General features: G+C 46.2%; 2 protein-coding genes and 2 pseudogenes across 4 annotated transcripts; all 4 read right to left on the reverse strand.

Annotated features, from left to right (window-relative positions):
• Positions 1 to 30,230: 30,230 nt before the first annotated feature.
• On the reverse strand, positions 30,231 to 33,421 carry LOC136512328 (chaperone protein dnaJ C76, chloroplastic-like). 2 transcript variants are annotated; one of them, XM_066506295.1, is made up of 9 exons: positions 33,056 to 33,421; positions 32,598 to 32,726; positions 32,352 to 32,481; positions 32,141 to 32,261; positions 31,881 to 31,962; positions 31,540 to 31,590; positions 30,989 to 31,027; positions 30,806 to 30,902; positions 30,231 to 30,640 (listed from the first exon to the last, which is right to left on the reverse strand). In XM_066506295.1, exons 1-9 carry the CDS (start codon positions 33,302 to 33,304, stop codon positions 30,513 to 30,515), a joined length of 1,026 nt encoding a protein of 341 aa, XP_066362392.1. In that variant the 5' UTR covers positions 33,305 to 33,421; the 3' UTR covers positions 30,231 to 30,512. The 2 variants fall into 2 exon arrangements, with proteins under 2 accessions (XP_066362392.1, XP_066362391.1); XM_066506294.1 differs by having other exon boundaries at positions 30,800 to 30,902.
• A 2,490-nt stretch (positions 33,422 to 35,911) lies between these two features.
• Positions 35,912 to 37,411, reverse strand: LOC136512363 (ALA-interacting subunit 5-like; annotated as a pseudogene).
• A 537-nt stretch (positions 37,412 to 37,948) lies between these two features.
• Positions 37,949 to 41,141, reverse strand: LOC136512334 (chaperone protein dnaJ C76, chloroplastic-like). 2 transcript variants are annotated; one of them, XM_066506300.1, is made up of 9 exons: positions 40,776 to 41,141; positions 40,318 to 40,446; positions 40,072 to 40,201; positions 39,861 to 39,981; positions 39,601 to 39,682; positions 39,260 to 39,310; positions 38,707 to 38,745; positions 38,524 to 38,620; positions 37,949 to 38,358 (listed from the first exon to the last, which is right to left on the reverse strand). In XM_066506300.1, the coding sequence occupies exons 1-9, from the start codon at positions 41,022 to 41,024 to the stop codon at positions 38,231 to 38,233; spliced, it is 1,026 nt and encodes a 341-aa protein (XP_066362397.1). In that variant the 5' UTR covers positions 41,025 to 41,141; the 3' UTR covers positions 37,949 to 38,230. The 2 variants fall into 2 exon arrangements, with proteins under 2 accessions (XP_066362397.1, XP_066362396.1); XM_066506299.1 differs by having other exon boundaries at positions 38,518 to 38,620.
• Positions 41,142 to 43,630: 2,489 nt separating this feature from the next.
• LOC136512364 (ALA-interacting subunit 5-like) lies at positions 43,631 to 55,531 on the reverse strand (annotated as a pseudogene).
• Positions 55,532 to 60,948: the final 5,417 nt, after the last annotated feature.

Below are 60,948 nucleotides of genomic sequence, written 5' to 3' on the forward strand. Positions count from 1 at the left end.
TCTTGCAAAGGCTCTTGGGAAGACTGGTTACCTCTCGCTGAATTCTCTTATAACAACAGTTATCAAGAGAGTATCAAAATGGCTCCTTTTGAAGCTCTTTATGGCCGCAAGTGTAGAACTCCTTTGAACTGGGTGGAACCCGGGAAAGAAGATTCTATGGTATTGACTTTTAAAGAAGCCGAAGAGCAAGTCCGAACTATACAGAAGAATATGACTGCCGCTCAGGCTAGACAAAAGAGCTATGCTGACAAAGAGAAAAACCTATTGAGTTTGAAGTAGGTGATCATGTTTATTGAAGGTATCCCCTATGAAAGGAGTCAAGCGTTTTGGAATTAAAAGGAAGCTTGAGCCTCGATATGTTGGACCCTACCGCATTATCGAGAAAAGTGGAAGAGTAGCATAAACTCGATCTACCCCGTGAGATGGGAGCTATATTCCGGTATTCCATGTGTCCCAGCTGAAGAAGTGTCTTCGTATTCCGAGGAAAGAATAGCAACAAGGAAAGTCAACTTGAAATCTGATCTTTCTTATGAGGAAAAGCCCGTGCAAGTTCTGGATACTCAAGAAAGAGTGACTCGTACACGAGTGGTTAAATTATACAAGGTAGTTTGGAGTAATCATAGTGAACGGGATGCAACCTGGGAGCGGGAAGATTATTTAAAGGAAAACTATCCAACTTTCTATACTAAATGGTACGCTTTCCAAATCTCGGGACGAGATTTTTCTAAGGGGGAGGGCTGTAACACCCTAGGTGTTTGGCTTCCACTAATTGCATTTCATTCATAAATGTGCATCTTATCTCATCATGTCATTTTCCCTGAAACATACATATGAAATTCGCATATTCTGTTTGTTTTGTACTAGATTGTTTGTGAATGGTAGTAGTGCAACATAATGAACATGAATTTCCCATGTCTTGAAGCATGGCAACATGGTAGTAATGTGACAAGTATAGGATAACAACAAGGTCATGCAACATGTGAAACATGTATTGAAACATATGTATGAATTGCTTGTTTTATTTCTTATCACATGTGATCCTTAGAAGTGGTATAACAATTTGTAAATGGTTGATCATGGTCTAACAACACCTTAACTACACTTAGGTTACTTGTTGGACATTGTTCATGTAGATCAAAATGACCAAATGCCCTCAAGTGCAAGTTTGACTAGAATTGACCATAGGAGTCTCATTGTTTGACTGTTTAAAAAGTGTAACTTAGAGACTTTGCATGGCTGTGCACTCTTTACAAAAGTTGTAGCAAATTTATCAAGGAACAAAAGTTGTTTTATAGCCAAGTCATGAAAATGGCTAGAACATGCTCAAACATGGTCCCACAAGTCAGAAATACATGCTGATTGCAACACTGAAAAATATGCTAAGTCTTAACTGCATTTCAGTTGCATCGAGCTCACTTTGGCTTCGTGTAACTTCGGATCCATGGCGTGTTAGGTGTTGGTCATTGAAATGAAATTGTAGAGGGAATATAGGTCTACAACTTTGATGTTCAATTCTTCCACTAACTCGTCACGGTTAGGAGTAAATCATTGTCAAAGTATCGCTGTCAGGCGTCGGCTTTAGCACTGAATCGCGTTTTTCAGAAAATCTTCAGTACCGCCGTGGCCGACCGTTCAGAAAAACGACGCCGCGTGTCCGCCACCCGTCGCCGCTCGCCAAGTTAAGTTGGTACATGCTTAAAGTGATTTGAATAGAGCTAATTACTCTCGGTAAACGAGTGTCCAGTGACTTTCGTAAACACCCTGTGATTCATTCATCATGAGCATCATGTCATTCCTTATGCATCCATGATATTTATCTCGTGCATCGGCATGCAATAGGTGTACCGGAAGGAGTAACCCTGCTGGAATTCGAGGAACTGAACGAGCAGCAGCAGCCGACACCGGAGATTCAGGAGGAGCAGCCTTCAGGAGAAGTGCCAGACGAGGTCGCCGTTGAGTGCCCTGACCACCGTCCTTGCAACTTTGTGAAAGGCAAGCCCCGGAGCATATTAAGCCTCCTATTTCCGAACTGCAGTTACAGTATTATTACATATATTGTTGCATTAAGTTTAGGTGTTGGATGCAAACACTTGCTGCATTGGTTACCCATTCCTTGTCCAGATATTGTTACCCTGATATCCTATGTAGCTCAGGCTCGAGTAGTGCTTAGCCCTGCTTAAACGCGGTAGAAGTCGGGTGATTTCCTGTCACCTGCGAGATATAGGATGATACATGTGGCACGGTTGGCTATATTTGCTATCGTGGAAAAGAACCAGTCTTAATTTGAAATGAAGACCGGACGGAGGCTTGCCGGTTTGCAGTGACTCCGTCTGTGTCGATTAAGGACTGATCTTGGAGCCTTTCCTGTTCATGTTGAACGCATGCCTCTCTCTTAGTTGGCCGGTCCGAGACCGACCGCGAAGCCGAGTAGCTCACACTCAGGCCGGGAGTCGATAAGTATAAAGTGCGCCTCGGAAGGGAGCCGTAGGCGTGAGTCCAAGGGCAGGTGATTTAAAAGTCCTGATCGTCCTGGCAGAAGGGTAATCCCTGAGAGTGCTGGCGCTGATCGAACCCGCGAATTTGGTTCCTGAGTGTACCAAAGGTACCCACGGCTACCCTTGCTAAGTATGCCAGGGTGAGAGTTAGGAATACCCCCTCAGCTGAGTTGTAATTCGATTCGAATCGCCGTCTCTCCCGGTTAGTGAGAACTTGACGGGCTTATCTCCAATGTAGATACACTTAATAATAATGGTTCGGAAATGATGATATGATGATGACAGCCTTATTATACCTGCTATGGTTAATATTGTTTGCTCCTAATAAGTGAGTGCTCTAGTACAGGTGCTAATCTAGTGGACAGGTAAATAATGATAAGCTTGATGCTAAGTTTAAATTGGTTACTATAATCTAAGCTCTTTTATGCAACTGTGTCAAGCTAGCCCACCTGAAAAGCCTTGCATGATCCTTGGTGTCTTTTATTTCTGATTTTGTCGGGTAAGTCTAGCTGAGTACCTTCTCGTACTCAGGGTTTATTTCCCACCTGTTGCAGATGACCAGTTCTACTTTGGTTGCTGCAAGTACTGCCTTCTCCTGCTGGGGATGAAGACTAGACCGTTGGGCACGGTCTCTACTAGTTCTCGTACCTGATAATGCTTTTGTGGGACATGACTCAGATCTTGGCAATGTATTTGAAAACTATGATGTTTTGTACTAAACTATGTTGCTTCCGCACACTCAAACTTGGTTTGTAATATTTATTTAACTCTGATGGATGTAATCCGAATGCTACTTATGAAATGTTGTAACGATGATGTGTTGTGTTGAATCATTACGATCTTGGTTTGTATGTCGAGAGTTGGTTGAAATCCTTCGTGATTTCCGGACTACCGGGATTATGGGAGCTTAAGTACAGGAATTTGATCGCTTCGGTGATTGTTTTTGTACTTACGTTCTTATGATTTGGTCGGTTCTGTTACAGCTGGCATCAGAGCAAGATTTGACACTAAACACGTCATTTGTGTATTTAAAACAAAAGTATTTGTGAAAATCCTAAATTAAATACTAAGTATTGCCAGTGGTCATATCCCTTATGCCCAAATAAGGACTCTTAGGTGGCTTATTAAAGTACTAACTTGGGGGTTCCTGCTTGTTTCTGTTTCGTCGTCCATACGGCGTGCTATTGTATGGATGCCATCCGCTTGGGTGGTAATGTATGGATCAAAATACCTCTACGCTCGGTAAGTGTGAGTTGTGAGAGCATGACCGTCCAACCGTCGGTCTAGGTGGAGAGTAGTTGTGGTTGCGTCGCATACTTACATGTCTGATCATGTATCTATGAGAGTACTTAATTGTGGGTATCTCTGACGGGTAGCTGTGATACTAGAGTATATGCATCAGGGGATGTATGTATGAAAGTATTAGTTTAATGCTTGTTTTCTATGCTTTTTTGGGAAAATTATTGGGCTGAAATGAATTTTCTGCAGGTACACTAACAACGTATCGTTGTAGATCGACTAGCTACCGTATATGAGAGAACGTATGTATGCCACCGTATATTTCGCTAGTCCCTTTAAATTTTTCTAGGTTTGTGAGGACGTACGGATCGTGCATGCATCATGTTCACGCATACATGGCATTTCTTGCATTACTCCCTCCTTTAAATTGATGGTCCTGAATAATTAAATTTCGTATCCCTTAAATGATTCTCCCCTTACGTTGTAACTTTTTGCTACAGATGGCGCGCACGAAACGCACTGCTCGCAAGTCCGCTGGAGGTAGGGCGCCTCGTCATCGTTTAGCTCCTCGTGAGCCCCGTCCTGAGCCTACTGAGGTGGAAAGGCTGAGGGCAGAGCTGGCTCAGGTGACTACTGAAAGGACTGCAGTTCAGCGGCGTTTGGAGCAAGTCACGCAAGAAAGGGACCAAAAGACCCTTGAGGTTCAGAGGTTGACAGTTGCTCACCGCAACTATGAGCGTATGTTGGTTCACATGCTGAACCAATGGAATGAAGCCTGGCACGAGGAGAATGTGTTGAGAGCAAGGCAGGTTGAGCTAGAGCAGCAGTTGGCGGCTGCAGAAGAGTACAATGACAATCTCCATGAGGAGGTTCACCTACTGCACAACCAACTTCACCCTATCCTGCCACCTGATGATGAGAATGAGATGGGTTCTGGTGTCATCATGGCTGAAGGTGATGATGACATGGAAGTCAATGGACCTGAGGACGCTCCACCTGATGAGGAGGAGGATGAGGAGTTAGAGCCTCCTAGTGATGAAGATGAAGGAGAAATCTTCGACACCGACTTCGAGGACGATGCGTAGTTTAGCTTACTACTTAGCTAATGCGCTAGATCTAGTCTTTTGTTGATCCTCATGCATGAACGAGTAGCAAATTAATCGTTGGGATGTAATAACGAACCCTATGTTACCTTTGATGTAAGTTGGAACCACTATGGCTTGGGTGTAACCTATCGAACATATTATGCTCCACGTATGTGAGCTTTTGATGAATTTCGCCTTTGCGGTCTATGGATCTCGTTGTTGGTTAAGTTCATCGCATTAATGTGTCAATTGATGCACTTGATGAGTTGTGTGATTGTGATGGAGATTGTGCCTCTATTGATAGTACAAATTCATTTTCTCCATTGGAGTCAGTTTGGCATAATTATACATTTCATCTACAAAATTTCCACATCGTCAGTGCTCATTGGCTATACATTTTGCAGATGGCTTACAATCTTCGGCGCGGTCGTAACCTTGGAGATGAGGAGCAAACACCTCCTCCACCACCGCCTACACCAGCTGAGCTAATGCAGACTGTTGTGGAAGTCAGCGCATGCTAGCTGAGGCTATGCGCCAGATGGCTAACCGTGAGGATCGGCATGTCCGCCAGGGACCCGAGCCGAACCAGTATAGCAGTTTTAAGGACTTCATGGACACAAAGCCTCCTATCTTTCATGAGGCAGAAGAACCCTTACAAGCGGATGAATGGTTGAGCACGATAGAGCAAAGATTTGGATTGCTCCGTTTGACTGAAGGCATGAAGGCTACGTATGCAGGACACCAGCTCCAAGGCCCTGCAGGCATCTGGTGGACCCATCACAGGACCACCTTCCCTACTAACATTGAGATCGTCTAGAACCAGTTCCAGGCAGCCTTCAGGGGACACTTTATCCCTCCTGGTCTCATGGCCATCAAACATACTGAGTTTATGAAGCTCACCTAGGGCAACAAGAGTCTCAATGAGTACCTCCAAGCATTCAACAACCTGGCAAGATATGCTCCCGAGTTCGTCGATACTGACGCCAAGAGAATAGCTAGCTTCAAGAGGGGACTTTCCCCAAAACTAATGAAGTCAATGGGCAACTGCAAGTGTGTCACCTTCAATGAATTTATCAGTGACACTCTGACCCAGGAGAACAATGACAAGATTTATGCTGCTTCCAAGAACCGAAAAAGAAACTTTGAGGCTGGTGCTTCCCAGTCCAAGGCTCCAATGGTATCTAAGGCCCCTTACCGTCCACTCAATGCTAATGTCCGGTACCGCCCACCGCAGAAGAAGAACCAAGCTAAAACCGGTTTCCGCAAGGGGTATACCATTTCCTTGCCGAAGAATACATCTGGGCAGAGTAGCTCCACTGTTCCACCATCAAATAGGCCATGCTGGAACTGTAACCAACCTGGTCATTGGGCAAACAGATGTCCCCATCCTCCCAAGAATGCTCAAGGAAACGTCCGTCAGGGGCGTGTTCACTATACTACAGTGGAGGAAATTCCTGCTGGTGAAGTGGTCACCGCTGGTAAGTTTCTTGTTAATGATCACCCTGCAGTTGTGCTCTTTGATTCGGGTGCTTCGCACTCCTTTGTGAGTTCTACTTTTGCATCTGAGCATAATATGAATGTGATTACAATTGTCAAGGGTGGGTATTGTTAGTGCTGCTGGAAATAATATCCTGACTAACCAAGTAGTTAAAGATGTAAAGCTTGAGATTGGGGATCGAGAGTTCCGTACGGATCTTGTGGTTCTACCAGGGGTAGGAATTGATATAATCCTAGGAATGAAGTGGATGAGCGGGAATGGAGTGTTGATCGACACGTCAACCCGTGTAGTAATGTTGAGGGGTCCTGTGGATAAGAAGGGTTTTCTCGTGCAGTTACCTCGTGATATCTCTATTCACAATACAGCCAATGCTACCCTAGCCAAAGCCATTAAGGATCTACCGGTTGTCTGTGAGTTTCCAGATGTCTTTCCTGATGACTTGCCTGGATTACCTCCGGACCGTGATGTAGAATTCAAGATAGAACTCATTCCGGGTACGGCTCCTATTTCTCGAAGGCCATATAGAATGCCGCCCACTGAGTTGGCTGAGCTGAAGAGTCAGTTGAATGAGCTATTGAAGAAAGGTTTGATTCGGCCTAGTTCGTCTCCTTGGGGTTGTCCGGCTATCTTTGTGAAGAAGAAGGATGAATCTTGCGTATGTGCGTGGATTATCGCCCCCTTAATGCTGTTACTATCAAGAACAAATACCCTCTTCCTCGTATCGATATTCTGTTTGATCAGCTCTCTAAAGCTAAGGTATTCTCCAAGATCAATTTGAGGTCTGGTTACCATCAGATCAAAATTCGTCCTGAAGATATACCAAAGATAGCTTTCTCTACTCGTTATGGCTTGTTCGAATACCTCGTCATGTCATTTGGGTTGACAAATGCTCCGGCCACACTTTATGTACCTGATGAATTCGGTATTCATGCCGGAATTGGACAAATTTGTCGTCGTGTTCATTGATGATATCCTGGTATATTCTCAGAATGAAGAAGAGCATGCTGAACATCTGAGAATTGTTTTAACCTCGGTTGCGTGACAACCAGCTTTATGCTAAGTTCAGCAAGTGCGAATTCTGGTTGAACAAGATACCTTTTCTAGGGCATGTATTATCTGGTGATGAATTTCAGTTGACCCTACTAAGGTGCAAGAAGTCCTTGAGTGGAAGGCACCTACTACGGTCACAGAAGTCCGAAGTTTTCTGGGTCTAGCTGGCTATTATCATCGCTTTATCCCAGATTTCTCAAAAATCGCCAAGCCCATGACTCGACTACTGCAAAAGGATGAGAAGTTTGTGTGGACTCCGAAGTGTGAAGAGGCTTTCCACACTTTGTGGACCTTACTAACCTCTACTCCTGTATTGGCACAACCTGACATCGAGAAGCCTTTTGATGTCTACTGTGACGCATGTGGCACCGGTTTGGGGTGTGTTCTTATGCAGGAAGGCCGAGTAATTGCTTATGCTTCGCGCCAGCTTCGAAAGCATGAAGTCAACTATCCTACCCATGACTTAGAACTAGCCGCAGTTGTTCATGCCCTGAAGATCTGGAGGCATTACCTGCTTGGTAATATGTGCAACATCTATACTGACCATAAGAGTCTCAAGTACATTTTTACTCAACCCGAGTTGAATATGCATCAACGACGATGGTTAGAATTGATCAAGGACTACAACCTTCAAGTGCACTACCATCCTGGTAAGGCAAATGTTGTTGCTGATGCCTTAAGCAGAAAGGCCCATTGCAATTCCCTTAGTTAGTGAAGACTTTCATCTGTCACACCTCCTTCATCCTGTAGTACTCCACAATATCACTGTGGATTGCTCTCTTAGAAGTCGAATTATTGAACTTCAGAAGACGGATGTGGGTGTATTTCATATCAAACGGAAAATGAAAGAGAAAGAGACCAAGCACTTTAAAGTCGATGACAAGGGAATTCTCTGGTTTTAATGATAGACTGTGGTACCTAAAGATAAAGAACTTAGAAATCAAATTATGGCTGAAGCCCATTCTTCTAAATTGTCCATCCATCCTGGTAGTAGTAAAATGTATCAAGATCTCAAGCTGTATTATTGGTGGACCAAGATGAAGAAAGAAATCGCAGCTTATGTGGCAAGGTGTGATAACTGTTGCAGAGTCAAGGCTATTCACATGAGGCCCGGACTATTGCAGCCACTATCTATTCCTGGCTGGAAGTGGGAAGAAATTAGTATGGATTTTATTGTTGGACTACCCACTACCAAAAAGGGTTGTGATTCCATCTGGATTATCGTAGATCGTCTAACTAAATCTGCTCACTTTATTCCGGTCAAGTCTACCTATCATCCTCACAATTATGCTGAGATTTATTTTCAACAAGTGGTACGTCTCCATGGTGTACCCAAATCCATTGTTTCTGATAGAGGACCTCAGTTCACGGCTCGCTTTTGGGGAGTGCTTACATCAGAATCTTGGCACTCATCTAATCCGCAGTTCTGCCTATCATCCGCAAACATCAGGACAGACTGAGCGTGTTAATCAAATTCTTGAAGACATGCTTAGAGCTTGTCTTATCTCTTGCAAAGGCTCTTGGGAAGACTGGTTACCTCTCGCTGAATTCTCTTATAACAACAGTTATCAAGAGAGTATCAAAATGGCTCCTTTTGAAGCTCTTTATGGCCGAAAGTGTAGAACTCCTTTGAACTGGGTGGAGCCCGGGGAAAGAAGATTCTATGGTATTGACTTTGTAAAAGAAGCCGAAGAGCAAGTCCGAACTATACAAAAGAATATGACTGCCGCTCAGGCTAGACAAAAGAGCTACGCTGATAAGAGAAGGAAACCTATTGAGTTTGAAGTAGGTGATCATGTTTTATTTGAAGGTATCCCCTATGAAAGGAGTCAAGCGTTTTGGAATTAAAAAGAAGCTTGAGCCTCGATATGTTGGACCCTACCGCATTATCGAGAAAAGTGGAAGAGTAGCATATAAGCTCGATCTACCACGTGAGATGGGAGCTATATTTCCGGTATTCCATGTGTCCCAGCTGAAGAAGTGTCTTCGTATTCTCGAGGAAAGAATAGCAACAAGGAAAGTCAACTTGAAATCTGATCTTTCTTATGAGGAAAAGCCGTGCAAGTTTTGGATACTCAAGAAAGAGTGACTCGTACACGAGTGGTTAAATTATACAAGGTAGTTTGGAGTAATCATAGTGAACGGGATGCAACCTGGGAGCGGGAAGATTATTTAAAGGAAAACTATCCAGCTTTCTATACTGATTGGTACGCTTTCCAAATCTCGGGACGAGATTTTTCTAAGGGGGGAGGGCTGTAACACCCTCGGTGTTTGGCTTCTACTAATTGCATTTCATCTCATAAACATGTGCATCATTTATCTCATCATGTCATTTTCCCTGAAACATACATATGAAACATTCGCATATTCTGTTTGTTTGTACTAGATTGTTTGTGAATGGTAGTAGTGCAACATAACAATGAAACATGAATTTCCCATGTCTTGAAGCATGGCAACAGGGTAGTAATGTGACAAGTATAGGATAACAACAAGGTCACGCAACATGTGAAACACTGTATTGAAACATATGTATGAATTGCTTGTTTTTATCTCTGTATCACATGTGATCCTTAGAAGTGGTATAACAATTTTGTAAATTGGTTGATCATGGTCTATTACACCTTAACTACACTTAGGTTACTTGTTGGACATTGTTCATGTAGATCAAAATGACCAAAATGCCCTCAAGTGCAAGTTTGACTAGAATTGACCATAGGAGTCTCATTGTTTGACTGTTTAAAAAGTGTAACTTAGAGACTTTGCATGGCTGTGCACTCTTTACAAAAATTGTAGCAAATTTATCAAGGAACAAAAGTTGTTTTATAGCCAAGTCATGAAAATGGCTAGAACATGCTCAAACATGGTCCACAAGTCAGAAATACATGCTGATTGCAACACTGAAAAATATGCTAAGTCTTAAACTGCATTTCAGTTGCATCGAGCTCACTTTGGCTTCGTGTAACTTCGGATCCATGGCGTGTTAGGTGTTGGTCATTGAAATGAAATTGTAGAGGGAATATAGGTCTACAACTTTGATGTTCAATTCTTCCACTAACTCGTCACGGTTTAGGAGTAAATCATTGTCAAAGTATCGCTGTCAGGCGTCGGCTTAGCACTGAATCGCGTTTTCAGAAAAATCTGCAGTACTGCCGTGGCCGACCGTTCAGAAAAACGACTGCCGCATGTCCGCCACCCTCACCGCTCGCCTGAGCGCGCTGGCCACGCGCCTGTGCGAGTCCCTGCCGTCGCATGCCGCGCCTTGAAAGCCACCCCCGCGTCTGCCCGTCGAGTCGCCGTTCCATTTCGCATTTCCCCCTCCTTCCTCCGCGCGCACAGCGACAGGAACGCCGAAGCACCACCGAGCCATTTCACCCAAAACCAAGCGCCATTGCCCGATTCGTCCCTGAACGCAGCACCACCGTGAGCTTCTCCACGTCTGGACCCCACCGCCACTCCATTTTCGCCTCAGGTAAGCTCTCACCGTGGCGCGGCTCCACCGGGTCGCCATGACTGCCGTCGGCCGAGCGCGCGCATGGCCGTGCTGCTTGAGCCCCTTCCATCCCTTTCTCCCCCTTGCGCTGGATGCTGTGAACTCTACTGAAGCTCGTAGAGTCGGCCATTAGGGTCGAGACGCCTTGGCCTCGCCGGAGCCGGCAGTGCCGTGGCCGAGCGCCGCCGTGGCCATCGCCACCCCTCCTTGTCGCGTCAATAGCCACGAATAAGGGTTCCCCTAGGTCCGCTAGGATGAGGCGAGCACGTAGACACCCTTGCCTTCGCCGGAGAAGCTCCCGGTGACGAGCTTCGCCGCCGTCCCCTTCTCCTCCCCTGTTTCCCTCGCTGACGCGGGGCCCTTCTTGTCAGCCGTCGCGGCTGAGGCGGGAGCCCAGCGTGGGCCGCGTCGTGTTGGGCCGCGCCAGCGCGTGAGTCGCGGGCCGCCGGTTCTTGGGCTGGCCCGTGTAGGGCTGAGTGTTGTTTCCTATTTTATTTCGTTTATTTATTTCACAGATTTATGTACATCTTGAAAAATATGTAGCTCCTAGTATATAGATCCAAATGCTATGGTTCTAATTTTGTTAAGTTCCTGGTCATGTCTAGTATTTAATAAAAATATAATAGGAGCACATGTTTTAGAAAACTTGGATGAATTAAATAGGAGTTTGAAATGTGTTTTTAGAAGCATGCAAACTTGTTTGAATTTTATCTGGAGTTTCTGTGGTCCAAAAATTATGAAATTTTGTGGGTCCTCTATTTTGGTTTATTATAAGCTCTGGTAAAAATTTCAGAGCTAGTGCATGTGTAGTTTTTAAGTTATAGAATTTCCTTTTATTAATAGGTGGATCTTGTGTGAATTTTCATAATTTTTCTATAGATCCAGTGAAGGAGAATTTTATGGGTACTATTATTATGCTATAATGATGCTTGGAAAAATGTGAAATCTGTTGCTTGACACTTTTCATTAGGATTTCTTAATTATGCCATTTTAAGCTAGTATGCCTTATCATTTTTGTGTAGACTGTTATACTTACTCAATGGCTTTGAAATTTTGATGGTAGTCTATGTGAAGCATGAGATCTACTGTAATTTTTGTAGATTTTTATGAATAGTTTTACTATATATTGCTTAAATCACCTAATTAACTAAATAAATTGGAAAAGGATATTAAATAATTTATTTAGAAGTTAGCACTATACTTTCTGATGTTTCTTAGGTATGAAAAACAAGTTGGTAAACTTTGTTTGGTCAAATTTGGCTTTTGCATCATCATTAAATAATTAAGTTAGTAACCCTGTCAATTCTGGACAGATTCTAGATTTTCTAGAATTAGAGTTGGTCAACTTCAGAATCGTGCTTTGATGTTTACAAATGAATTGTAGAGAATTTCATAAGCTTTCCAGAATGTTCTCTTGCAAGTCATTTGGATTATAGAACTCTGGTTATGATAGAATTAAGTTACTACTTGTTGCATATGGAGCTTTAGCTGTTATTTTAGGTATGTCGTTACTATTCTAAGTTCATGGTATTGTTCCTAGGTGTTAGGCCTTTAACTGAAGATGAGCATCTTTATCTTAGGTTATGCAGGTTAGGTAAGTTGCTCTTGTTATTTAAGTTAAGTTGGATACATGCTTAAAGTGATTTGAATAGAGCAAATTACTCGGTAAACGAGTGTCCAGTGACGTTTTCATAAACACCCATTGTGATTCATTCATCATGAGCATCATGTCATCCCTTATGCATCCATGATATTTATCTCGTGCATCGGCATGCAATAGGTGTACCGGAAGGAGTAACCCTGCTGGAATTCGAGGAACTGAACGAGCAGCAGCAGCCGACACCGGAAGTTCAGGAGGAGCAGCCTTCAGGAGAAGTGCCAGACGAGGTCGCCGTTGAGTGCCCAGATCACCGTCCTTGCAACTTTGTGAAAGGCAAGCCCCGGAGCATATTAAGCCTCCTATTTTCCAAACTGCAGTTACAGTATTATTATTACATATATTGTTGCATTAAGTTTAGGTGTTGGATGCAAACACTTGCTGCATTGGTTACCCATTCCTTGTCCAGATATTGTTACCCTGAATCCTATGTAGCTCAGGCTCAAGTAGTGCTTAGCCCTGCTTTAACGCGGTAGAAGTCGGGTGATTTCCTGTCACCTGCGAGATATAGGATGATACATGTGGCACGGTTGACTATATTTGCTATCGTGGAAAAGAACCAGTCTTAATTTGAAATGAAGACCGGACGGAGGCTTGCCGGTTTGCAGTGACTCCGTCTGTGTCGCTTAAGGACTGATCTTGGAGCCTTTCCTATTCATGTTGAACGCATGCCTCTCTCTTAGTTGGCCGTGTCCGATGACCGACCGCGAAGCCGAGTAGCTCACCTCAGGCCGGGAGTCGATAAGTATAAAGTGCGCCTCGGAAGGGAGCCGTAGGCGTGAGTCCAAGGGCAGGTGATTTAAAAGTCCTGATCGTCCTGGTAGAATGGTAATCCCTGAGAGTGCTGGCGCTGATCGAACCCGCGAATTTGGTTCCTGAGATGTTCCAAAGGTGACCCACGGCTACCCTTGCAAAGTATGCCAGGGTGAGAGTTAGGAATACCCCCTCAGCTGAGTTGTAATTCGATTCGAGTCGCCGTCTCTCCCGGTTAGTGAGAACTTGATGGGCTTATCTCCAATGTAGATACACTTAAGAACTTAATGGTTCAGAAATGATGATATGATGATGACAGCCTTATTATACCTGCTATGGTTAATATTGTTTGCTCCTAATAAGTGAGTGCTCTAGTACAGGTGCTAATCTAGCGGACAGGTAAATAATGATAAGCTTGATGCTAAGTTTAAATTGGTTACTATAATCTTAAGCTCTTTTATGCAACTGTGTCAAGCTAGCCCACCTGAAAAGCCTTGCATGATCCTTGGTGTCTTTTATTCTGATTTTTGTCGGGTAAGTCTAGCTGAGTACCTTCTCGTACTCAGGGTTTATTTCCCACCTGTTGCAGATGACCAGTTCTACTTTGGTTGCTGCAAGTACTGCCTTCTCCCTGCTGGGGATGAAGACTAGACCGTTGGGCACGGTCTCTACTAGTTCTCGTACCTGATAATGCTTTTGTGGGACATGACTCAGATCTGGCAATGTAATTGAAAACTATGATGTTTTGTACCAAACTATGTTGCTTCCGCACACTCAAACTTGGTTTGTAATATTCTATTTAACTCTGATGGATGTAATCCGAATGCTACTTATGAAAGGTTGTAACAGATGATGTGTTGTGTTGAATCATTACGATCTTGGTTTGTATGTCGAGAGTTGGTTGAAATCCTTCGTGGTTTCCGGACTACCGGGATTATGGGAGCTTAAGTACAGGAATTTGATCACTTCGGTGATTGTTTTTGTACTTACGTTCTTATGATTTGGTCGGTTCTGTTACAATGCCGAGAGCATGGAGCGGGAGGGTCTTGACATCAGAATCTCGACCATGTTGGATGCCCTGGACCAGGCCAGAGGAGCCCTGCGTGAAATCGTTGTTCCTACTACCCAGGTATTCGCTTGGTTTTCTTCTTTCTTCGCATGTTTTTGTGTTTTCGCATTTCTAATACCAGTCTTCTTCCTCTTTAGATTCTTGTTGCTCGTAGCCGAAATAAATCCTTATTCCTCCGCGAGCAGAAGGCGGAGTGGGATCGCCTTTCTGAGGAGGCCCGACTGTGAGCAGACATGGCCACGTAGCTTGCTGCCGCCCAGGAGCGGGAGGCCCAGGCGCGTCAGGACGTAGAGGAGGCCCACGGGATGTTTGAGGATTTGTCGGCGAGGTCAAAGCTGGATGGGGAGGAGATCGCTAGGCTCCGAAAGGAGCGAGACGAGCTGCTGCAGAGGAATGTCGCGGCTAATGAGAAGGCTGACGAGGTCCTGAAGGAGCTGGAGATGGAGCTGGACCTCCGGCGGAAGGCTGAGAGTAGGGCCATGGCCCTTCAGCAGAATGTGGACGAGGACGTCGAGGTGGTCCATTCTCTCCGAGCAGATCTCGGTGACGCGGTGAGCCGAAGGTTGAGCGCTGAAAACATCTCTGTCAAGCTAGAAAAGGAGCTTGCCCATATATGAAGGACCCTTCAGACTAAGAGCGATGAGCACGATCTTCTACAAGCTGCGGTCAGGGTGGTCCTTGATGCCCTGAAGGTGGTGGAGCCGGTGGAGACCAGCCCGCTCGCGGCTTGTGCCGCAGGTATCATGGCTCGGGTGGGCCAGCTTGAGGAGAGTGCTTTTCACGCCGGGGTCACCCAGGCCTTCACCGTCGCCCATGCTCATTACGAGAAGGAAATCAACCTGAAGGTGATGAGTGAAGGTTTCCCGTCCACCTATGAGGATGATGAGCTGGAGGCAATGGAGAAGATGGTTGCTCCCCTTGCGAAAAACCTAGCGGATAATCTGAAAGAGATGGTTCTCCCTTCGCGGGAGTAGTTAGTCAAATAATTTTGAGAACAACTTATATGTAATATGTGAACAAGTGTCGGTATTTTCGAGTCTAGACGCAGTTTTGTGATTTTGCTTCGTAATTTCGTTTTGTTTGATTTTTTGTGATCTTACCAATCTGTTCCCCCAAATCTTGCCGCTGGTCTTGATGCGAGGAGATTGTTTCGAAAGAAGGAAGGGAGGTAGCCATACCTTAACCAGCCCCCGAGTAAGGTCTGACCCCCTGCATTTGCTGGGGTCGGGGGTTACTAGAGACCGGAACGTTCAGACAGAATCACATTCCGTGGTTTTGGTGATAGGGTCGGCGAAGTCCTTGGATGGCATTGCAATATTCCCCGCCCTATCTTCCAACAGAATTCCCCAAATGGGGACTCTATGGGCTCGGCAAGGTAGGGCCTTCGAACCTGTGTCCCTGTATTGATCAGCTCGAGCCCTCGGGCCTTGTCAGGGTCTGATAGGGGTCGGCCGTAATTTGCGTGTTACCCCGTCCTCGATTTTCGTAATCAGAGGGGCTGAGTAAACGACACTTGCCTCGATGGCTCGAGTATCACGCTCAATGAGCTCGCTAACGGGTATGTTCGTGTGGAATCCGGGTCCATCATTTGCTGATGGGGTCGGCAGAGCCCTCTGGGGGCACTCCACAACTTCTTAACCCACCTCCCGGTAGATGCCCGAGCTGTTCGATAGCCTTAGGCGGCCCGATGGCCTCTCCTCGATGGAGATTCTGTGGGTTTGGCTTGGGGTAAGAATTGAACGAGAAAAGGTTGAGACGTCCCTATCCGCTTCTAAGCAGGGTCGGGCAGGGCCGCTGGGGCTTGTCTCAGTTATTTCTCCCTGGCTCTGTTCAGCACGAGGTAGCCTCGAGCCCTTTGCGGGCCAGCCTTCGAACCTCGGCCTGCTGCCACCTATATTGAATGAGGTGACGACCGTTTCGTGATGCGACACGAAGTGTTGGGATGTAATGTTTTGCATATGTAATGCTTGAATGTATAATTTAATCGAAATAAAGGCGGGGTCGGTAATGTTACCTTGGTGGCATGAGTGACGAAAAAGCTCCTACCAGATGTGTCTGTGCGGGGTTCAGGTCCTGATGTTTGCGATGAGGTTAGAGTAACCTGCATAAGAATCGCTATTCTTTGTTTTTCGTACCTCGGTGGCAGTCCAAGCCGTTTAATTAACTTGGGCAACCTGACAGCTTCTCCTTTGGGGGAGATTCTGTAGGCGGACCCCTCCGAACCCTTCTTGAGAAGGCAGACATCGAAGCTGGAGACGTGAGAGGCGTTGAGTATGATTTTTCTGGTGAACAGAAACACCGTAGCTACCGAGGCGTAGGGTCTGCTAGTTCATCCAGTTTTACTCAAAGTTCTATGCCCGTATTCCGCACCCCTGGTTTCAAGCGTACAGAGGGGTCGGGTGAAGAGGACGTCTAGACTGGTAGACATCCTCGGTAGCCCCTGAGTGATGTTCGTGTCCCCGCCGTTTGATGGGGTCGGAAGTTCGGTAATAAATCTTTAACGCCTAAAGTAAGAAGGCAGAGATGCTTATCTTTCTTTAGACATTTGTTCATCATCTCTCCTGGGCCGCATGGTCGACCCAGAAGAGCTGTTGGGCTCCCCTTTATAGAGGTCCTATTGTCGGATCGTTCCGTGGTCCTGCATGGGGAGGCGAAGGGTCGTCTGCCCATGTGGGCGCCTTAATTGCCACGTCCGGAGCGGGTCAGTGGCGGGCCCTACCCAGGCAATGTCCAGTTTGACCAGGGGGGACGCCTCGTCGACCGGGCCACGTCCCGTCAGTTCCGGCGCGTCCCCTTAGGTGTCTATCAGCATTGATTCCGTATTTAAGGAGGGGAAGAGAGAGGGTTTTTTGTCCAACCTTTCACCTTTCCTTAGCTGCAGTGTCTCCTCTTTAAATAGGGAGGAGGAGGGGAGTTCTCATCCCACCTCTTCTTCTACCTCTGAGCCGCTACCTCTCCTTCTCCCTTTCCACTGAATGCGTCCGTGCGTCGCGGCGGTCCCTAAGTGAGGAAGAGTAATGCCAGAGAGATAGAAAGCTCACAAATCCACTCATGAATCTAGAGCCTGATGTCGAGCCGGAGGTCATCCAACATAGATGAGGTGGTGCGTGCCACCCTTGCTGAGGAGTCGCTGCTGCCGAAGGAGAAGGAGCGCTGGCGGGCACCGTATGTTGTCGACTTTGCCATCGTTTGCTGTGTTCCTTCCTTGGCGAGAGGTGTTTCTTGCTCTGACACTGTTGTTAGGGTTGTGGCTAGAGGCGATGGTGTAGTCCCCGGACGCCCTAGCGGAGGCATCACTGTCGGGGTTGTGGCTGACGACGATGGCGTAGTCCCCGGACGCCCTAGCGGAGGCGTTGCAGATGATGGCGTCTTTGAGGATCCCATGAAGCGGCGGGATGTCGCCGATGGAGAGTGTGGTGCTGTGGCCGCAGTAGACGAGCTGGCTTGTGTACACACCCCGGGCATCGCCGATGGAGAGTGTGGCGCGGCGGCCGCAGTAGACGAGCTGGCCTATGTACACGCCCCGGGCATCGCCGATGGAGAGCGTGGCGCGGCGGCCGTAGTAGACGAGCTGGCCTGTGTACATGCCCTGGGCATCGCCGATGGAGAGCGTGGTACGGCGACCGCACAACACTTTAGTAAAGCTAAGCAAAGACTGTAATTGAATAATTTTGTGGGGAAGCCCCCGAGTAAATAGTCCTTTGAATTTATAAGTATATTAGTCCTTTTTGTAATGAAATCACTTTGTAAGTGGCGAATTTGTGTCAAAAATGAACAAATTTTCATCTTTTGCCTATGGCAAGCAATCTTTTTATCTTTCCCTTTTTTGTCGAAACGGTTTTAGTGCCCTCCGACCCTTCTCACGGTCTAAGTCGTAAGAAACTAGGAACGTGGGTGAACTAATTCTGATTGAGCTGGTGAGCAAAGAGGTTGCAGCTGCTAGGGCGTGGGTCTCCTGTAGTCCTACCAGTTATATTCAGAATTTGTTCCCCAAAATCTTAGCCCTTATGACTTGTTTATGAGAAGAATGAAAAACTTAGCGAATGTTTGCAAATATATAACACAGGAGGTTTTTGCAAGCGTAATATTTGTATTACTCATTTCAGCCCCCGAGTGAGGTCTGACCCCTCGTGATTTGCAGGGGTCGGAAGTCACTAAGGATCGAGGTTTTGTAATGACAAAAACTGATAAGGAAGAGTATATGCTTATTTTAAGGGTAAAAGCGATGTAGCTGCTCAATGTTTTGGGCATTAGTGAAGACCTCGCCGTTGATGGTTTTCAACCTATAGGCGCCCGGGCGAAGTACTTCCGCGACGACATAGGGCCCTTCCTAGGGCGGGGAGAGTTTGTGGCGATCCTTGTTGCTCTGCACAAGGCGAAGGACGAGGTCCCCGATGTTGAAGGCTCGACCCTATACCCGTCGGCTGTGGTACCATCGCAACGCCAGCTGGTACCTAGCTGAACAGAGAAGGGTGATGTCACGGGCTTCATCTAGCTGGTCCATGGCGTCTTGGTGAGATGCTTCGGCCCCCTGTTCGTTGTACGCTCTGATTCTTGGTGCTCCATAGTCGAGGTCTATTGGGAGAACAGCCTCAGAACCGTAGACCATGAAGAAAGGTGTGTAGCCAGTGGCCCAGCTAGGAGTTGTCCTTAGGCTCCAGAGCATGGCCGGGAGCTCAGCGAGCCAGCGCGCGCCGAACTTGTTCAACCGGTTGAAAATTCTGGGTTTGAGGCCTTAGAGGAGCATGCCGTTTGCACGCTCGACCTGCCCGTTCGTTTGGGGGTGTGCGACGGCTGCCCAATTGATCCAGATGTGTTGTTCATCATAGAATCGAACGAATTTCCTGCCGGTGAACTGCGTGCCGTTGTCTGTGATGATGGAGTTCGGTACTCCAAAGCGATGGATGATGTCGAGGAAGAATAGCACAGCCTGCTCAGATTTGATCGTGGATATTGCTTGAGCTTTAATCCATTTTGTAAACTTGTCTATGGTGACAAGTAGGTGGGTGAAGCCCCCGGGCGCCTTTTTGAGTGGCCCAACCAGGTCAAGCCCCCAGACCACGAAGGGCCACGTGATGGGGATCATCTGGAGTGCCTGGGCTAGGAGGTGTGTTTGCCGAGCATAGTACTGACACCCTTTGCAGGTGCGTACAATTTGCTCGGCATTGGCTACCATGGTGGGCCAGTAAAAGCCTTGTCGGAATGCATTTCCAACCAAGGTTCTTGGTGCGACATGATGACCGTAGATTCCACCGTGGATGTCACCCAGCAGGAGCTTCCCCTGTTCGCTAGGGATATAGAGTTGTAGAATACTGACATGACTCCGTTTGTAGAGTTTGCCCTCTACAAGAACGAAGGACTTGGCACGTCGCATGAGCCGTCGGGCTTCCGTCTTGTCTGCCGGTAGTATGTCGTGGAGGAGGTAGTCAAGGTAAAGCGCTCTCCAGTCATCGGGAGGGTTGGACTCCGCTGCTGGGTCTTCTTCAAGCTCCATAACCTCGGGGTCGGGCAGAACAGTTGGCGGATTGGCCCCTGGGGTCGGACTAGATGGGCCATTGTCAGCTTGTTCCGATCTCGTGTAGCGTACCGAGGGTTTGTGTTGATCGCTGGCAAAGATGCCTATCGGGACTAGCTCTCGGCCGGACGCTGCTTTCGCGAGCATGTCGGCTGCTTTGTTGAGGCACCTTAGGATGTGATTGAGTTCGAGGTCGTCGAATCTGTCCTCTAGTCGTCGGACTTCTTGACAGTATGCCTCCATCTTGGCATCGTGGTAGCTTGACTCCTTCATGACCTAGTTGACGACCAGCTGAGAGTCGCCCCTGATGTCGAGGCGTCGAATGCCCAGCTCAATGGCGATTCGTAGGCCGTTGATGAGTGCTTCGTATTCTACAGTATTGTTTGATGAGGGGAAATGGAGCCGAACCATGTACCTCATGTGGACCTCAAGGGGGATACAAAAACTAGTCCTGCTCTGGCGCCCTTCTTCATTAGCGATCCATCGAAGTACATTGTCCAGTACTCTTGATCGATGACTGCTGGTGGCATCTAGACCTCGGTCCACTCCGCGATGAAGTCAGCCAGTACCTGAGATTTGATCACTGTTCGGGGGGGCATAAGAAATGCCCTGATCCATCAGCTCGAGCGCCCATTTTGTGGTTCTTCCCGTAGCATCATGGCTATGGATGACCTCGTCGAGGGAGAACGATGTCACTACTGTTACAGGGTGTGATTCGAAGTAGTGGCGTAGCTTCCTCTTGGTGATGAGGACGATGTAGAGGAGTTTCTGGATTTGGGAGTAGCGGGCTTTAGAGTCGGATAACACCTTGCTAATGAAATACACAGGGTGCTGCACTTTGAAGGCATGCCCCTCTTCCTCTCGCTCTACCACCAAGGCAGAGCTGACCACTTGGGTGGTGGCCGATATATACAGTAGGAGGGATTCTCCATTGCACGGAGGAACTAGGACGGGAGGTTTAGTTAAAAATTGCTTAACCATGTCAAGCGCCTCCTGAGCCTCGGATGTCCACTCGAAGCGGTCAGATTTCTTCAGGAGTCGATAAAGGGGGAGTCCTCGTTCGCCGAGGCACGAAATGAATCGGCTGAGGGCGGCCAGGCACCCTGTGATCCGCTGAACCCCCTTTATGCTTTGGATCAGGCCCATCCTTGTGATGGCTGATATCTTCTCTGGGTTGGCTTCGATGCCATGCTCGGAGATGATGAAGCCGAGCAGCATGCCCCTCGGGACCCCAAAAACGTATTTTTTGGGATTGAGTTTGATGCCGTTTGCCCAGAGTTTCGCAAAGGTTTGTTTAAGGTCGGTGACAAGGTGGTTAGCTCGCTTGGACTTGACTATGATGTCATCGACATAGGCCTCAACGGTTCGCTCGATGAGGTCTCTGAAACAATTGAGCATACAACGCTGGTAAGTTGCCCCAGCATTCTTTAGACCGAATGGCATTGAAATGTAGCAAAATGATTCGAAGGGGGTGATAAAAGATGTCGCGAGCTGGTCGGACTCTTTCATCGCGATTTGGTGGTAGCCGGAGTATGCGTCAAGGAAGCAAAGGGTTTCGCACCCTGAGGTGGAATTGACTATTTGGTCTATTCGTGGCAAAGGAAACGGATCCTTTGGACACGCTTTGTTGAGGCCGGTGTAATCGACACACATTCTCCATTTCCCGCTCTTTTTTCGCACAAGAACGGGATTTGCTAACCACTCTGGTTGTATACTTCCTTAATGAATCCTGCGGCCAGCAGTTTGGCTATCTCCTCGCCGATGGCCCTACGTTTCTCCTCGTCAAAGCGGCGTAGGTGTTGCTTCACCGGCTTGGAGCCCGGGTGAATTTTTAAGGTATGCTCGGCGACCTCCCTCGGGATGCCCGGCATATCCAAGGGTTTCCACGCAAAGATGTCTTTGTTATCGTGGAGGAAGTCGATGAGCGTGCTTTCCTATTTGGAGGAGAGTGTGGTCCTAATACGGACTTTTTGTCCTCAGAGTTGCTGGGGTCCAAGAGGACCTCCTTGGGTCCTTCCGCCGATTCGAACGACCCGGACGACCTCTTCGCGTCGGGTGCCCCTTCAACAACCTCCTCCCTGAGGGTGACGAGCTCTTCGGAGGCGATGACTGCTGATGTGTGTCCGCAACATTCGACTTTGCACTCATAAGCGCACTGGAAGGAGGTGCCGATGGTGATGACCCCATGGGGGCCCGGCATCTTTAGCTTAAGGTACATGTAATTGGGGACATCCATGAACTTCGCGTAGCATGGTCGTCCCAGGATGGCGTAGAAAGTCCCCGGGAACCCCACTACGTCAAAGGTGAGGGTCTCAGTCTGGTAATTGGACCGATCCCCGAAAGTGACGGGTAGATCGATCTGCCCTAGTGGCACAGCTTGCCTACCAGGCACGACGCCATGGAAAAGCGCTCGGATGGGACGGAGGTTCATTCGGTCGACGCCCATCTCGTCAAGCGTCTTGGCGTACATGATGTTGAGGCCGCTGCCTCCATCCATCAGTACTTTCATGAGCCACTTTGGACCAATGATCGAATCGACGATAAGCGGGTACCTTCCCAGATGTGGGACAGCATCTGGATGGTCGGTCCAATCGAAGGTTATGGCGGATTCTGACCACCGAAGGAAGGCTGGCGTGGGTGGTCCGGCTGTATAGACCTCGAGGCGTGCGACCTTCTGGCGGCGCTTGGAGTCGTAGGCCGTTGATCCTCCGAAGATCATGAGGGCGCCAGTCGGCGTTGGGAAGGCGTCGTCCTTCTCCTCTGCGTCATCTATGGCAGGAACAGGCTCCTTCCCCTGCTCCCCTTTGTTAAGGCCCCCGAACAAGTATTTGCGCATGAGGCCGCAATCCTTGTATAGATGCTTGGTCGGGAAGGCGTGGTTTGGGCATGGCCCCTCGAGCATTTTCTCGAAGTGGTTCAGAGTGCCCTCCATGGGCTTCCGGCCACCTTTGCGGTCAGCAGCGGCCACGAGCGAGTTGTCGCGCTGTTGCTTCTTATTTTTCTTTTTGGCAGGACGGTTGGAAGCGCCTTCATCGGTGTCCTCGTCCCGCCTCATCCTTCCATCGGAGCGATCGAAGATGGCTCCAACCACCTCCTCTCTAGAGGCATGACTGGTGGCGATGTCTAGGAGTTCCTTGGTAGTCCGCGGGCCCCTGCGCCCTAGCTTGTGGACCAGGGATTCGCAGGTTGTCCCAGATCAGAAGGCTCCTATCACGTCGGCGTCGGCGACGTTAGGGAGCTCATTGCACTGCCGAGAGAAGCACCGGATGTACTCGCGGAGGGTTTCATCGGCCTTCTGGCGGCAGTTCTTAAGGTCCCATGGGTTTCTAGGGCGTTTGTACGTGCCCTGGAAGTTGCCCACAAAGATCTCCGTCAGATCCGCCCAACTTTGAATGGCATTGGACGGTAAGTGCTCTAGCCATGGTCGTGTCGAATCGGCCAAGAACAGCGGGAGATTGCGAATAATGAAATCATCATCACTCGCTCCACCGGCCTAACATGCAAGCCGATAGTCTTCGAGCCAAAGCCCGGGATTTGTTTCGCCAGAATATTTAGGGATGTTGGTAGGCGGTCGATACCTTAGGGGGAACGTAGCGTTGAGGATGTGCAGACCGAAGGCCTGAGGACCTGGCAGGCCGGGGCTCGGGCTTCGGTCCTCGTTGCTATCATAGCGTCCGCCACGTTGGGGATGGTAGCCACGGTGTGCTGCTTCTCCATCGTCGCCATGGGCGTGTTTTCGAGCATCGATGATGCTGCGTACGTCGTGGCCATGGCTGAGGTGTTGATGTACTGGGACGGCGGAGGGCTGCCTGCCGCCTGGCGGTGTTTGGTGAACGGACGCGTCCCTGGTGGGACGTACTAAGGGCGTGCGTTGGCTGGTGTCGGGTTCACGTCGTCGAGACAACGAACTTTCCGCCTACTGTGCCACCGCACGCTCAAGCAACGTGCGAATCTCCCTATGGGCCCGGCGATCCTCAGACGTCGTGGCCTTTGGGAGGCCGTGAAGCAAGGCCGTCACGATGGCGATGTTCTGGCTTGCCCGAGTGAAGTGAGGGAGAGTCCCATCATCAGTGAGGATCCTCCGATGCACATCACGGGCCGAGGCGCGTGCGTGCCCACTGTCTCCACGATGCTTGATCTCCTCCTCGATGTTTCGGTACTCCTGGACAAGCTATTGTCCAGCGTCATTGATCTCTAGCTTTCGTGCTCTTAGTTGCTCCATCCTTACATGAGATGGAGCTGCCGTCTCCGCCTCGATCCTGGCGTCGGGGTTGCCAGTTGGGGTTGTCTCCTCTCTGGAGACGCTTTGGACGTGCCCCTCGGGGGTTTGCGTCATGAAGCATTCCCGGGAAGGGTGATGGCTCCCCTTGCTGGAGTCAGAGCTGGAGGACGACTCTAGTTCCTCCGCGAGGAGCCCGTAGAGTGTCTCCAGATTGTGTTCGATTACCCCCACGAACTCGCTGTCCGTAGGTGGCTGAACCATGTGTAGAGCCAGAAGGTGGCCAGCGGTCGCCGCGGCGTTGCGGAGACCGAACGGAAACGCTATCAGGGCGCTTTGTACAGGACCTTCTGGAAAAAGGGGGATGTTGTGCGGGGGCTCCCTGGATAACTGGGGTCTTAGGGAGTCACCCCGCGGGCCCTCAAGCCTCAGACAGCTGAGGTTGATGGAAGGGAGAGACCGTGCGGCTGTGTGGGTCCGCGCTAGTTCTCCTCCTAGTGTGACGATAAAATCTAGGTCACCAAAACGCACGTGTGCGCCCGGCGCCCAGCTTATTGCATGGGTGGCCATCCGAGGCCTGATCTAGAACACACAAGATCCCCTACCTAGTGCGCCAACTGTCGGTGTTTCGTACAAGCACCGGCAAGTAAATTTATAGTAATGCGCATTAGGCTCGGATGGTGCGCTAAAGGACACAAGATTTATACTGGTTCGGGCCAAATGTCCCTACGTCCAGTTTATTGCTGCTCATGTTATTAGCACCGAAAAATGGTTTGTAGTAGGGGGTACAAACGATCGAGAGAGGAACTGGTCCCAAGTCTCTGATGGAAGGGTTGAAAGGAGGCCAAGAGCTTGATCGCAGCTTGACTGTGTGAGTGTTGTGTGCTATGCCGTCAAAGATCCCCCCCTCTTGGTGGAGGAAGCGCATCCCCTTTTATAGATGAAGGGGCTAGCTTTACAAGGGTGAGGGCTTTAGGATGCATATTTTACCTAGTCTTGTGGCTCACGTCTACCCGGCCTGGTTCTTCATTCTGATGAGTGCGAAGGAAGATAAGCGTCTACAATACTGTCGATGCCTCTGTAGAATGTCAGGTTGGTTACAGAATGTTGCCCTACGTAGGGTATGGGCTGTAGTACAATGGTTTTGACTTATGAGTCTCCCTCAACCTTGCTCCGCACGCCTTCTGGTTCCTATGAGTCTTCGTCGGAGGGACGAGGGGTCAGAAAGCGAGCACAGCTCCCTTAGGGCCATAACGTGGTGATGGAATATCCATCGTTCGTGGAGATAGCAAATCCTTTTCTGGAGCATAGCGGTTGTCGTATATCTTCATCGGGTTCCGTGTCCCAGAGCTGAAGGCAGCGCCTACAACTCTACAGGGCGAGGGGCACGCACCTGAAACACCTTTCGGGCTCTGCGGTGCCCGAAAGGGTCTAAAGCACCTGTCCCATCGTTCCCTGGCAGTACTTTTCCTGCTAGGGCATAGGGTATGGTCCTTGATGCCATGGTTGACCCGAACGTCTTCTCTTGCCCTGTACCCATCACCATGAGGGAATGGGGAGAAGTTGTCAGGTAAGATGAAAATCGGTCTTTAGATACCGAGCAGGGCGAGGCTCATTCCTGGCCGTCGGGTGAAGCGAAGGCCAGTCCTTATCTCTTGGTCAAGACCGAGCCCGCCCCTCCAGGGTCGGGCGAGGCGGAGTCTATCCCTCATCCCTCGGGCGAAACCGAGCTCGCCCCAAAGGCGTCGGGCGAGGCGGAGTCTATCCTTTAGCCCTCAGGCGAGACCGAGCTTGCCCCAAAGGCGTCGGGCGAGGCGGAGTCTATCCCTCAGCCCTCGGGCGAGACCGAGCTTGCCCCAAAGGCGTCGGGCGAGGCGGAACCAAACTCCTATCATTCGAGCAAGAGACGTTATTGCGCCCTTATCCGTCCAGAAGTTTTTAACGCTCGGTGGTTATTGGTTCCACCTTCTGGGGTACCCCGGTATTAGGTCCCCGACACGTATGTTGCAAGCATTTCGATCTGGATGTTGCATATGTTGCACACATATATATCGCAAGAGTATATTCGAAATGTTTCAGCCGTTTCAGTCTTATGTTCCAATAAGTGTTTTCATGTTGAAAGCTGCAAGTACTTTATCTAGATATTGCATATGTTTCACACACATGCTTTAAGTGTATGTTCTAAATATTTCATCTACTTTAGACGCATGTTGCATAGTGTTTCATATTTCAAAGGTAGAGAGTCATGAGGCACGGCCCAAGCACCGGGGTATGGGGCGCAGTGAGCCAGGACCGGCTGATGGGGCATGCTAGGGCTGATGGTCTAGGTGTGCGGCACACCTAGGGTCATGCGGACGGGGCGTGCTGAAAGGTCCTAATAGCTTGAGGGGGGATGAATAGCCTATTAAGAATTTCTACAACAACACTTAGCAAACCGGTTAGACAAATATGAGGTGAAGCGAGTGTTGCGCTAGCCTACTAAAAAGCAAGCCACCTACCACAATTCTAGTTTCTTATAGTCTCTATCCACACAATGGTTATGTTACTACACTAAGTTAGTGTGCTCTCAAAGGCTAACTAAAGAGCCACACTAATCAAACTAACAAGCTCTTACGACTAGCTACACTAAAGAGCTTGACAACTAGTTTATGGTAATGTAAAGAGAGAGATAGCAAGATGGTTATACTGCTTAGTCGAGGAATAAATCAATCAATCACAAGAATGGATACCAATGAAGAGCAATCACCTCGGAATCAAATGATAACACAATGATTTATACCGAGGTTCATTTGCTTACCGGTAAGCTAGTTCTCATTGTGGCGATTCACTCACTTAGAGGTTCACGCACTAATTGGCATCACATGCCAAACCCTTAATAAGGGTACCGTACAACCAACACAAGATGAGGATCACACAAGCCACAAGCAATTTACTAGAGTACCTTTTGGCTCTCCGCCAGAAAAAGGTCCAGAACCCCTCACAATCACCGCAATCGGAGCCGGAGACAATCACCAACCTCCGCTCGACGATCCTCGCTGCTCCAAGCCGTCTAGATGGCGGCAACCACTTAATGTAACAAGCGAATCCCGCTGTGAAACATGAACACCAAGTGCCTCTAGATGTAAACACTCAAGCAATGCACTTGGATTCACTCACAATCTCACAAAGATGATGAATCAATGATGGAGATGAGTGGGAGGGCTTTGGCTAAGCTCACAAGGTTGCTATGTCAATGCAAATGGCCAAGAGTATGAGCTAGAGCCAGCCACACGCCTTTAAATAGAGCCCCCAACAAAATAGAGTCATTGGCTCCTCAGTCCTCTGAAACACGGGCTGACTAGACGCACCGGTTAGAAGGACCCCAGCGTCTGGTCGTCCGATGCTCGCCACGTGTCATCAGCCTCAAATGCTGAGCGCCTGATCTTAACAGCTAGTCAGCTTAGCGCCACGTGTTAAGTTGCGACCGGACGCACTGCAGTGTAGGACCCGACGCACTGTCGCCTGGCATCCGGTCACTTCCAGTAAGGTTCTAGAGGCGGAAATTTGCGACCGGACGCGTCCGGTGGCTCATGATCGGACCCAGGCCTACGTTCGGTCAACTCAGTCTCTCTCTGTTGCTTGCATCAGCGTACAGTCACTAGGTGACCGGACGCACCCCCTGCGCGTTCAGTCTCTCTTTCTCTTCAGCGTCCAATCAAGGGACTGAGGGCGGCCTTCACTGTGCGCCACTGACCGGACGCGGGGTCAGAGTCCGATCACTGCCCAAGGCGGAGTCCGGTCAATACGAAACTCCTCCTTTTGACCCCAAACTTCACCACCTTTGATCAAATGTGCCAACCACCAAGTGTATCACCTTGTGCACGTGTCTTAGCATATTTTCACAAATATTTTCAAGGGTGTTAGCACTCCACTAGATCCTAAATGCATATGCAATGAGTTAGAGCATCTAGTGGTACTTTGATAGCCGCATTTCGATACGAGTTTTATCCTCTCTTAATAGTATGGCTATCGATCCTAAATGTGATCACACTCGCTAAGTGTCTCAATCACTTAAACCAAAAAGCTCCTATCAATTTCACATTTGTCTTGAACTTTTTGTTTTTCTCTTTCTTCTTTTCCAAGTCCAAGCACTTGATCATCACCATGGCATCACCATCATCATGTCATGATCTTCATCTGCTTCACCACTTGGAGTAGTGCTACCTATCTCTTAATCACTTTGATAAACTAGGTTAGCACTTAGAGTTTCATCAATTCGCCAAAACCAAACTAGAACTTTCACGCGCTCGTCTAGCCGTCCTCATCCCTGCTCCTAGGGTCCTGCCCGTGTAGAGAGAGGAGGGGTTCAGGGGAAGGAGCGCGCGGGGACGGCGGTGGGCACGGGAAGGAGGTGTGGCGCCCAGACTCGGCGGAGAGAAGGAGAGGGTAGGAGGAAGGATCGGCGGGCGCGGCGTTTCCACAGGCGTGCATGACGGAGGAGGCGCGAGCGTCCGAACACACGTTTCTATCCAGACATTCGGAAGGATGATATAGATCTCCAACGTAGCAGTCCAAGTAAGGGACATCCTTTGTAGTCAATAAGAATACCTGAAATTTGAGTATTAGTTCTATCTTCATCTCTAATGCGCTCTCTCTCACACACACTTATTACTAAAGAACAGGTTGTTTCTTTCTCTGTCTCCGTCACTAGGGCCTACCGTTCGGTTTCTATACAACAGCATACTTTCAGACACGGTATGAAGAAGTGTGATTATTCTAAAATGAAGAGAAATACATACATGATACGACCGTAGGCACAGTGCTAAGTTCTAACCCAAGACAAATCAGAGCTTGTTTCCACCACCGCACCACGCGACGAGCCCCATCACCGCCGATCGCACAGCCATACGTGCCCCGTGGTGCTTGGATGCGCCGCGAAGCTAGCTGGCCTGAGGAGGGCCGCGGTAGGATCCGCCGGTCCGAGGCAGGCAGGAGCCACTGATTCACAACCAGCAGCGGCGAGACGAACATGCTCGTGGATATCCGCCTACTCTCTTCGATTCTTTAGGGCTTGCTCGCCTTTCCATGATTCGATCCTCTCGTCTTGCAGTGTGGTCTCAGGAGGTCTCAGGACCGGGAATAATAATCTGCAAAAGCCTGTGCCGCTCCACCTACGTACGTGGTACGTACCGGCTCTAGCTTGCTTGCCTCCCAACACGTACCGCCGTGTATCCTCCTATTCATTTCAGCCAGCCTGCATGCCTTTGTTCTTTCTCCTCGTAGGTGGGCAGCGTCTAGACTCTAGACGACGGCTGGACCAGGCATTGTCCCAAGGTATATCCTCAGTTGATTCGTGACATGAAAACAAGAGGGGGCCAGTTACCAAAGTCTTTCACTTGCTTTATTTAGATCAAATTAATTTTCACACCTAGGCTCCAGCATGGCTAATTCGTGAGAAAAAAAGAGAAGATAATAGAAAGGCAGCAGTGGTGTTGCATGCATGCAAGAAAGGCCGTGTGGGTACTGTGCCATTGATCGGTAACAGGTTAGACCTCGTGATTAGGCTCTGTCCGTTTGTTTTGCATAGAAAACCTACAGAAGTGCTAAATGGAACTGCAGCATCGATGTGTTGTGGAGTTGCTTGCATGCTTTCAGCAGCCATCCGAGAATACATGACAGATATATGTGCTAATTTGAGTACTTCTCTTGGAGGAAGGAGGGGCCATGGCCCACTATGGCCATAACGTGGCTCCGCCACTGCCGCCGTGTATCCTCCTATTCATTTCAGCCAGCCTGAATGCCTTTGTTCTTTCTCCTCGTAGGTGGGCAGCGTCTAGACTCTAGACGACGGCTGGACCAGGCATTGTCCCAAGGTATATCCTCAGTTGATTCCTCATCGCGTCTTCAGTTTGCAGCAGCAGAAGCGCCTTGCCACATTTCAGTAGCGAGTATAAATACCCCCGCACAGTGACCGCGAATAGCCTGTGCGCCTGCACATACATACACAGTAACACACGACACAGACCATTGGCTCCGACACTCAGATGTGCACCTGCATTGCTGGGCAACTTCTCCTTTGGCAGATGCGCAATGTGCTACTGCCAAAGGAAATTTGCCCCGGAATTCATCTGCACAGCCACACACGCGCGCGCATACACAAAAGTGAAAAGTTACAGTGTGGTTACAGGGTACTACGTACTGCGATGGTACAGCGAATGTATATATACGTATATTTGTACTTGTTCTATTCTATTATACATGTTTGACCTTTGTTCTGCACTTGGTGCTTGTCTTCTACAGGTTATCAACATCACTATGTGCTAATGGAGCATGAGTGCAAGCTGTGAAGGCACTGCAAACCTCCATAATACGTATCACCTCTACAAACAATGACACTGTGCATTTAGCCAATAAGCCAGATGTGGTCAAATTAATGATGCCAAATGTTTCTCTGTTCCATGGACTAATCTTTGTTGCCCACTGCCTCCGGAAGTTTGTGTGTCGGAGGCCTGTCTGCGCCTCGTCTGGAGAACTCTCGCCACCGTCTAGCAGCAGCTGCCGCTCTCTTGGCCCTCTCTGATACTTCCTCCTCTGTCAGTACACATTATTAGAAACGATCAGATTTTTCAACAAGATAAGAGCTGATAGACGTACAGTCAGTACTCAGTAGAGATGAACAGTAGATTGCGTGTTTTAGATGTTGCAGATCAGTAACTAAGGTGCTTCTGAAAAAATATTTGTTTCTCGTACCATTACCGTTGCTTTGATCTTGTGGTGGGGATCCCCAGATGTCACTCCAAGAGCTTCTCGTGTCTGAATTCTCTTGTTTCACCATCCGTGTTCTGACTTTTTCCTGCAAAATCACACAGATTTACAGTAAAAAAACATTTATATTTAAAATTTTCAAATAATTGTGTAAGGTGTACAAAGGAGTAGTACCAAGACTTTTGCTTGCCTCTTTTCCCAGCGAGCACTAGCCTACCACACATAGAAAATATATCAATACAATTTGACACTTAACAGCAACACAGACAGACAGTGTTATCTTTAGATGTAGAGGCCAGAAGAAATTATACTAGTGTTAAATTTGTACTTTGATACCCTTGATATTCAATCCATGATACAAACATATTGCTTTCGATGGTAAAATGCATCCAGGGATCTTAAACTTTTTTGGGATTTTCACCAAGGTCCATAAACATTCAAAGTGAGGGTTTGGGTCCTTATATTAAATGGTTTACTCTAGGTTCACTTGGGGTCCAATTATGGATCCAGATTCTCACTTGGAGTGAACCACTTCAGAAGTTTTGAGAACTCAAAAGTTTAAGAAACCATAGGTGTATTTTACTCCACTTTTAATTTATCCAAACAGGGCGATTAAGTTAATATATGCATCCATTACAGAAAAAAAAAACTGAATATTGAGAACATGCCATGGAGTAATAAATTATATAAGCACATAAAGTTTACATGAACAAAGAGATAATTACCATGCGGAAAACATCGACTGAAGCTCCCATACCAGCAAGCATCAAACCAACCTGCTCAGTTATGAAATTTTGATTTACTGTACTGATGGTAGAATATATTTTTTCTCGAACACGCAGGAGAGCTGCGTATCATTATATATTAAGAAGAAGACTGATGGTAGAATATCGAATAATATCACCAGATAATTCTTCAACTAAATTCATTATTACTGTATGCAGTACACTACTGTTATCTTGAAATGTATACTGACAGAAGAATTTGCTTGAGAATCGGCCATGACAAAAAAAGCTACATAGATCCCACAAATTTTAAAGTTCCATCTGATAGAAAGTCTACTTACATTCACCCTCTCTACTCTACGCATCTCATTCTCAAGGAGTGACAGTTGTGCAGCGGAAGTCCAGTGAATACAATCAACTGGGCTGAGAATGATAACAGACAAAAGTTTAGCATAAATATTAGCATCTGCAGAACTTGAAGAACACCAGCAACATATTAACTAATTTCTTCTGAAATCTGAACAATTTGCAAGGCATTTCATAATTGGGTAACTACAAGACCTAACAACTGAATAAACTTTAAGATCATAAAAATTCTCACCAACTATCAATGGCATCCTGAATTAGCTCTGTGCTACCTGACTGGGAGTAGACTCTTGACCTCCCAAAATCTTCCTCAATCTCAAAGACGCCAGGGCAGATATTGGCACAGTTTTTACATCCTACAATGTTGCATCCACAACAAACAAGATACTTGAATCATGCTCCTTACCCATAAGAAAACTTCTATTCACAAGAGAGGATCAATATACCAATGCAGGTAAACTCATCAACGAACACATGATCCTTGGGTGCACTGTCATCAAAGAAAGGGTTGATTGCTGTTGCTGTGTACCCATGGATCTCATCATACACTGCACGTTGTGCTGGATCACTCAACACCTACCCTTGCACACCCCATGTTAGCTCGTGCAATGACAAATTTCAAAGCAATAACCAATAAGAAAACATCTTGCACGCAGCATGCCTAAGTTTAAAACTCGATTGCAGACTCTTACCGAGTAAACCTCGTTGATGAACATACAGAAGTTAGTCACGTCAGGGGCGTTCCCACTAAGGTCAGGGTGGCACTCTTTCATGCAACCGTAGTATGCCTTCTTAATTTCCTCAGGGGTTGCATCTGGCATCTAATGGTAGAAGATTCAGGTGTTCCATATTAGCAGCAAATTTATTATCTCAAAGCTGAATAAGATCAGTAATATTATCTGAACCTAGATATAAAAAAAAATAAGTAAGCATTTTATTTTTGGAAAACTGGAAATAAAAGTTGCATTTTGATTCTTCCCCAAACCCTATAGAATGTTAACAAAATCACAAACATGTTACTACCAAGAGCGAAATAGTATAGTGATTACAAAGTGGTTTGGTCCAGAGAACTAATTCTTTCGTCTACCATCAAATTAAATAAGGTAAAGTAATTGCTAAATGGCAAACCAATGTTCCAGAGTATACTTACCACACCCAGAACGGAGTAGTAATCGTCGGCAACATCCTCCTCCTCCCTTTCATAATCCGCTTCCGTCGCAGTGGCACAGATCCTGAGATCCCTTCTCCGCGCACTCCAGCTCCCCTGCCGGTCGCCCCGTACGGCTCCGGCGAACCCGACGGTGGGCAGTTGCCGCGTGGGGCGGGAGCAGGGGAAAGACCGTGGCAGCGTCGCGAGTGCGTCGGCGAGCAGCGGCGGCGAGAGGAGAGGGGGCGCCATTGCCTAACGGATTTTAGAATGCGGCGTCCTCCAGCAAGATCGGAACTCCAACTAGGAGGCGGCGGCGAGGGGTTTGCTTTTCTTAGCGGGACTGTACCATTTTTACACTGTCCTCAGCTCAGCAGCCACTAATTCTTCTGGTTCAGGTTTAACGGAGATCTGTTTTTGCATATTAGACCTTAAACGGATTGATATTTATATATAAAGACCTTCTGCCACCTAAAGAACTTCCATTATTTCCCTTTTTCGGCATATATGGTTGAAGAGGATGAGAGTTCAAAGCTAAGAGTTTGTTTTTTTATTTTGTGGCGGTGAGAGTTTTGGCGGAAAGGGGAATATATGAGTTTAGATGACCAAACTCACACATCAATCCCCTAAGGGAAGAATGGGAATTTTGCTTTTACTGAAACAAAGATGAATATATGGACTTGTTCTATTATTTTTCACTAAAAAACCACCACACCAAATAGAGCATGAATTCTTGTTTTAACTCTCTTTCCTATTTCTCTCCACGAACCAAACAAGAAAATTTGAACTAAAAATCAACTTCCCATTTTAATTCCCTCCTTTAACTCTCACCACTAATTCATATGTCTCCTCTCATGTAGTTGACAAATACACCTTTGATTAATAGAATTATATTACTCTTTAGAGGATAAATTAGCTAAACTAACAATATAAGTTATGTAACCCTCAATATCAAGATATCCCTATGTGTGAGCCTTAGTCCCATGTGTTACTGAAATGAGGTGATGTGCTTGTTGACAAGGAGCGCCTGCAATGACTTTAGCCCCGTTCGTTTCGCTGAAAAAACAAGTTAAAACACTATTCTGGCTAATTTGTTGTGAGTGAAAAACACTGTTCTGGCTGAAAAAACAAGCTGAAAAGTACGGATTACAAGAGAAGCGAGCGGGCATTTTGTTAATCTCGAAACATGACAACCTAATCTTCTGGACGTATTCATGGAGATAAAATATGTGAGTGTGTCAGTAGAGGTAGGTATGCATGTGTGTAGGTAGACGTCAATGTCTGTGTTTTGAAAAAGGAAAAAAGACCGTGTGGTTTTCTACCACTCCATACTAAACTTTTGAGCAACACCACATACACTGCATTTGGTTTCGCAAAAAAAAAACTCCAAACACATTGTTCATCAAAGCTTATTAAATGTTATGAATCTTGGTTGCGTGAAGAGAAAGAAGTACTTCCTTCGTTCCAAAATAAATATCATTCACACTTCTCAAGAAGTCAAATATTTATGGTGCGTAATTAGTATTATTAGATAAATCGTTAGATATATCTTCATAATAAACTTATTTAGAGATATAAATGTTGCTAATATTTTATATAAACTTAGTCAAACTTAAGAAAATTTGATCAGTAGGTATTCTATAGTGACACTTATTTTGGGACAGATAGAGCCTAATTTTGCCTTCGTGATACGCATGCTCTGTCAGAGACTCGTAGTCGTACGGATAATCGGGTGATTTTGGCCCTAGGACGTTCGATTTCTACATAGATCGATCGATCACATAAATGTATACCCACTTGCTGTGACTTTGTTAATCTCAAAACCTACCAACCTAATTTTCTGGAGATGTTCATGGAGATAAAACACGTGAGTGCGTCAGTAGAGGTGGGTACGCAAGTATGTAGGTAGACGTCAATATCTGTCTTTTGAAAAAGAAAAAAGACCGTGTGCTTTTCTACCACTCCACGTTAAACTTTTGAGCAACACCACATGAATTGTCAACACCTAATTGTTTGTGTCTTTGTCTGTTCCACGTACGGTTCTTTAGCTCCCAAACCCAGTGCACTTGGTTTCGCAAAAAAAAAAAAGCTCCAAACAGTAGGATTTATAACTTTTATACTAATGTTGATCAATGATTATTAAAAATATTGGGAATCTTGGTTGCGTGGAAGACAAAGAAGTACGGCGTTGCTTGGTGATACGCACATGCTCTTGCTCTCTCGGGAAATTATTTCGGAGGCTATAAGCCTAAAAATGCACAATTGTTTTTGGTTTGGTGGATGATTTCGAGCCAGTAGTGAGCCGGGAGAGCGACATGCCGACGGCTGAGCTGGCGATTTTGGCCCCCAGGACGTTCGATTTCTACATAGATCATGGATGGATCGATCACGGCAGAGACGTTGCGTGGGGAGCTCTCCATTCTCTCCCGGTCCTCTCGCTCAGTGACAGTCACAATCAGTCAGTCTTGCTTCACTTTCTTTTCTTTCAAAAAGTCACTCTTTTTTTTTACTGAGATTGAGATGAAAAAAAATCAGTCTTGCTTCACCGGCCTGTCGTTGTCCAATTTCTTCTACGTGGCTCTACGTCCTCGTCGTGCCTGAGAGTAAGAGAGGCCAAGCCGGCCAGGCAAACTGAGCCGGAGCAGGAGGGGCTGCGGACCCGCACACGCAGCCCATCCGCAGCCCTGGACCTATCAGGTCAGCGTCCGGACTGCTTCTTCGGCCCAGGAGAAAGCGCTTCAGCCCACAAGCAGACGCCAAACACCGGCGGGCCGGCGGGCGGCGGCATCGCCTACAAATCCGGCGGTTCTCGCAAGTTTTTGCCCAGGACACCTCGAGAGGCAACGCGGCAAAGATCTGACAGAATACAACGTTTTGATTCCACCACGCTGATTCCGTTTAGCTTATGGACAATAACAGCTCATGGTAAGTTTATATACTACATACATGCATGGTTAATAATTAAGAAACATCTCCAAATAAACTTTTTCACCATGTTACGCCTACCTACATGTATCGAGAGCATAATAACAAAACAAATTAATGAACACGAATAAACAACTTGCCACTGATCGACATGCCTGTGCCTGCGCTGATCTGCACACACTGGACCTAGCAGCGCCTTTCAATCAGTTGGGATATATGGTCTGGGTTTTCTTTGTTCCATGACAAGTAGTTAGGGTCTCCAAGGGCCCTGAAAAATGCGCAAAACATAGTTTGGTTGAAACAAATGTGTGCAACATCACCTGATGGAGATCGACACGACTTTAATTACCTTGGCTTAATCACGTAGAGGATGACGAAGCCCATGGCGAGGAAGAGTGCGACGTACGCGACGTCGATGAAGTTGTTCCTGCCGCCGATCCACGACGTGGTGGACAGCACCAGCGCCTTCGTGCCCCGAAGCTGTACGTGTTGTAGTTGTTCTGGATCACCACCGTGATCTCGTCGCTCGCCATTATGTCCGACTCGATCCTGCCGTACAGCTTCCTGAACGTCGGGAGGGCCGCGGTTCTCATCCAGACAATGAGGTCCTCCTGCTCACTCATCTGAAAACAGAAATCAAAAGCAAGCGAAATCAGATCCAGGAGCAAATGAAACTCAGCTCGATCTCTGATGCATACTAATCAGAAGCTATATAGTTGATGCACTGCTAGCTTACTGGTATTTTCTCGTTCAGTTTAGCACCGCCGATCAGTCCCCCTTTCTGGAAATTGCTGGGGAAGACATCGCTGCCAAACTTTTTGTTCTTGTCGCTGTCCCAGGCAATGTTCTTCTTGTTCACCTCGACGGCCTTCTTGTTGAGAGAGAAGGAGTAGGTGTCGTTGAACAAGCTCCAAGCGATGAGACCGCAGGGCACGATGGGCGCGCCGCCGTCTTCACTGGTGGCTTCAGGCTCACAGTTTGTTATCGTGCTCGCAGCATCCTTGTACAGCAACTGCTTGTCGTTACGACTCTTCACGTACCTAGGGTTAACGTTACATTATGATAAGGATATTCCGCATTCAGGCCGACAATGCATGCATGACCTGTTTGTGCGCCTGACGCGGAAAATCATTTGACAGAATTTATATGATGTAAAAAAAGCAGTAAGTTCTAGGGTTCACCATACCGGCGATGATTCTGATAGAAAATTTCAAGCTGATAGTATATGTGTATCGGGCCTTTCATTGGCTTTGGCACCTGAAAAATGATACGCCATCATCATTACTTACCATATGCTTAGTTTTTGCAAGCTACACAATCACAGTGAGATCGTAGCAAAGAAAAGAGGAGGAAGCCGCGAGGGTGACTAGCGGGGCGAAAAACACAAGATGAGAGGAGAGCGCGGGGAGTGGTGTGGAGAGACAGAGAGGGGGCTGAGGCACAAATTGCCAGTTGGGAAACTCTAGGCACTCCCCTATATCGTCTGTTGCGACCTTGCGCCCATCCTAGCAGTTTAATGCCAGGTAATTTGATTATGTTTTGATGGAATCTTCTCAGCTCTTGTAAGTGCATCTAGCCCTTTAGTGAGTTTTGATGAATTGAATGACAACACAATTAAAGGTCTAGCAAGTTTGCTAAGTGTTGAACATAAAATTGAGTTTGTTGCATACACTTGTGGATTATGGAATGAAAAGTGTATAAAGGTCAATAAGAAGACAAACTTGATGATATTTCACATAATGTTCAAATGAAGGCCAAAGTTGTGTATTGTTATTAACTGAAGCTTGATTGATCTCAACATTCATATCAAGAAGATATTCAAGCAAGGATCACAATATTGAAGAAATGGTTTTTCAATGGATACTTAATATGATGTTACTTGCACTACTGGAAAACCAAGATTTGCCCCGGAATTCATCTGCACAGCCACACACGCGCGCGCATACACAAAAGTGAAAAGTTACAGTGTGGTTACAGGGTACTACGTACTGCGATGGTACAGCGAATGTATATATACGTATATTTGTACTTGTTCTATTCTATTATACATGTTTGACCTTTGTTCTGCACTTGGTGCTTGTCTTCTACAGGTTATCAACATCACTATGTGCTAATGGAGCATGAGTGCAAGCTGTGAAGGCACTGCAAACCTCCATAATACGTATCACCTCTACAAACAATGACACTGTGCATTTAGCCAATAAGCCAGATGTGGTCAAATTAATGATGCCAAATGTTTCTCTGTTCCATGGACTAATCTTTGTTGCCCACTGCCTCCGGAAGTTTGTGTGTCGGAGGCCTGTCTGCGCCTCGTCTGGAGAACTCTCGCCACCGTCTAGCAGCAGCTGCCGCTCTCTTGGCCCTCTCTGATACTTCCTCCTCTGTCAGTACACATTATTAGAAACGATCAGATTTTTCAACAAGATAAGAGCTGATAGACGTACAGTCAGTACTCAGTAGAGATGAACAGTAGATTGCGTGTTTTAGATGTTGCAGATCAGTAACTAAGGTGCTTCTGAAAAAATATTTGTTTCTCGTACCATTACCGTTGCTTTGATCTTGTGGTGGGGATCCCCAGATGTCACTCCAAGAGCTTCTCGTGTCTGAATTCTCTTGTTTCACCATCCGTGTTCTGACTTTTTCCTGCAAAATCACACAGATTTACAGTAAAAAAACATTTATATTTAAAATTTTCAAATAATTGTGTAAGGTGTACAAAGGAGTAGTACCAAGACTTTTGCTTGCCTCTTTTCCCAGCGAGCACTAGCCTACCACACATAGAAAATATATCAATACAATTTGACACTTAACAGCAACACAGACAGACAGTGTTATCTTTAGATGTAGAGGCCCAGAAGAAATTATACTAGTGTTAAATTTGTACTTTGATACCCTTGATATTCAATCCATGATACAAACATATTGCTTTCGATGGTAAAATGCATCCAGGGATCTTAAACTTTTTTGGGATTTTCACCAAGGTCCATAAACATTCAAAGTGAGGGTTTGGGTCCTTATATTAAATGGTTTACTCTAGGTTCACTTGGGGTCCAATTATGGATCCAGATTCTCACTTGGAGTGAACCACTTCAGAAGTTTTGAGAACTCAAAAGTTTAAGAAACCATAGGTGTATTTTACTCCACTTTTAATTTATCCAAACAGGGCGATTAAGTTAATATATGCATCCATTACAGAAAAAAAAAACTGAATATTGAGAACATGCCATGGAGTAATAAATTATATAAAGCACATAAAGTTTACATGAACAAAGAGATAATTACCATGCGGAAAACATCGACTGAAGCTCCCATACCAGCAAGCATCAAACCAACCTGCTCAGTTATGAAATTTTGATTTACTGTACTGATGGTAGAATATATTTTTTCTCGAACACGCAGGAGAGCTGCGTATCATTATATATTAAGAAGAAGACTGATGGTAGAATATCGAATAATATCACCAGATAATTCTTCAACTAAATTCATTATTACTGTATGCAGTACACTACTGTTATCTTGAAATGTATACTGACAGAAGAATTTGCTTGAGAATCGGCCATGACAAAAAAAGCTACATAGATCCCACAAATTTTAAAGTTCCATCTGATAGAAAGTCTACTTACATTCACCCTCTCTACTCTACGCATCTCATTCTCAAGGAGTGACAGTTGTGCAGCGGAAGTCCAGTGAATACAATCAACTGGGCTGAGAATGATAACAGACAAAAGTTTAGCACAAATATTAGCATCTGCAGAACTTGAAGAACACCAGCAACATATTAACTAATTTCTTCTGAAATCTGAACAATTTGCAAGGCATTTCATAATTGGGTAACTACAAGACCTAACAACTGAATAAACTTTAAGATCATAAAAATTCTCACCAACTATCAATGGCATCCTGAATTAGCTCTGTGCTACCTGACTGGGAGTAGACTCTTGACCTCCCAAAATCTTCCTCAATCTCAAAGACGCCAGGGCAGATATTGGCACAGTTTTTACATCCTACAATGTTGCATCCACAACAAACAAGATACTTGAATCATGCTCCTTACCCATAAGAAAACTTCTATTCACAAGAGAGGATCAATATACCAATGCAGGTAAACTCATCAATGAACACATGATCCTTGGGTGCACTGTCATCAAAGAAAGGGTTGATTGCTGTTGCTGTGTACCCATGGATCTCATCATACACTGCACGTTGTGCTGGATCACTCAACACCTACCCTTGCACACCCCATGTTAGCTCGTGCAATGACAAATTTCAAAGCAATAACCAATAAGAAAACATCTTGCACGCAGCATGCCTAAGTTTAAAACTCGATTGCAGACTCTTACCGAGTAAACCTCGTTGATGAACATACAGAAGTTAGTCACGTCAGGGGCGTTCCCACTAAGGTCAGGGTGGCACTCTTTCATGCAACCGTAGTATGCCTTCTTAATTTCCTCAGGGGTTGCATCTGGCATCTAATGGTAGAAGATTCAGGTGTTCCATATTAGCAGCAAATTTATTATCTCAAAGCTGAATAAGATCAGTAATATTATCTGAACCTAGATATAAAAAAAAATAAGTAAGCATTTTATTTTTGGAAAACTGGAAATAAAAGTTGCATTTTGATTCTTCCCCAAACCCTATAGAATGTTAACAAAATCACAAACATGTTACTACCAAGAGCGAAATAGTATAGTGATTACAAAGTGGTTTGGTCCAGAGAACTAATTCTTTCGTCTACCATCAAATTAAATAAGGTAAAGTAATTGCTAAATGGCAAACCAATGTTCCAGAGTATACTTACCACACCCAGAACGGAGTAGTAATCGTCGGCAACATCCTCCTCCTCCCTTTCATAATCCGCTTCCGTCGCAGTGGCACAGATCCTGAGATCCCTTCTCCGCGCACTCCAGCTCCCCTGCCGGTCGCCCCGTACGGCTCCGGCGAACCCGACGGTGGGCAGTTGCCGCGTGGGGCGGGAGCAGGGGAAAGACCGTGGCAGCGTCGCGAGTGCGTCGGCGAGCAGCGGCGGCGAGAGGAGAGGGGGCGCCATTGCCTAACGGATTTTAGAATGCGGCGTCCTCCAGCAAGATCGGAACTCCAACTAGGAGGCGGCGGCGAGGGGTTTGCTTTTCTTAGCGGGACTGTACCATTTTTACACTGTCCTCAGCTCAGCAGCCACTAATTCTTCTGGTTCAGGTTTAACGGAGATCTGTTTTTGCATATTAGACCTTAAACGGATTGATATTTATATATAAAGACCTTCTGCCACCTAAAGAACTTCCATTATTTCCCTTTTTCGGCATATATGGTTGAAGAGGATGAGAGTTCAAAGCTAAGAGTTTGTTTTTTTATTTTGTGGCGGTGAGAGTTTTGGCGGAAAGGGGAATATATGAGTTTAGATGACCAAACTCACACATCAATCCCCTAAGGGAAGAATGGGAATTTTGCTTTTACTGAAACAAAGATGAATATATGGACTTGTTCTATTATTTTTCACTAAAAAACCACCACACCAAATAGAGCATGAATTCTTGTTTTAACTCTCTTTCCTATTTCTCTCCACGAACCAAACAAGAAAATTTGAACTAAAAATCAACTTCCCATTTTAATTCCCTCCTTTAACTCTCACCACTAATTCATATGTCTCCTCTCATGTAGTTGACAAATACACCTTTGATTAATAGAATTATATTACTCTTTAGAGGATAAATTAGCTAAACTAACAATATAAGTTATGTAACCCTCAATATCAAGATATCCCTATGTGTGAGCCTTAGTCCCATGTGTTACTGAAATGAGGTGATGTGCTTGTTGACAAGGAGCGCCTGCAATGACTTTAGCCCCGTTCGTTTCGCTGAAAAAACAAGTTAAAACACTATTCTGGCTAATTTGTTGTGAGTGAAAAACACTGTTCTGGCTGAAAAAACAAGCTGAAAAGTACGGATTACAAGAGAAGCGAGCGGGCATTTTGTTAATCTCGAAACATGACAACCTAATCTTCTGGACGTATTCATGGAGATAAAATATGTGAGTGTGTCAGTAGAGGTAGGTATGCATGTGTGTAGGTAGACGTCAATGTCTGTGTTTTGAAAAAGGAAAAAAGACCGTGTGGTTTTCTACCACTCCATACTAAACTTTTGAGCAACACCACATACACTGCATTTGGTTTCGCAAAAAAAAAACTCCAAACACATTGTTCATCAAAGCTTATTAAATGTTATGAATCTTGGTTGCGTGAAGAGAAAGAAGTACTTCCTTCGTTCCAAAATAAATATCATTCACACTTCTCAAGAAGTCAAATATTTATGGTGCGTAATTAGTATTATTAGATAAATCGTTAGATATATCTTCATAATAAACTTATTTAGAGATATAAATGTTGCTAATATTTTATATAAACTTAGTCAAACTTAAGAAAATTTGATCAGTAGGTATTCTATAGTGACACTTATTTTGGGACAGATAGAGCCTAATTTTGCCTTCGTGATACGCATGCTCTGTCAGAGACTCGTAGTCGTACGGATAATCGGGTGATTTTGGCCCTAGGACGTTCGATTTCTACATAGATCGATCGATCACATAAATGTATACCCACTTGCTGTGACTTTGTTAATCTCAAAACCTACCAACCTAATTTTCTGGAGATGTTCATGGAGATAAAACACGTGAGTGCGTCAGTAGAGGTGGGTACGCAAGTATGTAGGTAGACGTCAATATCTGTCTTTTGAAAAAGAAAAAAGACCGTGTGCTTTTCTACCACTCCACGTTAAACTTTTGAGCAACACCACATGAATTGTCAACACCTAATTGTTTGTGTCTTTGTCTGTTCCACGTACGGTTCTTTAGCTCCCAAACCCAGTGCACTTGGTTTCGCAAAAAAAAAAAGCTCCAAACAGTAGGATTTATAACTTTTATACTAATGTTGATCAATGATTATTAAAAATATTGGGAATCTTGGTTGCGTGGAAGACAAAGAAGTACGGCGTTGCTTGGTGATACGCACATGCTCTTGCTCTCTCGGGAAATTATTTCGGAGGCTATAAGCCTAAAAATGCACAATTGTTTTTGGTTTGGTGGATGATTTCGAGCCAGTAGTGAGCCGGGAGAGCGACATGCCGACGGCTGAGCTGGCGATTTTGGCCCCCAGGACGTTCGATTTCTACATAGATCATGGATGGATCGATCACGGCAGAGACGTTGCGTGGGGAGCTCTCCATTCTCTCCCGGTCCTCTCGCTCAGTGACAGTCACAATCAGTCAGTCTTGCTTCACTTTCTTTTCTTTCAAAAAGTCACTCTTTTTTTTTACTGAGATTGAGATGAAAAAAAATCAGTCTTGCTTCACCGGCCTGTCGTTGTCCAATTTCTTCTACGTGGCTCTACGTCCTCGTCGTGCCTGAGAGTAAGAGAGGCCAAGCCGGCCAGGCAAACTGAGCCGGAGCAGGAGGGGCTGCGGACCCGCACACGCAGCCCATCCGCAGCCCTGGACCTATCAGGTCAGCGTCCGGACTGCTTCTTCGGCCCAGGAGAAAGCGCTTCAGCCCACAAGCAGACGCCAAACACCGGCGGGCCGGCGGGCGGCGGCATCGCCTACAAATCCGGCGGTTCTCGCAAGTTTTTGCCCAGGACACCTCGAGAGGCAACGCGGCAAAGATCTGACAGAATACAACGTTTTGATTCCACCACGCTGATTCCGTTTAGCTTATGGACAATAACAGCTCATGGTAAGTTTATATACTACATACATGCATGGTTAATAATTAAGAAACATCTCCAAATAAACTTTTTCACCATGTTACGCCTACCTACATGTATCGAGAGCATAATAACAAAACAAATTAATGAACACGAATAAACAACTTGCCACTGATCGACATGCCTGTGCCTGCGCTGATCTGCACACACTGGACCTAGCAGCGCCTTTCAATCAGTTGGGATATATGGTCTGGGTTTTCTTTGTTCCATGACAAGTAGTTAGGGTCTCCAAGGGCCCTGAAAAATGCGCAAAACATAGTTTGGTTGAAACAAATGTGTGCAACATCACCTGATGGAGATCGACACGACTTTAATTACCTTGGCTTAATCACGTAGAGGATGACGAAGCCCATGGCGAGGAAGAGTGCGACGTACGCGACGTCGATGAAGTTGTTCCTGCCGCCGATCCACGACGTGGTGGACAGCACCAGCGCCTTCGTGCCCCGAAGCTGTACGTGTTGTAGTTGTTCTGGATCACCACCGTGATCTCGTCGCTCGCCATTATGTCCGACTCGATCCTGCCGTACAGCTTCCTGAACGTCGGGAGGGCCGCGGTTCTCATCCAGACAATGAGGTCCTCCTGCTCACTCATCTGAAAACAGAAATCAAAAGCAAGCGAAATCAGATCCAGGAGCAAATGAAACTCAGCTCGATCTCTGATGCATACTAATCAGAAGCTATATAGTTGATGCACTGCTAGCTTACTGGTATTTTCTCGTTCAGTTTAGCACCGCCGATCAGTCCCCCTTTCTGGAAATTGCTGGGGAAGACATCGCTGCCAAACTTTTTGTTCTTGTCGCTGTCCCAGGCAATGTTCTTCTTGTTCACCTCGACGGCCTTCTTGTTGAGAGAGAAGGAGTAGGTGTCGTTGAACAAGCTCCAAGCGATGAGACCGCAGGGCACGATGGGCGCGCCGCCGTCTTCACTGGTGGCTTCAGGCTCACAGTTTGTTATCGTGCTCGCAGCATCCTTGTACAGCAACTGCTTGTCGTTACGACTCTTCACGTACCTAGGGTTAACGTTACATTATGATAAGGATATTCCGCATTCAGGCCGACAATGCATGCATGACCTGTTTGTGCGCCTGACGCGGAAAATCATTTGACAGAATTTATATGATGTAAAAAAAGCAGTAAGTTCTAGGGTTCACCATACCGGCGATGATTCTGATAGAAAATTTCAAGCTGATAGTATATGTGTATCGGGCCTTTCATTGGCTTTGGCACCTGAAAAATGATACGCCATCATCATTACTTACCATATGCTTAGTTTTTGCAAGCTACACAATCACAGTGAGATCGTAGCAAAGAAAAGAGGAGGAAGCCGCGAGGGTGACTAGCGGGGCGAAAAACACAAGATGAGAGGAGAGCGCGGGGAGTGGTGTGGAGAGACAGAGAGGGGGCTGAGGCACAAATTGCCAGTTGGGAAACTCTAGGCACTCCCCTATATCGTCTGTTGCGACCTTGCGCCCATCCTAGCAGTTTAATGCCAGGTAATTTGATTATGTTTTGATGGAATCTTCTCAGCTCTTGTAAGTGCATCTAGCCCTTTAGTGAGTTTTGATGAATTGAATGACAACACAATTAAAGGTCTAGCAAGTTTGCTAAGTGTTGAACATAAAATTGAGTTTGTTGCATACACTTGTGGATTATGGAATGAAAAGTGTATAAAGGTCAATAAGAAGACAAACTTGATGATATTTCACATAATGTTCAAATGAAGGCCAAAGTTGTGTATTGTTATTAACTGAAGCTTGATTGATCTCAACATTCATATCAAGAAGATATTCAAGCAAGGATCACAATATTGAAGAAATGGTTTTTCAATGGATACTTAATATGATGTTACTTGCACTACTGGAAAACCAAGATTTGCCTAGTGTTTAATGGTTTGCCTAGTGCCAATCGTCGGACACTAGGCAAAGAGCTTGTTTGCCGAGTGTTAGACCCCGAAGCACTCGGCAAAATAAAGGCACTAGACAAAATAACGATTTGCCGAGTGTCGACACTAGGCAAAGAAATCCACTCGGTAAATGACCATTTTGCCTAGTGTCAATACTAGGCATACCATCACACTCGGCAAAAGCTGCCGGAGGGCAACCGCCGTTACCATTTTGCCGAGTGTCTTCCGTTAACACTCGGCAAAATTAGAACTTTGCCTAGTGTCTCCGGACGACACTAGGCAAATTGGTCAGTTTGCCTAGTGTCTTACAGAGACACTAGGCAAAATATTTTTTCTTTTTTTTTATTTTAGCTTCCAATTTTTTTCTGTAGTTTTCCTACTATACCTTGACCAACATGTTGAAAGTTGGCACAATTTTATGAAATTTTGCTATATTTCTTTAGTTTATTTAATTTCTTTGAATTTTTTCGACAAATGCAAATTTGAACTGCAAGTGTGACGAATAATGGCAATTCATGAATGCAAAAATGATATTCATGTTAGTAAGTGTTAGTTGAGGCCGTATCCAGAAACAGACCAAAAATTTCACACATCTTCACGTCGAGACATGACCACGAACTTGCAAGCAAATAGTTTTTAAATTCTATTAAATGAAAACGGAGTCTAAAATTCATGAAACTTGTCGACAAGTCAAGATATCGCATGCGGGTGCCATGATAAAAATTTAAAAAGATTTCGAGCACATCGTCACGTATGATGCTTAGAAACCCTAACACGATGTTAGGGTTTCTAAGCATCATACGTGACGATGTGCTCGAAATCTTTTTAAATTTTTATCATGGCACCCGCATGCGATATCTTGACTTGTCAACAAGTTTCATGAATTTCAGACTCCGTTTTCATTTAATAGAATTTAAAAACTATTTGCTTGCAAGTTCGTGGTCATGTCTCGACGTGAAGATGTGTGAAATTTTTGGTCTGTTTCTGTATACGGCCTCAACTAACACTTACTAACATGAATATCATTTTTGCATTCATGAATTGCCATTATTCGTCACACTTGCAGTTCAAATTTACATTTGTCGAAAAAATTCAAAGAAATTAAATAAACTAAAGAAATATAGCAAAATTTCATAAAATTGTGCCAACTTTCAACATGTAGTCTCATTTTATGTAGGGAGGCTCGATAAAAAGTTTGAAGACCAAAATTGAAAAAAAATAAATAAGTTTGCCTAGTGTGCCAGCTTGACACTATGCAAACTGGCCTCTTTGCCTAGTGTCTCATGGAAGACACTAGGCAAACTTATTTTTTATAGTGTTTGCCTAGTGTTGAGTTATCGACACTCGGCAAAGTTAATTTTCAGTTTATATTGTTTGAGTGTTTTTTTATTTTAAAAAAATTCATAGTTCAAAAACATTCATATTTGCCCAGTGTCAAATCTAGGACATTAGGCAAATCAGTAGAAGACCGGTACTACTTGACCTGGTCGGTACTACCGGTAGAAGATCGGTACTACCGCTAGGCCAAAAACCAGCACAACTGTGAAGACCTGTAGTACCGATGAACTTACGGTACTACCGTTCAGGCCGGTACTACCGGTAGAGTACCGGTACTACCGGTAAGTCAAAAACTGGCTCAGTTGTGAAGACCTGTAGTACCGATGTACAGCCGGTACTACCGGTCAGGCCAGTACTACCGGTAGACGACCGGTACTACCGGTAGACGACCGGTACTACCGGTAGGTCAGTTTTGAGCAAAAACACTAGGTACGAACTACCGGATGTCAGCCGGTACTACCGGTCATACCGGTACTACCGGTCAAACAGCGGTAGTACTGCTAGGTCATTTTTCCACTGTTTTGTGAAGACCGGAAGTACTGGTACTTACAACCGGTACTACCGGAGACACTTTGAAGAAACCCAGCAGTGAGGTGTGCCAGCTATTTACTCTATTTTTACAAATAAATTTTGCAGTTGAAATTTTTTTTTGCCTAGTGTTAGATCCTGGACACTAGGCAAAGCAGGATATTCAACACTTAACTTATCCTTTCACCCGAACGCGAACCCTAGGCCCAGAGCGCGCGAGCTCTTTCAGCGAAAAAAATTTCACTCGCCCGCCCGCCGCCAGCGTTCGCCCGCCGCCTACCAGGGCGCTGCCGCGTGGCCACCGACGCCTCTAGCCCGGCCTGCTCGGCGGGAAGGCTTTGGCAGCCGGGCGGCCCGTGGCCAGGCCCCTGCGCAAGGCCCCTGCGCCATCCTAGGGCCCCCGCACAGCCGGTCCGGCAGCAAGGTGCCGCGGCCCCTAGCCCGGCCCCGCTCGCTAAGGAAAGGCACGGCCGCCGGGTGACCCCTGGCCGGCCCCCAGCGCCGTCCCCTGGCTGGTCCTGTGCCGCCCCATGGCTGGCCCTAGGGAGAAGGTGAGCAGCAGTAGAGAGGGAGGAGGAGGGAACAGAGAGAGAGAGGAGGAAGGTGGAGAGAAGAGGAAGCCCCATCGATCTACTCCCGTCCGCCGGTGCCCTACTTGACATTCCGTCCACCGACGTCTTGCTCTGGTGCCCCGCCCCATAAGCCAGCGCCTTGTTCCGGTGCGCCTCCTGCCGGCCTGCAGCCCCGTCCAACACCGCGTCGTCTCTTTGATCGACAACTAGCACGCATGAGGTTCATCGACCACTTTTGTATTCGATACATGGTGTACGAGAAGTAGTGGTACAAATATGCATAGGATGGATAAATGATGATGTTGACGGTGATTGTGTTAGTACTAGTTGTTGTTGTGTTAGTAGATGTAATTGCTTCCCTTGATATATATGTGTTTAGCGGCCATCGTGCCGTTGGTTCATTGCAGGTTTTGAGAATCTCACCGTATAAGGGAGGTGCTGCTGAAATTTTTAGACATCTTAATTCGTTTTGTTTTTATTTGCAGGAAAAAGAAGGTGAGAAAGGAGCAGAGGCGACCCCGATCGTCTTCCTCACCGGTGTCGGTCTGCCTGCACCGTGTCGCCTCACCACTGCACCGACCCTCCATGGCCCCGCTAGCCTGACTCCACCGCCACCTTAGGTATAACCCCTCTTTCCGTATCATGGTTGTAGGTGGCGAAGCCCAGTTAGGCGTCTCCCGTTCGAAATACATACGGTTGGAGGTATGTAAATCTTTGCATATCGATAACCATATGTGTTTCGAATTGTCCACATTTTTTTGGACAGCCCGCGGCTGCGTAGATGGATTAGTTTTCATGGTCTGCTCCTATCCGAGATAGAGTTTCGGTATCACCTCCCTGTTGTTCTCCGGATACACTCTCCTTGTCAGGACATGTATTTGGAGAACAACGGGTAGGTGCTGCCGAAATTCATTCTTAGATAGGAGTAGATCATGAAAACTAATCTCATCTACGCATCCGCGGGTGGGATTAGGACCTATCCTCACCTATTAGATGGTAGGAACACCGTGTAGATGCAATTGATGCTTATATTACTCGCTGATACATATGTTAGAGGATGGATGACCGTGAGTGGATGTACACGGGCCACAGAAGCAAGGTTGGTTTCACCAAAGAATGGATGTGCAAAACAGATGAGTTCTTGGAGTCAGCTTTTGGCGAGGCTGGTGGCAGACCTATTAAAGCTTTGTGTCCCTGCAGCAAATGTGCAAACAGAAAAAGGCAAAACAAGGTGAATGTGGGTAAACATCTATCTATGCACTGCAGATGAGGACCTATCGATGCCATCGTAGAGGAGGATGAGGAGCAGCACCGGTCGCAGGAGAAGGTCGCAGGGGGAGCAGTTGCTGCTGCCGTAGGAGGAGGACGAGTGGGTGGAGGACGAGGAGGAGCGGGTGGAGGACGAGGAGGACGAGAGGGTGGAGGACAAGGAGGATGAGTGGGAGGAGGACAAGGACGGGGAGGAGGAGGAGGTCGAGGAGGAGGCAGCAGCAAGTTCGGCTTCCTCTGGTACACCAAGTGTGTACTTGCGAGGTCCCGTGAGCCTCCCTACACGGCCGATACCTTCTTATAGACGCCCAAAGATTGCACCCGACAGAGAAACGTAAGTAAATTAACATGTTTTCACTACTTCAAATGATATGTTCAAAAATCACACTAGAAGCTAACTATTATTCTTAATAACTTGTGCAGGGGCTGGACGGTTGTAGAGTCTGTAGGATGTCACACGCGCAAGGTCAGTGGCATCCTTGGCCTTCTGGTCAAGGAACACTTCCCTGGCTTGGTCCAGTTCGCCGGGAGAGAGGAGCCGCCCTACACGTTTGCCCACTATGCCAACGCCACCGATGCTACAGATCTGCTTGGCAGGACATTCCCCAACAAGGCGGAGCGTGTGAATGCTGAGCTGTGGGTAAGTCTTCCTCACACTACATTGTTCAATACATCGCATTCATTGGATATTTTTTGAAATAATGAATGAATACTTCATGTGTATATGCAGGATTTCTTCAGACTTCAGGAAGGCTTTGAGGACACGGTGGATGTGGTGCTAACCAAAGCATGTAAAAGACTCGTGAAGCAGCTGCATTACGAGGCACGCGTCCAGGCCATCATAACATACCACGGGTCCTACCTTGCAACAAAGGTCATGAAGAAAGAAGCAAGAGATATGGCACTAACCAAGGAAGAGTTCATGAAGGTAAATGTATTCGAACATTAATAATGTAGTGCTGATAGCTTTAATTTAACTTCTTATATGTCATATACTTCATGGCTTGTAGGTGGTTCCGTGCTGGTGCTCCGGGGATCCCCGATGCTAGGAGATGATGGTGGACAAGTGGTTGGACCCCAAATGGATTGCCCAGCACAAAGCTTGTTAGGAGCACCATTTGCAGATGATAGGTGTACCACACCATCAAGGCAACCGCAGCCTCAACGGATACGCGCAAACTTGGGTACGAGAATCCATTTTTTATTATAACGTTGTATGTTGCATGATTTCTAATCATCTTACTGTTTTTCTCGCAGTCATCATCGCATGGTGGGCAGCCGGTTACCCAGTTCATGGCATATGCCATGGCCCACAAGGGCAAGGTGAAATACGACGTCTCCTACAACCCGGAGGACCCTCCTTCGGCATACAGCAACACAACCATCCATAGCCGTCTCAGTCAGTATACTGAGATGGCAAGGGCGGTCCATGGGCCAGAGTACGATCTGAGCGCCCATGACTTTGACGGAGAGATCGTCATGAGGGTGGGAGGTGGCAAGAAGCATGGGCGGTATTGGATGGGTGATGGTGTCATCGACACGTCCTCTACTCCCACCCTCTCCCAGATCCGAGCACGGAGCACGAGCACAAGCCCGGCCATACGTCCACGGCCAACCACTGCTTCACACCTTGTCAACGAACTCCAGGTAATTTCTATTTTATTCGTTGCTTATTGATTTTTACATACCTTTGCCTTACTTTAACATTGGGGGTCAAATGTTGTAGGCCCAACTGCTAGAAGAAAGGAGGCTTCGCAAGGAGATGGAAGTGAGGGCGGTGGAAGAGCGGGAGGCCCAACAACAGAGGATAGAGGAGCTGGTGGGGTTCGTGTCCACTCTTGGCGCCGCTATGGGGCGGACCATGCCAGCTAGCCTAGTCTTGCCACTTCCTCAAGTAGCTACTCCTGTGAGTACCAATATATTACTTATTATGTTCCAACCTGACATAGGGCACACTAGAAAAAATATGCAATCTCAAACATACAATATGGTGTTGGTGGTGATGGCGGTTGTTGTTGTGGTGTGGTGGTGGCAGTTGTGGTGTTCGGGTGGTGGTGGTGTTGGTGGCGGTGTATTGATATGTATGTTCTTGACGGTCATCGTGTCGTTTGTTTTCTTGCAGGGTTTGGAAACCTCTCCGTGCAGGAGAGGTTCTGTCGAAATTTTTTATTGACGGTATCCTTTTCATTTTTTTCAGCATCGATCGGGCGTGGCATCGAATCAAATTGGAGGGTCGCCGGCTTCATAGATTGGAGCGTCGTCGGCACCACAGCTTGAGCCAAATCAAGTGGAAGGGTCACCGGCTTCACAGATTGGAGCGTTGCCGGCACCACAGCTTGAGCCGAATCAAGTGGAAGGGTCGCCTGGAGCATCAAACCACGGGCCTCTTCACCCTTGACAATCGTCGTGATCAGCTTGTTGTGAACTTTGTTAAGAAATTTGGTTGTGCACTTATGAACTTGTGAACTTGTGGCACATTTGGACTTTTGGTATGAACATGTGATATATGTGAACATGTGGTTCTTATTTATGATTAATGTGATATATTTGTGGTGTTTGAATATGATTTATATTTGTGTCGCAAATGGAATAATAAAAAAAAATTAGCTTCTGGTTACTTTGCCTAGTGTCAGGGGTCTGACACTAGGCAAAGGAGCCACACGTGGCACACCTGGGAACAGGCTTTGCCTAGTGTCAGGAAACTGACACTAGGCAAAGTACGCAGTTTGCCTAGTGTCGGAGGACTGACACTAGGCAAAGCTTGGCATATTTGCCTAGTGTAGGCGGCCTGACACTAGGCAAAGCTTGACATATTTGCCTAGTGTCGAACGCCTGGCACTAGGCAAACCTTGCATACTTTGCCGAGTGTCAGACCTCCGACACTAGGCAAAACGTCCGTTACGATTTTCACCGTCAGTGGAATACTTTTGCCGAAGGGTGTCCTTGACACTTAGGCAAACACTTTGTCTAGCAAAGTGCTCTTTGCCTAGTCCGCCTCTACCGACCCTTGTTTGCCTAGTGTGACACTAGGCAAACTGTTTGCCTAGTGTTTCTGGGCCTTTGCCTAGTGCCTGCGGCACTAGGCAAATCGCGCGATTCCAGTAGTGTTGAGTATGGCTCGATATAGTGAAGATAGTAAGGAAAGGGCTTTGAGGGACTAAGCGAAGGTGAATGGCAAGCAATGACTTCGAGATCGAGGTACCATGGCTAAGGTGAAGAAGTGAATACTTACATTGAGTCTAGGTACTAATCGAGCTATGAGGAGTCATATTGTGTTGAAGATCAAATCATTAGTGAAAGTGACTTGAAGCCATGGATTGAACTCACATGTGTTGAAATAGTTTAAATCACGTGCTCAAGGTGTGTATGATCAAAGGGAGGAGACAAAGTTGATTGCAACCCCTTATGAAGTGATATTGAGAAGAAGTGGCGTATGAAGACATTGAAGACTCAAGTGGTACAGTTAAAATGGTTATATCCTTTTGATCTTGAGTTTAGGTTATGCCACACTATAAAGAGGGTTGCAAACCTAGGTGGTCTAAGGAAGATAGAGTGCTCAAGTATTTAATTAAAATCAATTGAGAGACACTATATCACACAAGGGCACTTAGAAATAGGGTTAGTTTTTCTATGCCTGCTGGTATTACCGACACGGGTTGGTAGTACCGGTAGGTGGTGCCATCCTCTGATTAGCGCGCCCACTGTCGGTAGTACTGATTTGGACCGGTAGTACCGACAGGACCTGTTCCTCAGCCTTGTCTAGTACTGGTAGTACTGATGTTAGTCAGTAGTACCGACAGCTCTTTGAATGGCTATTTTTTTTCTTTGAGGCATAAATATCTCTCCCCTCTCTTCTAGCTGTTACCTACTCATTCACTCACGCCCCAACTTCAGAAAAAGCGCCTCCTTTCTCTCCAAAGCTCCTCTCTTCTCTCCCCTTTCCTTCTAGCTCCAAATCTTGCAAGGATTTGAGTTGAGAGAAGGGATTTGGTGAGAGAAACATCGATTCAAAGCTTGAGCACTTGATTTTTTTGTCAGGCCGGTTGGATTTGCATGTGTTACTCTTGGGGCTTTGCCCCTAGCCGGCTAGGCGTCGCCCAAGAGCTCCCGATCTGTGGGAGAACCTTAGAAAGTTTGTATCACCCTTGATTTTCTAGTGAAGAACTCAAGTTTACCTTTGTGGTGGCTTGAGAGAGGTAAAGAGGTGAAAGAGACTCTGACCTTAGTGGTCACCTCAACAACGTGGAGGTAGGCAAGCCTTAGTGGCGAGCTGAACCATGAGATAAACACCTTGTCTCTCTTGTGTTCTTGCTTTGTATTGCTCTATACTTGTTTGTTGGAAATTTCTAGGGTTTGGTCCCAATCTACAAAGTGGAGGTCCCGATCGACAAATTCGAGGTGGTACAAGGGCAAGGGAGTACCACATCACCTTCATCTACATCTTAGGAAGTGAGGTAAAACTCAGATCTAAATTTGGAGCTCTTTATCTCAAATTTTGTAGCTTCCCTATAGGGGTCGGTACTACCGACTGACGTCGGTACTACCGGTTAAAGTCGGTACTACCGACAGTTGTTGACTTGCTGTGTTGAGTTTGTGTTGAAGATTTTTTCTAGGCCTATTCACCCTCCCTCTAGGCGACATCAAGGTCCTTTCAGCGCCCCTAGTGCCCTCCTTCAGAGCACCTTCCCTGCTCACTGTTGCCACCTCTCCACCACCGCCATCGTTGTGGATGGCAGGGTTGTTGTATCCCCCTTGTGAATATAGATCCAGGGCCGGGCGTCCTCCATCTACCACTACAGATGATGCTTCCCAAGGTAGAGCCTCATCTCGGTCGCCGCTTGTCTCATGACATCATCCACCGACACTGCTATCCGCCATCGTTGAGGTTGCCAAGGCAATGGTCCCCTTTTTCCACCATGGCCATGACCCCTTTCTCTCTAGTTGTTCCATCTCGTCTTGCTTGTGAGATTGGGTTGGAGATCAACATGGAGGTCGCCTTTCGTCTCAACACCGCACAAGAAAGTAAGTCGTTGTTGGTCGCCAAAGTCCAACTTTGCAAGGAGCTAGAGGCCTTCTTGGACGCGACCATGCATTCACAAGTTGTTGTGGCTCCATGCCTTGCTAAGGAGGTTCCCATTGATTAATGCACTCATCAACATGCCATAACCGCTATCTTCAGTGTTATCCTCGACACCCTCAATTCCTCTGCGTCACCCAAAAAGATCATCTCTGGTCAGTTAGGATTAGGGTTGCTATGGCTTGGCGATAGCTCCACCTCCTCCTGGTCGCTAGGTTGCCTTCCCACACCTGATGCTCAATTGCAAATCTCATTGGAGGTGTCCACCCCTGGTTAGGTTGCACTTAGTGAAGATTGCCATTTGGATTCCATTGGGTTAGATGGAATTATTGGCAGCTCTATGCCAAATCATGGATGTTTCTCCTAGTCATCGGCCGCAGAAGGTGGCCGCTCTTTGCATTGTTCCCTTGGCTTCCATTGTCACAACAAGTTACCACCTAGGGCATCCTAGGGGCTTCTTCTGCTAGTTTTTACACCTTTGTCGTGGTCACCAGTCGTGGTGGTTAGAACTCGTATTCAGGTCAACATAATTATTATCGATAAGAGTAACAGGTGATTTGTCATTCGGTCATGGTGAGCATTGACTCCACTGTGTAGGATGTCAAGAAGTGCTTGAAGAAGCTAGTTAGACATTGCCTAAGTGCTCATCTGGCTGCCAAGTGCCAAGGATGCATCATCTACTACAAGTCTAAATGATTTGAAGGGAATACCCCCTAGACATGTTGTTGACGGGATGTTTGGAGGTCTAGCTAGTTTGAAGTTTTAATTGCTTTGTGAGGGTTTGATCGTGGGTCGAGCTCAATACCACGAGTAGTAGCCCTTCGTGTATGTCATAGGTCGTTGGTCGTTTTTGTAACGTTTTATGTAATAGCCTTCTAACTTTTTACCTACACCAAGACGGTTAGCCAGGTCCTAGGATCTAGTCATCGTATACCTACCTTCCTCTTAATGAAACACGTGCTCGGACATATTTACGGAAAAAGAAATGGATTCAGGCTATCATATACATGTATCAAGTGGCATATATAAACCCACATTCCAATGACATACTCACAGTGATCTTTCTTGTGCATGCTTTGTCAGTCTTGGTATCCTGAATGAACCCGACCTTGTCGTTCGCGGATACGCACTCGGCATCATATATATCGATCTATCAACTCAACAGTCTGTGTGCAAATCAGGTTATTAACAGAGGATGGGGCCAAGTGCATCTCATAGTGTTGCAATTTTCGTTTCATATATACTGAAAACGTGAAAGCCGCATACATTCTGTGATGCAGCCAGCGAGGCGAGGCCAATTGGGACGAAGATGACGCCGATGAGCGAGAAAGCGCCAATGACCTAGCCAATGAATATATATATTCAGGTTAGGAGAGAGAGAGAGCACTGCACATGGTTAGAGTAAAGAATTTTATTATTTGGAATCACAGAAGATGGCATGCGTACAATTCCAGGAGTTAATAGTGGCTTGCATGCTGGAAGCTCCTGCTGGGTAAACTTAGAATCTGCTCACATCGAAGACGAAGAGACTATTCAATTGCGGAAACATGCATGGATCAATCCCCCAAGACATATATTATTGGTCATATGCCATTCGAAATGTTATTAAAATTTGACAGTAATTGCTAGTGACCAGTAAGTCTTTAAATGGGAACCTAGCTACACCATGGCGCACATGAAAACAAAAGGACAATTTGAAATTTGATCCCCCACAACAATTCGAAGCGTATGACAGCGACAGATCAAACTGAGAGAACAGATGCAATTATGCAAAGGAGGAAGGACAGCAACCGCATACACTTGGGTTTCTTGGACACCCGCGAGGCCAAGGAGTCGTTCTCCGATGCTGGCAAACTCATCTGCGCAAGCAACAACCACATCGGCGGCGGTCAAAGCATGCACGATCGCAGCCCCGTATATCAGCAGGCCCAAAGTGTGCACCTGTTCTGGGCCTCCAAATTTCTGGGACCACCAAATTTAGTATACATATAATCCATCAGCCCATCAGCCCATAAAACTTGGCAGGCCATCGGACTCCTTCCCCATAGTCCATAGCCCATACGTAGTTACGTACGCATATAGGCCTGGAAGTCGGCACTCGGCAGCGACGTTTGCTGCAATCCTTTCATCGTTGCGCCGCTGCAGCTGGAGCTGCTAGACCTAGACGCGGCTGTTCGGCACGGCATCGCGGGCTCGCGGCGATCACGATTCACGGATCACGCAAAGATCGGCATCGCCAAGAAGCAGCTGTCATCCGCTAGCGCCGAGAACCAACACCAACACGTCGTCGTCGGCAGCTCGGTAGTCGGTACGCACACAAATTTCATCTTCAATTGTGTACAAGAGATTTCAGATTTGTATTATAATTAGGGAATTTCACAGGAGATTTCAGATTTGCATCATGTCTTCAAGAAATAGGAGGTTTGAATCTGGTCATGAAAAACGTAAGAAGACACAGAGATTAGAAGCAACAGCTCAAACTCAAAGGGGTGCTCTTGATAGATATGTTTTGAAAGATTCTCAGTTTACTTCTCAAAATCAAACCCCTGATGCTAATGTTGGCGAGGGTCATGCTGATGATGGTAGAAACACAGTAGAAGTTGGGGCAGAAATTAACAGTGAAGGTATTGGACACGTTGATGAAGCACATGCTAGAACTGAAAGTAACAATGACAACAATAGTTCTTTCCAGCCTGACATATATGATCCAAGATATTGGAATTCACTTGATTCTAAAATGATTGATACATTGCTGCAGAAGGGTCCTATAAGATATTTATCAATTCTTAAAGGTCCCAAAGATAGATTTTCTAGAAGATTTTCTGCAACATTTTATACTAGAGTTCTCGCAAATGGTGAAACTTGTGATAGAGAATGGCTTGTATATTGCAAACCTCTAGATAGAGTATTTTGTTTTTGTTGCAAATTATTGAGAAAGGGGCATGCAAAAAGACAGTTGGCAAATGATGGGTTCAGTGATTGGAATCATTTTGGCACTAGACTTAAAGAGCATGAAACTAGTGCAGAGCATGTCTCAAATATGGCTTCTTGGTATGAGTTGCGCGTCAGGTTGCAGAATGATCAAACAATTGACAGCGTTGCTCAAAGAGAAATCTAAAAGGAAAGGGGGCATTGGAGAAAAGTTTTGTACAGAATTATCTTGATTGTAAAATTTCTTGCATCACATAATCTAGCATTCCGTGGCAGTAATAGCAAGTTATACCAAGATAGCAATGGAAATTTCTTAGGAATGGTTCAATTGCTTGCTGAATTTGACCCTGTTATCCAAGAGCATGTTCGGCGCATCACCAATGATGAAATTCATAAGCACTATCTTGGTCATGGCATCTGGAACGAGTTAATAAATTTGCTCGCTGATGCAATTAGGAGTGAAATCATTAGAAAGGTAAAACAAGCAAAGTACTTCTCGGTTATACTTGATTGCACTCCTGATGCAAGCCATCAGAAATAAATATCTTTGATCATAAGGTATGTTGATATGTCCTCAGATTCTGTTTGTGTTGAAGAATCCTTTTTAGGATTTTTGGAGGTAAATGATACTAGTGGACGATATGTCCTCGAATTCGAGGACGGACACATCGCCTCCTCTGAATCCTGACCAAAGACGCTACATGCATTTCCACGATCGAGGCCCAAGAACACGTGCGACAACGCAAGAATTACCAGGGCGCAGGCAGAGCGATGGCGGTCCGGTTCCGGTCGCGAGCGATCGACGTCGATCTCTGCCGGCCGGCCGGATCGAGGAAACTGGACGAGGAGGGTTCGTCTCTCGTTCGAGGAGAACAGGTTCGTCACGCGGTCCCGTCCCGTTCCGTCCCTATCCCGGGGGCTTGGCGCTTGAATGGCGGAAACTCCCCGCGCGCCGCCACGTCGGGCGTGGATCTCAACCGTCCAGTGAGCTATCACGCAAGCCGAGCGTTGGCAGCAAAACTTGGCTCAAAGATATATTTAGGCTTAATTATTAATGCTGTTGGTCAGGACGATGTTTTTTGCATGCTGAGTTTATAACATATGCATGGCTTCACGGGGAAAATAGTTGGAGATGCAAGTATCCGTTTTTTTTTCCTACGCATCTCTCGGGAGAAGCTGTGCAGAAAAGTCGCACTCTGTCAGGTCTAGCTGTGACACGTTTTTGCTCAAAGGAAAAATAAAATTAGGAGTAGGTTATTTAACAAAGTCTCTCTCTATCTCTACTCTACCGAATATTAAAAAGAGAAGCGTTTGTTCCTAGTCATTTTTTTATTCCTAAAATATGTAGGTTTATTATTAAAGTCTATATCTCTATCTCTTCTCTACCGAATATTAAATGTGAAGCGTTTGTTTCTAGTTGTTTTTTATTCCTAAAATACCCCCTCCTTCATCTGTTGCTTTGGTGCTCATATGTTTGACCGTTTGCAGTCCCACAGCAGTCGGGTTCGACCGTCTGAAGTTTGGTTTCCTTTTTTTTTCTTTGGCTCCTGTTGACAACCAAAATATCACCAGGAGTTGAAGATGAAATAAGAAAATCACACGCAAAGATCAAAAGAGGTTGATACTTAGCATGGTCGATGCAATTGCAAACTTACCTGAAATAGGCAAGGAATCTACTTGAATTAACTAGAGAATCTCTAACAGACTTACCTAGGCCAAGAAATCTACTTGAATTAACTAGAGAATCTCTAACAGACTTACCTTGCCCTATTTCAAGTAGATTCTAGAAGTGGTTTTACAGACTTACCTTGGCCTATTTCAAGTAGATTCTAGAAGTAGTTTTACCAAACTGTTAGAGATTCTCTAGTTAATTCAAGTAGATTCCAGAAGGAGTCCGGTAATGGGGTTAGGGACGATAGACTCAACCAGCCTGTTCGTTTGATGGTTTCAGCTAAGGCTTATCAATCAGCTAATAGCGTTTTTTTCTCACAACAAACCAACACCAGTCGGACTTATCAACCCAGAAGAATCCTCCACACAATGGTACTTGTCAAGCATCACCTGCAACAGGGGTAAATAAACTCTGAGTACATAATGTACTCGGAAGACTTATCCGACTAGTGAAAATAATTTTCCGACTCCAAGGAATATGATAAGCTCTATGGTTTGCTGGTTTCTTTTGGCAGAAAGCAATACTAATAGTGAGTTCTTATTTATGTTATTATTATCAGCCGTATTAAGTTATTATTTATCCAGTCTATATAAGCACTTGCTCTACTTTCAAGCAAGAGTTGAGCAATCAGTTCCATTTTATCATCTTTCATCTTTCAGTTCTTACTACGATGCTAGAGTTAAGACAAGTCGTACCGACTCGGCGACGATTCGTGAACCAATGTGCCCAGCCGGGTGCCCTGAAAACACACGCTCCGCTTGTACCCCAAACACAAGCAGAACGAACCCATCACCCTCCTGTCCTAGGTGTCCAGGTCTCCGTCCAAACTTGGACTCCAAGCCCCCACTCCTGAGTCCCGAACTCAGTGCGGTGCAAGGACCTCCACCATCCCCGCCTCCAATTAGTCGGTCCGGAAAGAGTCAGATCTATGACAAGAGAGCAATAAGTCTTTCCTGCGCTCATACCTAAGTATGCGCTCGGGACAATAGATATGTGACTTGCCTAGCGTCCATTGCAACTGAAAGGATCAAGATGCCCAAGAGGGGGGGTGAATTGGGCTAATTCTAAATTTTCTTGCAATAATCAAATCCTACGGATAGCCCAATTAACCCCTTATGCCTAGAAAAATGTTTCTATCAAATTAACGCACAAAAGACTTGCAACCTATGTTCTAAACTTACTCTAGCATGGCAATTCTATGAATATAAAGACAAGTATTGAATTGCTCAAAGTAAATAGTTAAAGTAAATGCTCAAAGTAAATGGAGAGAGGAACGCGGCGATGTTTTGCCGAGGTATCGGAGAGTCGCCACTCCCCACTAGTCCTCGTTGGAGCACCCACGCAAGGGTGTAGCTCCCCCTTGATCCGCACAAGGATCAAGTGCTCTCTACGGGTAGATTCTTCGACACTCCGTCACGGTGAATCACCCAAAACCGCTCACAACTTGAGTTGGGTCACCCACAAGCTCCGCCGGGTAAACACCAAGCTCCCAATCACCACCAAGCTGTCTAGGTGATGGCGATCACCAAGAGTAATAAGCACGAACTCTCACTTGACCATGCGAAGCCTAATGAGAAGATGGATACACACTTGTCTACTCTTGATTCACTAATGAGGTTTCACTCTTGGATTCTCAAATCACAAACACCTCACTAGGACCTTGCTCTTCTTGGCACTCACAAATGTGTTTCTCAGCTGTTGGAATGAGCAAAAGTGACTCCACACACGAGTGGAGCTTCTATTTATAAGGCAGCCTGAAAAACGAACCGTTATGAGCTTCTACGTGTTGACCGGACGCTCCGGTCAGTTCAACCCGCGGACCAGTAAAAATGTATTGATCGGACACTGGCAGGGTCTGGTCAGCACTGATCGGACATGTCCGGTCGCATAAAACCCTTACTGGAACCTTACTAGAGTCGACCGGATGCTGAA

The sequence above is a fragment of the Miscanthus floridulus genome, chromosome 16 (genome assembly GCF_019320115.1).
Source record: "Miscanthus floridulus cultivar M001 chromosome 16, ASM1932011v1, whole genome shotgun sequence".
NCBI classification, from domain to species: Eukaryota; Viridiplantae; Streptophyta; class Magnoliopsida; order Poales; family Poaceae; genus Miscanthus; species Miscanthus floridulus.

Excerpts from the sequence above, each read along its gene's own strand:
- LOC136512328 (XM_066506294.1), bottom strand. The coding sequence starts at position 33,304 with ATGGCGCCCCCTCTCCTCTCGCCGCCGCTGCTCGCCGACGCACTCGCG. Across the intron at positions 32,482-32,597 it reads TCATCAACGAGGTTTACTCG|GTGTTGAGTGATCCAGCACA; the intron begins GTAAGAGTCTGC and ends GTGCAAGGGTAG. Across the intron at positions 31,028-31,539 it reads CAGTCGATGTTTTCCGCATG|GCTAGTGCTCGCTGGGAAAA; the intron begins GTAATTATCTCT and ends TATGTGTGGTAG.
- LOC136512334 (XM_066506299.1), bottom strand. The coding sequence starts at position 41,024 with ATGGCGCCCCCTCTCCTCTCGCCGCCGCTGCTCGCCGACGCACTCGCG. Across the intron at positions 39,982-40,071 it reads TGATGAGTTTACCTGCATTG|GATGTAAAAACTGTGCCAAT; the intron begins GTATATTGATCC and ends GCAACATTGTAG. Across the intron at positions 38,746-39,259 it reads CAGTCGATGTTTTCCGCATG|GCTAGTGCTCGCTGGGAAAA; the intron begins GTAATTATCTCT and ends TATGTGTGGTAG.